This window comes from Papaver somniferum, chromosome 11, assembly GCF_003573695.1.
Source record: "Papaver somniferum cultivar HN1 chromosome 11, ASM357369v1, whole genome shotgun sequence".
Taxonomy (NCBI): Eukaryota; Viridiplantae; Streptophyta; class Magnoliopsida; order Ranunculales; family Papaveraceae; genus Papaver; species Papaver somniferum.
The window spans coordinates 132,514,044-132,586,132 of record NC_039368.1 but is presented as its reverse complement, the minus strand read 5'-3'; the positions used below and the strand labels follow the sequence as shown (position 1 = coordinate 132,586,132).

The 72,089-nt window shown below is 35.8% G+C and overlaps 3 protein-coding genes and 1 long non-coding RNA gene across 9 annotated transcripts in view; all 4 read left to right on the top strand.

The window, feature by feature from the left end:
* Window positions 1–3,716, top strand: part of LOC113325199 — a 4,790-nt gene extending 1,074 nt beyond the window's left edge. Inside the window, exons 2-10 of the mRNA XM_026573412.1 lie at window positions 1–39; window positions 214–644; window positions 740–784; window positions 882–1,671; window positions 1,752–2,099; window positions 2,173–2,269; window positions 2,358–2,851; window positions 2,953–3,043; window positions 3,420–3,716. The exon at window positions 1–39 is cut by the window's left edge and continues 27 nt beyond it. Of these exons, the coding sequence (XP_026429197.1) occupies window positions 1–39; window positions 214–644; window positions 740–784; window positions 882–1,671; window positions 1,752–2,099; window positions 2,173–2,269; window positions 2,358–2,851; window positions 2,953–3,043; window positions 3,420–3,716 (2,632 nt within the window). The remainder of the gene's footprint in view (window positions 40–213; window positions 645–739; window positions 785–881; window positions 1,672–1,751; window positions 2,100–2,172; window positions 2,270–2,357; window positions 2,852–2,952; window positions 3,044–3,419) is intronic.
* An 11,884-nt stretch (window positions 3,717–15,600) lies between these two features.
* Window positions 15,601–17,532, top strand: LOC113321815 (hydroquinone glucosyltransferase-like). The gene has a single exon (XM_026569737.1). It carries the CDS (start codon window positions 15,896–15,898, stop codon window positions 17,327–17,329), a length of 1,434 nt encoding a protein of 477 aa, XP_026425522.1. The 5' UTR covers window positions 15,601–15,895; the 3' UTR covers window positions 17,330–17,532.
* A 3,772-nt stretch (window positions 17,533–21,304) lies between these two features.
* Window positions 21,305–25,076, top strand: LOC113321392. Of its 6 annotated transcripts, none has more exons than XR_003346637.1 (5): window positions 21,305–21,810; window positions 21,923–21,969; window positions 22,153–24,082; window positions 24,405–24,508; window positions 24,827–25,076. It is a non-coding gene; the product is annotated as an uncharacterized LOC113321392 (long non-coding RNA). The 6 variants fall into 6 exon arrangements; XR_003346635.1 differs by having other exon boundaries at window positions 24,781–24,958; XR_003346633.1 differs by having other exon boundaries at window positions 22,153–22,462; window positions 22,693–24,958.
* A 24,150-nt stretch (window positions 25,077–49,226) lies between these two features.
* LOC113325198 (transcription factor SPEECHLESS-like) lies at window positions 49,227–50,951 on the top strand. The gene is made up of 3 exons (XM_026573411.1): window positions 49,227–49,676; window positions 49,782–50,339; window positions 50,578–50,951. Exons 1-3 carry the CDS (start codon window positions 49,227–49,229, stop codon window positions 50,641–50,643), a joined length of 1,074 nt encoding a protein of 357 aa, XP_026429196.1. The 3' UTR covers window positions 50,644–50,951.
* Window positions 50,952–72,089: the final 21,138 nt, after the last annotated feature.

Sequence of the window (72,089 nt, the reverse complement as noted above, 5' to 3'; positions counted from 1 at the left end):
GGTTGCAAATACTTGGAGACAGGACAAAGAAAATGACAGGTGATTTGTCTTATTATGCTAGTGAAAGATGATGTTTTCTCTATTAGTTGATAGTTAGCCCCTATTGTGTAAGGGATCATATTTTGTTGTGGTAAACCATGCCATAAACTAGGTTTTTTTTTGTAGCATATGATGAATATATTTTAGTGATAATAATCTTCTATTATGTAACAGGGATTCAACACCTCATAAAGGTCCAACGGCAACTTTATCTCCCAGGAAAAGCCCAAGGCTGATTGAAAAAGCTAAGAGGACGGTTGGTGTTAGTTTAACTAAGATGGTTCTGGATTTTGAGAACCATGTTGAGGAGCCGACACAGGCTAGCAGTCAGGGAATTGTGAATCTAGATGATGATTCACTAGGTACTGAATTCTGGAAATCAGCCGCGAATAAAGTAGATGTTGTTGAAGAAGCTGTCAATGCGACTAAGGAATCAGTGTTGCACCTTCAGAATCTTAATGCAGATGATTGTCACCCGGAAGACCAACCATGGAGCCAACCACTCATATACAGTGAGGGTGAAGATGATGCTGATTGGAAGGAGTTTTTACACAATTTTAGTATGAAAAGCAGTGCTGGTAAGGATAGTGAGGAAGACGATGAAGGTAATGTTCATATTTTGAAATTTTAGAATTCATCGATTATGTTATGTTTACAATTTGATATTAATGTGTATTTGTATATGCCTCTGAACATGTAGATGATCATTATGACCGGTTGTTGGAGACGGATGATGAAGTTGAAGGTAGTGTTGGTTTCTCTTTTAAAATTGGTTTTTACAATGATATAATGATACCCAATGTGTTAATTACTTTTTCCTTGTTGATTGTCATGACTTGAAGTTTTCAAAGAAGTTAAGGAACCACTGATTGATTTTGAGATTGAAAATGGTAAAGGGAAGGAAATTGCTAATGGATCGGAAGATCATTATGGTCCTGAAATGGTTGGTAGGCCATTACCTAATCATGAAGTTAGAGTGGTTGATAATGGGCAACATTGGTTTGATGACAGTGATTTTGAAGATTTCCTTGTTGCTGCTGATTCAGTGGATAATGAGTTATTCCCTGAACCAGAAAATGAAATACAAGTTGTAGTTGATGACAGAATTGATGAGGGGATGGAATTTCCAGACAAGACCGCTTTTAAGAGACATCTCAGAAAATACTGTGTATCTACTAGGACAGAATGCAGGTTTAGTAAGAGTGATAATATTAGAATCAAGGCTGTGTGTAAAGGCTTTGGAGAGCCCATTCTATGTCCGTGGTATATATCTGCAAGGAGGATCCCTGGTGAGGCGACTTGGAGCATAAGAGATTTTCACTTGCACCACACTTGTATTGGGGATCCTTATGGGAGGAATTCATGTGCAAATCCAGAATTTGTAGCTCAACATGTGATTAACAAGCTAAGGGAGTCACATGTAAAGAATGTACCTAAACCTTCTGAGATTGCTGCCGAGTTTTGGACAAGCCACAACACCTTGATCCCGTATCACGTTGCATGGAAGGCTAGAAACAATGTGTTGGAGAGGATAAACGGAAGCTTTGATGAGAGTTTTAGACTCATACCAAGTCTGTGTGAAATGATCAAAAGGACTAATCCCGGATCAATTGCTACTTTCACTTACGGAAGGTAATATTATTTCTTTAATTGTTCGTAAAATTGATTAGTTTGAGTTCTAGTTTTAAAACTTTCCTTGTTTCTTCGTGCAGAGACAATCGATTTGAATCTGTGACTATATCTTTTGATGCCCCAATGAGGGGTTTTATAAATGGTTGTAGAAATGTGGTTGGGCTGGATGGTTGTCACCTGAAGGGAAAGTATGGTGGTTGTCTACTATCTGCCACTGCTCTTGATGGGCAGAATGGATTGGTTCCTTTGGGTATCATGGTTTGTAGAAACGAGTGTGCGGAGAACTGGTTCTTGTTCTTGAATAATCTCAAGCATAGATTGGCTGATCATCCCGTTGAGCCAATCAACTTCATATCTGATAGACAGAAGGGTTTGAGAGACGCTGTCCAAAAGTTGTTCCCTACTTCACCACATAGGTTCTGCTTCAGGTTACAAACTAACCTCCAACCTGATCATTTTATTGTTACAAAATACATAAAGTATGTTCTATATTCATGGCAGGCACATGTATGCAAACTTCAAAATGCACTACAAGGGATCTAAAGTACACACACTATTTTGGAATGCTGCTAGAGCTTATAAGCCTAAACACTTTCAGGTTTGTTTTAGTCCGTAAATGAAATGAGTGACATTTTTTATTCTTAGAAAGTAAAATTCTTGTAACACTAAATATGTTTCAACTGTAGGCACACATGGATAGTATGATGTCAGAGAATGTTAGTGCTTGTCAGTATTTGATGGGCGAGGATCCTAAAAGCTGGTGCAGGGCCTTTTTTGACCACAAGAGCGCTTGTGAACACTTGAGTAACAACTTTTCTGAAAGTTTCAATAACATGATAACCAACATTAGGGAGAAACCTATCTGCAAGCTAGTTTTGATGTATGGACAGCTAGTGATGGGGCTGTTTTACAAGAGAAGAAATGCTTGTGTTGGATGGGATTCTGGGGATTTGGTTCCTACTGCCAAAAAATTATTGAAGAAGATGTTTAAGAAAACAGGGGAATATAAGGTAGAAGGAGCGGTTGCTGGAAAGCTTTATGAAGTCACAAGCATACATAATACAATATTCACTGTTGACCTTGAGAAACATACTTGCAGCTGCATCCAATGGCAGCTGAGGGGTTTCCCCTGTCAACACGCAGTCTGTGCTCTGCAGCAAATCAGGCCCAATTGGGTTGAGTAAGTGTGCAGAACACATGTAATTTTATCTATGATTATTTCTTTATTACCAATATCTGAAATGTTAAACCTGTTTGTTTTTCTTGTGTGCATTTTTATAGGTATTGTGCCAGATATTACTCAGTGGATAACTATAGGACCACCTATTCCCCTGATATGGTGCCATTGGAAGGGCCTGAGGACTGGGATGAGGTTTTTTCCTAACTCTCAACTATTCATGTTTACTTGTCCTTAATTGGATCTGATTTATGTTTGCACTATGAACTTAGACAACCTTTTACATTACATTATTAGGTTTACCTTAAATATCCGTGTGTATCTACTTAAAAGTACAATTGTGATACATGAATTCAAAGTACTCTGTGAAATATCTGAACTCAATTCTTCTCAGTTCTTGTATGAACCCTGTACCTAGCTAGTTAATGGATTTTAGTGTTTGGAAGCCGGATTCCAGACCCTGCAGTAACATATATAGTGTAGATATTTAGGATGTTTAATTTTTGCGGCGGGTAAGTAATCATTTTTAGTATTATGCAATATTAACTTCCTTTGTTATTCTCTTATACAGCCAAGAACAATTATTGTTCCTCCATTGCTCATTAGGAAACCGGGCCGGCCTAGGAAGAACAGAAGGAAGGCCTATAATGAGACCCTATTCGAGAAGAAAGTCAGGTGCTGCAGCAAATGCAAGCTGCCTGGTCACAACAAGACAACTTGTCCTGGTGGTGCAATTGGCTCTAATACAAAGAGAAATGGGTCTACATATGAAGAAGGAGGACTGGCATTTCAATCCCAATCATCATCACAAGCTGGAAGTGCTGGTGGTTCTATGCCTGCAACGAAGAAGCCAAGAAGATTTACTTGAAACTAGTTTTGGCTAGGATGTCTTTTGTTTTCTTTCAAGTGAGACCTATAAAACTTCATGCATTTGCTCTGTTTATTTGGTTATGTTTTAGATTAGCTTTTACTTTGTTTGGATATTAGCTATCTTCCATAGATATTGTTTTTGGATGTTTTGAGTATTGGATATTTGATTCAATGTTATCAATAAATGGTAGTGTTAGTGTCGTTAGCTTGCCTTGCTCTATTTTTACGATTTTATGGTTTTTCTATCTGGATTTTAACAGGTGAAGAAGACAAAGTTTGTCGATGAGATCCTCCTGAAGAAATGAGGAAACAAGTTTAACTGAAGGGTATATTGGGCATCTCAGGTCATCCTAAATCTGCCACATGTCAGTTAACACCAGTTAACTTGTAACTGGATGGAAATCTTTGTAACGGGATTAATTTGTAAGTTTTGAAAAAAACGGGATTATTTTGTAAACAACTTAAGAAACTGGGACATATGTGTAAATGACCCATTTTACAAAAGTAGTGAATTTCTTTATATAATTGACAAATACAACTTAAGAAGAAAAACTCCCCGATGTGGGACTAAAAGATTTATATAGTTTCTTAAAATTACTAAAAATTGGAAACTCCACGATGTGGGACTAAAAAGTTTCATTCACAAAATAGAACAATAAATTATAATTTTTTATTAAAACTTTAATTTTTTTTTTTATTAAACGTTTTCCAACACATTTACATGTTCGAATCAAGTGCTCATGGATTGCCCGTCAATACAGTACTTGATTAGTTAATTACAACACCATGTTTCTTCCATTACGTCAATGGTGACTTTTTTTTTTCTGGATGAGAACGTCAATGGTGTGACTTAATGGTTCCAAAAGCATCTGCGCAATGATTTATGATTATGTCAATACTGACATCACATATTTTAAAAGAAATAAAAAGAAAGATAACCATGCGAACGTTCAATGAATCCCATTTTTTTCTCTAAAACTCGCTATATATAAACCTCATCATGATGAAATTTAGTACATGGTGGCACTGTGGTGTTGTGATGGTGTTTTTGAATTATGAGACGAGAGAGAAGAGTAGCTGCAGCTGAGCGATGGATGAATTGATTTTATTGTTGGTGATGATGCTGAAGTAGTAAGAAGGTTAAGTGGATGATGAGTTGAGTTGGAGATTATCATACTGTTATTGAATCTTGAATGTTAAGAATTAAATGAATGCTAGGTTGATTACAGGTTATGATTGTGAAGAGAAGATGTTCAGAGATGGAACTGAACTGTTGTTGAAAAAGCGGGGGTCTAACGACCTCACCCGATATTTCGATTAGCAACTTTTATGGACTAAATCCAATATACTTTCTAGAGAATCAACTAGACAGTCAGACTCAATCTAGATAAAAGTATATCAAAGAGTTAATATCTCAATCTCTCGATTTGATCTTTACTCAAGCAAATGGAAATCTGCGAGTCTTTATCAAATACTAGAGACATAAACTTGGATGGTACCAAAGACCAATATCCAAGTGGCAATCAATTTAAATTAACAAGCAAAGGTTGAATATTCTAATTGATTTATCTTAACGCACAACCTGTGATATTTCAATTATATAAAAAAATGTAATGCAGAATAGAAATAACACAGACACCAGAAATTTTGTTAACGAGAAAACCGCAAATGCGAAAAAACCTCGGGACCTAGTCCAGATTGAAAATCACACTGTATTAAGCCGCTACATACACTAGCCTACTACAAACTAACTTCGGTCTGGACTGTAGTTGAATCCTAATCAATATCACACTGATTCAAGGTACAGTTGCGCTCCTTACGTCTCTGATACCAGCAGGATACTACGCACTTGATTTCCTTAGCTGATCTCTCCCACAACCAAGAGTTGCTACGACCCAAGGTCGAAGACTTTAATAAACAAATCTGTATCCTGAAATCAAGGTGAACATAGTATCAAAAGACGGAACAAAACTCTTAGGTCGTAGCAACTCTTGGTTTCTGTTCACTTGATAAATATGTCTCCCACAGATAAACCTAAGAGTTTTGTTCCGTCTTTTGATAAAATCAAGGTGAACAGAAACCAATTGATAACCCGAACTTATATTCCGGAAGAACATCCTAGAATTATCAATCACCTCACAATAATCTAAATCGTATGGTAGCTAAACTAGATATTGTGGAAACACAAACGATGAGACGAAGATGTTTGTGATTTCTTTTTATCTAGCCCTATCAGAGATATAATCTCAAGTCAATTATTCAAACAGACCACTTAACTACAAGAGAAGTAGTTTCGTCTGGCTTCACAATCCCAATGAAGTCTTTCAGTCATTAACCTACATGGTCTCGAGAAGAAACCTAAGGTTAAAGGAGAATCTTCTCTGGCAAAACCAACTAGTATCACACAGGAGGTGTAGGGATTAGTTTTTCCAGTTGCTAGATGTCTCTTTTATATAGTTTTCAAATCAGGGTTTGCAATCCAAGTTACCTTGGTAACAAAGAATTCAATATTCACCGTTAGATGAAAAACCTGATTTAACCAAGCTAATATCTTTCAACCGTTAGATCGAAACTTAGCTTGTCACACACAAATGAAATGTATTTCATTTAGGTTTGAGTAACCGTACCTAAACGTGTACACTTAGTTTGTTCAAAAATAGTTAACCAATGGTTAGCCATATGAGTACTTCCATATTAACCGTATTCATCTTCTTCACATAACTAGTTCAAATAACTCATAAGAACTAGTTGAAGAGTTTTTCAATTGCTTAGGTCTCTATGAATAGACACAATTGAAACAAAATCGGGTTGATTCACTTGAATCAATTCATGAACAATATAGCCACGGTTTGTAAAAATTGCATTCCTTTTTGATTTATTGTTTAAGTTCATGATCTTCCGATTTGAGAAATATAACCAGCTTGGGAACGGGTACGTGTACCATAGCTAACGGATTTGAATTTAGAAACTCAGCAGAAATTTTCGGTCGAAAACTTCCGTGGGTACGCGTACGGGTATGCGTAACTAGGGTGACTGGTTTAACAGTTTGCAAACTTACAAACTCAACAGAAATTTTCGGTTCAAAAACTTCCGCTGGTACCCAACCTGTCTCCTTCACCAATACCGTATGCACACATATGCACACACTTATTTTCTGGCACATGGATTTATACACTAATGTGCGAATACACTATATACGCTTATATCCATAGTTGGTTACGTAATCTCGACTCTACATTTCAATGATTGAAACCTTCTTCTATAATGTTATAACAGTCGTTATTCACAACTGTCGTCATCAAAGCTATTTTCAAGATTGAAACGTCATCATGACTTTCTTCACGGGTTTATATGAAAAGTGGTTAAAGCGAAAGCTTACCAACACATATTTCGAGAAGAAGATAGGCGAGTAAACTCGGCTAGAAATAAAAAATGTGTATGTATGAAAACTATCATACTTATACGACTTTGTCTCAAGAGTAGGAGATAGAGTAGATAGACTTTTTAGTGATAGATAAGTTCAAGTCTCCACATACCTTTTAGTCGGATGAAGTTCCACTGGTTCCTTGAGTAGTTCTTCGTCTTAGTAAGATGATCGCCATGGAGTCTGGAGCTCAACTACACTAAATTGTCCTAAACTGAGACTCAGCTATAAGTAGTCTAGAAATCAAGACATATAGTTTTGACAACTAAACTTGAAAAACATGCTTGAGATAGCAACGCATGCGAGTTCGACCGAGAAATGCTCTAACAATCTCCCCCTTTGTAAATTTTAGTGGAAAAACTATCAATACATATGGATTACAAAATGAATAAAACTTTGTAGCTTCTCGTCCACATGTTTAATCTCCTTGGTGCTTCAACATTACTCGAAAACTTCGTCTTTTCCAAGTACTCCCATGATTCCATAGATGTTAAATTCAACATCATAGTTGTTGAAGATACGTAGCCATAACAATGAGAAAACAAAAGCTCTCGATCATTGTTATACAGTGTCATAGTATTATTACACAGTATCAAAGTTCTTATATCACAACTTCTAAAACAATACTATGGTGATATGTATCACTCCCCCTTAGTCAATACTTTCTTCTCAACATGAAAACCACTCCCCCTTACATAATGATCCGTAAAACACGTAAACCATATGTATTTGTAGTGTGAACTACATATTAATTCTCCCCCTTTTTGTCAATAAAATTGGCAAAGGTACGAAAACGAGATCCTAATGAAATTTCCACGGAGATGCTTCAAGACCAAAGAAAAGTACATATCAACTTGTTTAGATGCAATCATAAAACCGAAGCTAAATGCATTCATCAAGGGGTTTATAAAGATACAAGATAACCCCTCAAATATTCCATAGCCGCACTCCCCACAAAGATATGGAAATTAAGCGCAAGTTCAAAAGAACTCTCCCCCATTAGATTTCATTCCCGAAAGAACAACAAGAGAGAACTCAATTTTACAAGAAAAGAAGGATTTCTTTGGACACCAAAAACCATAAGGAAATGATTTTGTATCCAAAAATTCTCAATCAAACTAATCACAAGAGAACCCATGATTAATTTAATCGGAATACACAACCAAATTAATCACAAATGAATCTATGATTTGTTTAGTTGAAAATGCTCACGTAAGAAAAATTATGGAGCCGCACAGTATATACATAAAATATGGATCAGTGAAGATCAATACTGCGGAATATATAAAGATTCATTCTATCTTCATCACTATTTGCACAATGACATACAATAGACATAATCTTTGTAAACAAAAGATTTTAACCTATCTTCCATCAAAGAATTGACATAATAGGCTTAACTTTTGTTTGTCAAAAGTTTATCGATCTTGTATCAATACATGCATATCGACATATGAAAGAGATAACTTTTGACATCGTATGGGACAATAATAGTTCACAGGCGCAAACATACATATCCCATAACATATTGAAATATATAAAACTATAAAGATTAATACTGCAAACATCATCTTCCAAATCACTTTAGAATTTAAATAAATAAATCTAAAAATATTGCAAGATGAAAACGTTGGACATAGCTATGTGTACTCACAATAATGGCTATTCCAAACCCTAGTTATCTTTCTTAAAAAGAAAACAAGAATAAAAATTGTCTTAAGAATTTTCCTAGAAAAATCTATCCCAGACGGGCAATCAACGCTCGAACACTTTCAAGTTCCTCATTGGATTCCTTTAGTTTGATCTTCACAAACTCGAGATTCTTAAAGGCAATGACAAATTGATCACGCACGACTTCAAAATCTTTAAGAAGATTTCCTACCAGTTGTGATGACATATGGACTGGTAGTCTGTTTTCATGATCAATTTCATGATATCAATTTATAAGAACAGGGTTCTCATAAAACTCAACAATGTTGTTTCCTTCGTCCTCCATCCATAGTTTGCACCATTATCTAAGGGGAACTATTGCCGTTACCGTACGAGTATATATCAATGAAGAATTTCATGATATATATATATATATATATATATATATATACACATATGTTCAAGACACATATAATGGAACCCTAGGGTTACTCGTTTAAGAAACAGTAATCGGCCAGGTACGCAAACATTTACGGTTATAAACCAGGTTCTAAATCGTCTCAGCAAAGGAGCCTTAATTCAAAAGGCTTTGTCAAAGGATTTTAAAATAAGATATGATTTACTCAAGAGTTTAGATTGATCAATTAAGCTTTATTATTAAAAGAAGGCCAGAACAAAATTCTTCATAGAAGGAATCAGTTCTAAAGAATCAGACGAGTATTACAACAACCATTTTCTTCCAAGACAAGTTGTATCTTGAACTCTATGTGCATTCTCCTAAGGTTGATATGAGAATGCACACTTAGAAAGTTGGTTAAGTTGTAATCTGAGCATGTATCTCATCATCGTTTTCCTTCTCTAGGATATAGGGAGAAATAACAGAAATATTTTCAAAGAATTATTACATGGAGGACAAGTCATACCTGAAGATGCTTTATTCCTTAATTTTTTGATTTTCCGCTTGAGATTGTTTATACTGGTCCTTAGATCAGATGCATGATTATTTATGTGCATATAATCAGAGCCTGATACTTTAAAAGCAGTGTGATCCTTGCCAATGGATGATATTCCTTCCTTGATTGAACCATCCTTCTTCCATTGGGGTCTTTTTTCTCTTTACTGGAACTTCAACCAACTTAGTTGTCCATATGACTTTCTTTCCTCTAAAATTGTACAAAGAGTTAGTATCATACATATAACTAAGAGACGACTTGTCACAGTGCTCTTTTGAATTCGAGGCACAAATGTTCTCAGTGTGGAGAGAAACAAGTTTGATTACTTCTTTCGACATACATATAAGAATGTTATGAAGTTTTTCATTCCTTATTCGAAAACGGCATTTCCGTTCAACATGACCTTTGTTTCTACAATAGTAGCAGTTAACGGTAACGTTTTTAGCGGTTCTCCTATGCCCTGTCTTTGAAGTATGACAATCTTTCTTTATAGAAGCATCAGCTGTAATAGATGAATTTTCACATAGTGAGTTATTACTAGCACATACAAAATTGATCTTTCTAGTGCTTGGAGCGTCTATTCCTTTATATCCCAGACCACGTGTATTACGATGTTCTTTACATGCACCTAACATGGAAGATAATTTTGTAGAGCTAGTATTGAATCTTTTCAGATTCTCTTCTAGTGATTTTACCTTGTTGACAGCTGTAGATAGGTCATTCTTTAATTGTTTTTCTTTGGCAAGAAAAATGCATTCTCTGTCATTATAGTAGATCTGTTGAGAGTCATACTTTGCCTCAGATTCAGCAAGTCTTTCTCTCAGCAAAAATAAACTCTTATGAAGTTTTCACATTCAAAAACCTTTGAATGGACTTCTTCAACACGATCTTTAAGGATTGATTGTAAAAGATTATAACCACTATCATATCCCTTAAAGAGTTTTTTTAGTTTTATGTTTTCACGACAAAGAGGAAACAAATATTCTGCCAGGTAGGCAGTTGATCCTTTTTTTCTATGATATCGTCAAAGAGTATAATATACTGTGAGACTTCTTCATCAATACTTGGTCCCTCGTCTGAGTCACTTTCATCTGAAAGTTCATCCCATTGTTAATCTAGGCGATTTTCCCAGTTAACATCGGTTTCTGACAGAGGGGAAGATATGATAGATTTCTTGGAGGTCTCATAACTCTTATCATCATCAAGAGGATCATGATCTGTTTTTGTGAAGACATAGATATCATTATTGTCCATAGAGTCAGATCGTTACAAACACGGACTTTTGAGGTCTTAAAAGTGTTTGCCTGCTCTGATACCAATTGAAAAAGCAGGGGTATAACAACATCACCCAATATTTCGATTAGCAATCTGTATGGACTAACTCCAATATACTTTCTAGAGAATCAACTAGACAATCAGACTCAACCTAGATAAAAGTATATCGAAGAGTTAATATCTCAATCTCTCGATTTGATCTTTACTCAAGCAAATGGAAATATGCGAGTCTTTATCAAATACTAGAGAGATAAACTTGGATGGTACCAAAGACCAATATCCAAGTGTCAATCAATTTAAATCAACAACCAAAGGTTGGATATTCTAATTGATTGATCTTAACGCACAACCTGTGATATTTCAATTATATAACAAAATATAATGCGGAATAGAAATAACACAGACACCAGAAATTTTGTTAACGATGAAACCGCAAATGCAGAAAAACCCCGGGACCTAGTCCAGATTGAACACCACACTGTATTAATCCGCTACAAACACTAGCCTACTACAAACTAACTTTGGTCTGGATTGTAGTTGAACCCTAATCAATATCACACTGATTCAAGGTACAGTTGCGCTCCTTACGTCTCTGATCCCAGTAGGATACTACACACTTGGTTCCCTTAGGTGATCTCACCCACAACCAAGAGTTGCTACGACCCAAAGTCGAAGACTTTAATAAACAAATCTGTATCATACAGAAAAGTCTACGATGATAGATAAATATGTCTCCCACAGATAAGCCTAAGAGTTTTGTTCTGTCTTTTGATAAAATAAAGAATAACAAAAAACAATTGATAACCCGGACTTATATTCCCGAAGAACATCCCAGAATTATCAATCACCTCACATAATCTAAATCGTATGGTAGCGAAACGAGATATTGCGGAATAACAAACGATGAGACGAAGATGTTGGTGATTTCTTTATATCTTGACCTATCGGAGATATAATCTCAAGTCAATTATTCAATTGAATTCGTTCGATAAAAAATGGCAAGATCAGATCGCTCAACTACAAGAGAAGTAGTTTCGTTTGGCTTCACAATCCTAATGAAGTCTTTCAGTCGTTAACCTACAGGGTCTCGAGAACAAACCTAAGGTTAAAGGAGAATCGACTCTAGCAAAACCAACTAGTATCACACCGGAGGTGTGGGGATTAATTTTTATAGTTGCTATATGTCTCCTTTATATAGTTTTCAAATCAGGTTTTGCAATCCAAGTTACCTTGGTAACAAACCATTCAATATTCACCGTTAGATGAAAAACTTGATTTAACCAAGCTAATATCTTTCAACCATTAGATCGAAACTTAGATTGTCACACACAAATGAAATGTATTTCATCTAGGTTTGAGTAACTGTACCTAAAAGTGTACACTTAGTTAGTTCACAAATATTTAACCAATGATTAGCCATATGAGTACTTCCATATTAACCGTATTCATCTTCTTCGCATAACTAGTTCAAATGACTCATAAGAACTAGTTGAAGAGTTGTTCAATTTCTTAGGTCTTTATGAATAAACACAATTGAAGCTTGATTCACTTGAATCAATTCATGTACAATATAGCCACTGTTTGCAAAGATTGCATCCTTATTGATTTATTGTTGAAGTTCATGATCTTTCGATTTGAGAAACATAACCAGCTTGGGTACGCGTACGGGTACGTGTACCATAACTATCAGATTTGAGTTTAGAAACTCAGCAGAAATTTTCGGTCGAAAACTTCCGTGGGTACGCGTACGGGTATGCGTACCTAGGGTGACTGGCTTAACAATTTGCAAACTTACTAACTCAGCAGAAATTTTCGGTTCGAAAACTTCCGCTGGTACGCGTACGGGTATGCGCACCCAACCTGTCTCCTTCACCAATACCGTATGCATACATATGCAAACACTTGGTTTCCGACACATGGATATGTACACTAATGTGCGAACACACTATATATGCTTATATCCATAGTTGGTTACGTAATCTCGACTCTACATTTCAATCATTGAAACATTCTTCTATAATGTTATAATAGTCGTTATTCACAACTATCGTCATCAAAGTTATTTTCAAGATTGAAACGTCATCATGACTTTCGTAACGGGTTAAGATGAAAAGTGGTTAAAGCGAAAGCTTACCAACACATATTTCGAGAAAAGGATAGGCGAGTAAACTCGGCTCGAAATAACAAATGTGTATGTATGAAAACTATCATACTTATACGACTTTGTCTCAAGAGTAGGAGATAGAGTAGATAGAATTTTGAGTGATAGATAAGTTCAAGTCTCCACATACCTTTTAGTCGGATGAAGTTCCACTGGTTCCTTGAGTAGTTCTTCGTCTTCGTAAGATGATCGCCATGGAGTCTGGGGCTCAACTACACTAAACTGTCCTAAACCGAGACGTAGCTATAATTAGTCTACAAATCAAGACATATAATTTTGACAACTAAACTTGACAAACATGCTTGAGATAGCAACACATGTGAGTTCGACCGAGCAATGCTCTAATAGTTGTTGCATATAAAGTTGAGTTCTTTAATGAGGATTATGTAGCTGTTGGTGATGTTAGGTGATGTGATATTGTATTACAAGTGTTAGTGCTGAAAGAATATGATTAAAACAACAGTTGAGTTACGGTCAGTGATTGAGTTGGCTTTGAGGCATGTTGTGTTATATAATTGAAGATGGAATAGGGAAGAAATGAAGCTATTGCAGAAGTTGATTGAATTAGGCTTCCATGGCGCGACATTGGTTTTTCCAGGCAAGATGGCCTAGGCCTTGGCCACTCAGATGAGTCAGCTAACTGCTGACTCTCACTAGAACTAGATAACTCATTCTTGACCTATAACCTAAATTGGACCTAACTCACAGACTTTTATCGAGTTCCCCGAATTGACTCATTTGACCAGTGACCAGTGTCAGCTTTCAGGCCACCTGAACTGTTTGCCGTTGACTCATTTGGTCGACGTTCAAATCAAAAATACAAACCGAGGGTCGCCCCGTCATGCCAAATAAAAATCCTAAACATGCATCGGGACGGGACGACGCGAAGCCGAACCAGACCAAATAAAAATCCTATGGGACGGGGCGAAGCAAAGCCGAGCCACTCCAAATTAAAAATGCATTGAGACGGGACGAGACAAAACTCTATAACACTAAAAAGCATGGCGGGACGAGATGAAACCACATCACACCAAATCAAAAATATGATTACGAGAAAAAGATATCCGATCTAATTTAATATTTCTTTCGTCCCAGTATTAAGTGACCTACTTTATAAAGTAGTGGGACGGAGGTAGTATGAAAGAAGTAAAGTGACAATTTATTCAGTTTATTAACACCATTAGACTATGTGCTTATGATTATGTTCTTTTTTTTTATTTCAAAATAACAAGGCTAAAGTGGGGTAACGCCCAAACCCGGACTCATTAGCCTCCTCAGTCCTCACTGTCACCGATGGCAGGCGTACTTTGGGCCACTTACACTAATGGGCCTTATGGTCATCCTTAAACTCCTAATGATCGGCCTGGTAAATACCCACTACTTTTCACCATTAAACTCTACTAACCTTAGTTGGCCATAAAAATCAAGATCAGCAGGATTATTATAGTTGTATTTATCGGTATCATGCGTGCAGTAATTGTGGATCTAATGCGTTAATGGATTTTGTTCATTCCAGACTCAAAATTTAAAATTCAGACGTATTAACACGAATGACTTTATCATTCTGCCCATTAGAAATGACCTAGCTAAGATGTGGTTGAACATCCTAATCTGATTTGATCAAGTGAACTAATTTTAGGGTAAAGGTTAATGGGATACCAACAAAAGCATATCCTTTAGTAGGAGAAACACAAGACTAACCAGCCATGTTAATTTAGACTTTAGTGATGTTAAGTTGCTATCACTCTTTAGTGGCACACCATGTGATATGTATGAGTGTGTGGGGGAAAACTTTCAACTTTCATTTTTAGGTGCGATGTCTTTCACACGCAAACTACTTAATTTAGACCACCGTTTGTCTACATTTATTATATATGGTTCAGGGTCCTAATCTACCTATTGATTCATCTAGGCAAGACAAAGACCAGCAAAGTCCAAAAAAGTCTTGTACGCAAATTGCTTCATTTGTCATGGTTATTTGAACCATGCAGGTGATTACAATTATGAAAGTGGTTAGGGGGTGCTCCAGTCATTCTCAAAATTTTACGTTTCTTTTTAGCTTCCCCTGTAAACAATTCTTGAAAGTAATTTGATGACCATGCACCATGGAAAGTTAAAATGTAGTCCATCTCCAGTGTCTCTGATCTCATAGACTTTAAATCCTTAACTTCCACAAGTCCAATCCTTGAAGAACCAAAACCATGTATTTTTTTGATTGTGTCATTGCTGACATGATATGATAACATTCTTCAAGTACCATTTCCTAGAAGTGTACAATATGGATTTATAGTCGTTGTTGCTGCCAAAGAAACCTAAAATTATACAAACAAAATTTTGCCTACTTTACTTGAAATTCTATACTACAAGAAATCTTACAGTTCTGACAAATAGCAAAAAAAAAAAAAAAAAAAAAAAAAGTATATTCATTTGGTGATGATTGCATTACCAATGCTTACGGCATACCACCACCCATCATCTCATTTCTAGAACCTGTCCATACACTTGTTCTTCTTCTTCTAAAAATCTAATCCAGCCAGCATTGAAAAAAGATAACAATAAATACTAAACACACAACAAACTCCACAGCCATTAACATCCTCCAATTACAGTCCACTTTCTGTACCTCTCTATATATATTTCATCAGTCCCATACCCTGTTCTTCATCCTACACCAAACCAAACCATCATATTCCCTGGTATATTTCAGTTCAGCCATGGAAGTAGTAGCTTCAAAAAATCTTCAACCCCATGTAATTATACTACCAACACCAGGTATGGGTCATCTTATCCCACTTATTGAGCTAGCTAAACGACTCGTTTCTCTTCATGGTTTTACGGTTACATTCACTATTCCAACTGAGACGGAGTCTCCTTCTAAAGCTCAGAAACTAGTTCTTGATTCTCTTCCTAGTTCTATTGATTATATGTTTTTATCTCCCGTTGATTTGAGCGATTTACCTAGTGATGCTAAGATTGAAACTCGGATTTCCTACACGGTAACTCGTTCTCTTTCTTCGCTTTCCGACTCGTTTAAACTCATTACTTCGACTCACCGAGTTGTTTCCTTTGTTGTTGATCTTTTTGGTGCTGATGCTTTTGATGTTGCCAAAGAATTCAATGTCAAACCATACATTTTCTATCCATCGACAGCTATGGCTTTAGCTTTGTTTTTCCAATTGCCTAAATTGGATCAAGATTACACTTGCGAGTACAGAGATGTGCCAGAACCGATTCATATTCCGGGGTGTGTGCCTATCTACGGGATCGACCTTTTCGACCCGGCTCAAGATAGGAAAAACGAGGCCTATAAATGGGCGTTACACCATGCCGACAGCTATAGACTTGCTGAGGGTATTATGGTAAATAGTTTCAACGAACTCGAAGCTGGTCCAATAAAGGCGTTGAAGGCAGCTGAATGGGGTAATCCGCCGGTGTACCCTGTCGGACCGCTTATCCGGACAGGTGACAGCGACACTGTATCTGATCCATCTGGTTGTTTGAAGTGGTTGGATGATCAACCACTTGGCACGGTTCTATTCGTATCATTTGGAAGTGGTGGAACACTTTCCAGTGAGCAACTCACTGAATTGGCTCTAGGGCTAGAAATGAGTGAACAAAGATTTTTATGGGTTGCAAGAAGTCCTAGTGACCAGGTTGCAAATGCTGCATACTTTAATCCCCAAAGCATCAAGGACCCTTTTGACTTCTTGCCAAAAGGGTTCATAGAGAGAACCAAAAAGCTAGGCTTGGTTGTTCCTTCATGGGCACCTCAAGTTCAAGTCCTTAGCCATGTCTCAACTGGTGGATTCTTAACGCATTGCGGGTGGAATTCAACACTTGAAAGCGTCGTGCATGGCGTCCCCTTAATTGCATGGCCACTCTTTGCTGAACAAAAAATGAACGCAGTGATGCTCACGGAGGATTTGAAGGTTGCATTAAGGCCGAAGAAGAACAAACAAGGGATTATAGGCCGCGATGAGATCTCTAGGGTTGTTAAGGGACTTATGGAAGGAGAAGAAGGTAAGAAACTTCGGTTTAAGATGAGAGACCTCAAGGATGCATCTGCCAGTGTGTTATCAGAAAATGGGTCTTCGTCTAAGGCGCTTGCTGAGGTGGCGGACACGTGGAAAAATAGTATGCGTACATGAAATTTCTTTACCAATTTGCATGTTTTTTCTTGTTTTGAATGTTGTGCCTATGTGCTTGTGTACAATGATTTTGGATCGTTTTGTATATAATCTAAATCTAAGTGATGGAGTTCCTGTCTAGATATTTTCTTTCTGTGAGCTATGTGAAAAGAAGAATAAGAATAATGGAATCAAAATGAGAACTAAATGATGAATTTGAAGAAGTTGAGGTTAAATCTAACTGATAAAAGATGAAAATCTTAGGGAAGACTATTGGCACTCAGAATGAAATGATTGGAGCTATGGATTTGTGGGTGGTGTAGGGTAACTATGTCACTTGTGTCAATAATGGTCACCAATAAAATCTACCACATAATTTTCCGTAAAGTGCTCAAACACTACTTTTTTGACAAAAGATAAAAAGGAAAATCACTTCTTTCAAAAGTTGGTTCTCCAAAAGGAAGATGTTTTAGAGCCCGCATCAAAATCAACTCAAGTTGACCTTAAGTACTCATGGTGGTTGTTAACCTTAGGTATTCATGGTGGTTGACTATGTACAAATATTTAAATATCAAGATTCAAACACCGTCAAAGCCAATTTTTTCAAGAATCGGTAAAATATTTGCTGTTGTTTTCAAGAATTCATAAAATATTTGGTTTTGACGAGTATCGAATTAAAATCACTGATATCATGATACAACGACTTCATACTGCAGTGACATTGGCATTTCAAAGTTAATTTCTCGCCAGTATTCTTCGAAAAATCTTAATTATAAATACTTTTGGTGTACTAGTTTTGAAATACATTGCATTAAAGTAATTAGTCCATGGATGGACTTTCTAGCTAGTTACACTATCTCTATCATGATTGTTTGAGCGTGCAACTCCATTTTAAATATACAAAGTAAAAGAAGGGAAAGCAGTATCTCACCAAAACGTCCACCCATTTACACTGTTATATACTCCCTCTGTTTTTTTAAATAGGCTGGTTATAAATAAATGTTTTTAATTGAAAAAGTCAAATGTTACTTTCATTTTTTGGGACCACTTTTCTCTTAACTTTTTTTGATGACAAGTGTCATGTGAACCATTTCACTTTACTTCTTTTGCTGATAAGAGCTTCTCCAATGGAATGTGTGTGAAGAAAAAAGTCTTCAACCACATAGGATACACAACCATTTTTAAAAAAATCATCTACAACCCATTGATGTGAGGATGATGTGGCAAAAAATAAGTTAGACATCCTCTAGGTGAACCTCTAGTTTTAGACATTCACTTAGAGGATTTGTTCCCATCCTAGTCACATTTTTATTAATAAAAATCATTAAAAGCAAAAAATGGGAATAATTTTAACCAATTATATACCTACAAATAAGTAAAAGAAGGATACAACAATTTATGGGTTGGAGATAACATTTATTTTCTCCTAATACTTAGGATTTTTTACCTAGAGAATGTCTTAAAAGTGATGCCACAGAGGAAATATCCACATTCACCATTGGAGAATTTCTAAGTGTCATGGGGACCATTTCACTTCACTTCTTTTATTGACAAGTGTCATGAGGACCACTTTTAATGATTAGTTCTCTTAATTTCCTTAAATTTCTCTAAAAACAAAACCAGCCTATTAAAAAGGAGCGGAGGGAGTATTCAACACACATATTATCTTCGTAACTAAAAGAAGTTAATCATTGTGTTTACAATTATGATTTTCAGATCATAAGGCCTAATTTGATACCCTCTCTTAGAGGTGTAAATTGGGCCAGGCCAGTACGTTTATGATACAACACAACACGTTAAAATTCGAGCACAACACAACAACACACGTGACCTGACACAACATGGGCGCAACATATTAGCTTAGTATGCTATGTTATGCCAGACAAATAGGCACATCAGCACGGCATAGCATGTGGTGGGGTACGTGTAAGCATGCAGCACATCACAACACGACACGCGAAGAAATCACGCCAAATCATGTATAAAATACCATGCAATAAATAATATTTTATGCATAATTCACAGGAAAGTCTTTATTTTAGCCAATTTTTGACATTTTATTTCCGTTATGCTGATTAATGGGCTAGCACAGCATATCACATCAAGATTATTTTCCTGACACAGCACAACACGCTATTTGGTACGTCTGAATTTCTAGCATAGCCTAGCATAGCACGTAGCACGCTAAGCACGTGACTTTATAGGGCTGGGCCGGCACTTTTTACACTTCTACCCTCTCTATCCGGTACTCCTTATTATCAATGTCAATTATGTTGGGTACAAATAACTCGGAGTCTAGAACCACGATCGTCTTCGAGTGTTATGTAAACGAGATTGATATGCTACAAGCCAGCTACCACCATATTTTGGAAGCTCTATGAGTACAAACATTTCATCCAAAAATCAACCACACAATTTTGATGGAGGAATTGTGGGCGCGAAATTCATCTTCAACACACAATTTAGATTGGACAGTAATCGTCCACCAATGTTGCAGCAACAAATGTGGATGTGGATGAAACACACTACTGGTTCTTCTTGTAGTTATATTCTGCTGGACCCGCTTGCCCCAAAGTCAGAGCATCTCAATCTTTCCAGCTCTAACTAAAATCGACAATAATAACATGTTTCACATTTTGTTGTTACATAACTAGTTTTCTCTAACCTTCCCATAGCCATGGGCCAAGTAAAAATGTTTAAAGAAGTTTGTCCCTACTAGCCACCAAAGGCATGCATTTCACCACAAGAGGATTTAGTGATCAATTTTCTCAGTTTGGATATTGTTGTCTCATCCAATGCTACTAATATGTTTTCACATACACATTGATTCTTTACATTAGTGGGTATTTCATTCTTCTCCTTTTCACCTATTAATACATTATATCTAAATGGGACTACATTCTCAAACTCACACCACACAAGTTTAAAATCAATATTGGTCTATTCTGTGCCACTAAATCTTATCCTCGACTTTCTTTTTTTCCTCATTAACAAAAACTACTCTTTTTCCCCCTCCATTCATGTGTTCCACTTTATGTTGTTTGAAATGAGATATGAATCCAATTATAAGTTCACACAATAAATAAGAACGCCTAATTGGGGTTACTTTTTTTAATCGGGGATATGAATTACTAACCCGATCCAATAATGTCCGCTAAGAGATGTTTTCTGTGGATGAAAATACTAAAATACCCTTTCATCTAAATTAAAATTTAAAACTAAAAATCAAAATCAAAATGATAGGTTAAATTGAATTGTTGTTTTGCAAGAAGAAGAAGAAATTGCTTCATTGAGAAGGTACATGATACCCAATCATATTTAAAGCATTGTTGTTGTTTTAAAGCTTCGTTTGGGTTAGAATCATAAACTGAAACTTTTCAGTTTCAGTTTCAATCTACTCCCGGCTTGTGTTCATGATGAATACCCTATTGTTTTTTTCATGCCGGCATGGTTTTTAAGATGCATATATACCATGCCGATACCAGGGCCGGTATGGTTTTTAGGATGAATACCATGCCGATACTTGCTATTTCACACAAATTTTCTATATGATTTTGTTCTCATACCGGCAAGGTACACTTCACTAGTACAAATTTGTTCTTTGGTGACAGTTCAAAATCAAAAACCATGACAGTTCACGAATGGACTGTCACAAAAACATAAGTTATGAGATATATGCGACAGTTTCTTACAAAAACTCACGCCAATAGTGGCGTACAATCGTGACAGTTTTTTAACTGTTATTGAATACTTATAAGATGGCAGTTTTTATAGAGACATGTTATTATACGTTCATGTATAATAACAGTTTAAAACTGTTACAATTTCTGAGATAATGTAACAGTTTCATATTGAAACTGTTATCGAAGCATAAAATTTTTGATAACAGTTCAGCACTAACACTGTGACTTCTAATCCAAGACTGCTTCTATTCAAACAGCCTGTACATACCATAACGCACGATGATGATAGTTTTAAGGCCTTCACTAACTATCAATGAATACGTAGTGGGTCTGTTTTGTTAGCGGGTCTCCAGAGTAGTCTGGATTCTCGACTCCTCCTCTCCTCTCCTCACATTTTGTTGAAAACCCCAACAGAAGTAGCGAAGTAGGTGAAAGAAATTTCCCAAACACCATCGGTCCATCTCCCATCTGTTCTCCATTTCCATAATTTTTTATCTTTGTATCAGCAGATTTTATCTCTCGCTTCTCATGGGTTTTCTCTCTTAGCAAATCATCTTTTTACTTCAATCTAGGGTTTCACCTCTTTGGTTCAATCGTTATCTAAGATCTCTCGCTTTCTATCTCGGTTGCTCTAGGAAGTTTCCATTTTGTTCTTGCGTATAGAAATATATCTCCATAAGAAAACCATAAGAAAACTACACTAATCTCTCAATTTCTTCTCTTTGGAAACATTATGGTCGCGAAGATTCTTAAATATGTGATTCGGTACAAGTTCTAAATTTTCGGTGTTTCTGGTGAAATCCCTAGAACATGATTTGGGTATATCTTACTTTTTATATTATAGTTTGTTTTTCAGGTATTTTTCTTTTTTTACGAAGCCCTAGTTTTGGATAGAAAGATTATTGTCGAGTCTTTTTGTTTGATATTGTAGGATTTCACCAGCCGTGGATCTTTCTATTTGACGCCTCAACGTAGTTCGTAAGTTTTTCTTTGCAGATTCAGTTTTTAGAGCGTTGGTGTGATGTAGTTAGGGCTTAGTGAGATTGGAACTAGAGATTGGTAAACAATTTTTTTTTCATGCTTTTGGACTAGGGATTTAGTTATAAACTTATAGTTGGTGAGTAGTTTGACTTATTTTTATAGTCTGCTCTGGTATGACAGTTCTATTCAAGGAGCTTGATGAAGAAGAAGAGATCAGTCATAGGTCAGCATAACCACGGAAGAGGAACAGACTTTGGTTTGATTTCCATGTCATTCTCTTTTGGCAAGTGGTTTCCTCTCTATCAATTGTTTTCTTTTCTTTTTATTCTGATTCCCCTAATTGTTAATTTCTTGTTCATAGTTGTAATATTTATTTTGATTCTTCATACAGGTTATTTATGCCGAAAAGATCTGTAGTTCTCTCAGTTTTGTGAACCTATGATAGTCTTTGCATATTACAATGAGTTTGGTTCTTTATGATAAATTTCAGGTATAAATCTCGGAAACTATTCAGCTTAAAATTATCAACCAAGTATCACGAAGACTTTGTCATCGACTTGTTTATTTTTATACATATAGATTACTTAGAAAAGTGTGGCTGAGCTTTGCTTCCTGCCATAGGGATGAGAAATAACATTTTATTACATTATGTGGAAGTCTTTAGCAGATTCATTTCCTTTATTCAGTACTAAAACCTTTCTATTCTTGTTAAAAAATCAGTGTAGTAACTGTGGGTACGCGAAGTATGACTGGTAGCGCAAAGGTTTTAGATACAGTTTTTCTGTAAAAGCCTCGATGACACACCACCACATGTCATATAAATTGGATGTATCCAAATAGCAGAACTGAACTTTCAATAAATAGGACAATGACTTTAATTGCCGGTACATTATCATTGTCTTCGTGGTTTCTTGATCAAGTCTAGGTAAGTAAGAGATACCCGTGTTAGTATTATTGTGCTACTATTATGTACTCTTGGGTGCCATCGATTAATTCTACTAAGCTTAATGACAGATCATCTAGATTTTTCTTCATAGGTTCTCTAAGAAAATTTTAAATCTTAATGGTCTTATTCTATATAAATATATGCATACTTCATTTTTAATGTAAGCTAATCTTTTTTTCGGTTGAATCATATGTGTTATGTATATAGCATGTCTAAAACGCTCCATTTGGTGGGCGAGCTGTAGACTCAGGCTTGAGATTTATGGATTATTCAATTTGTGTAAAGAAAAGAGGTCATGTTTTTAATGCATCATCAATCTTCTTACACAAATAATCGTAGTCATAATTTGCACGAACAACTTTATTTTGAAAGATTACAAACCTGTAATTCTTTTACAATTAGCATGGGTTATGATACAGAATGTCAATTGTTACAAAAATGTAACATCCTCCTTTTACAACTGATCTTCCCTTGTTGACTTGGACATTTTTTATTTGATTTTTAAATTTACAGGTGTTTGAGTTCCTTGAGAACATCTCATCAGCTAAGCCACTTACATACTTAGAGATTGCTTTTTCTAGTTGGGCCCTTTCTTATCATGTTAATTTAAAGTTCAATTATATGATCCTCCCTTGCAAATTAAATTTTTTGTCTTTCATTTATAACAAACATATATTTTGTCAATTTCTAGGCCTAAAATTTTAGAGGATGGGAGATATTGAGATTCTGCATAATTATGTTCAGTTGTAAGTTGCGTTAGACTTGAGTGTTGTTGAGATCCAATGTAATCTTTTACCTTAAACTGATCACTTGAGTTTCCAGTTCATTTGCTCATTTTTTAGTTGGGAAAACGATAAATTGGTCTGTTGTTAATAGTACCTAGGGAATGAAAATATAGTTGAATCCAGGGATGCTTTATTTATTATCTAATGTTCTTCCTTCAATTCTAAGAAAGCAGAAAATTACCTGGTACTGTATGCAGGATGCTTGTCTTTTTTTTCCTTGTTTATCCATTGTGTCATCTTCATGTATGCTGCAGTTAAAGGTTTTCACCATATCTTATTATATGGTGCTTCGCTTCAGGAGTTTGCTCTCACGGATGCAACTACATATAGTTCTTCGAAGAGGCCTTGTTCACCCCTTGCTTTCATTATCTGGTTTCAAGTAAGTCTTGGTTCCTTTTTGATACTGTAAGACAATGCAGTTACTAAACAAATACATATATATGTCGTCATAGTCCTCACTGTCTTTTATATTGTTTGAAGTCTTGTACCTTGTTTAAGTAGTTATTTAAGCATATATAGCAACTGTAAGTAATTTTTGAGGTAGGCACTTTTCCGCTTCTATTTGTGAAGATATCCTGCATTGGTCTTATGTATGTGGCATAAACTTCATTATTTAATTGCTGGCGCAAACATTCCGTTGAGATTTGAAAGATTGAGTTTTCCATTTAAAGGCTACCGAATTGATAATCCTTTAATTCCAGTATACAAAAATTTATTTCAACTTGGATTGGTTGTTGAAAGCATCAAAAGCTAATTTGTGCGTGAAGAGAAGGGGGCCTGTGAACAACAAGCTTATTGTGCTCAGGTGTGTATCTTAGTATCTGCAAGGATTGACAACTATTAATTTAAATATTTTTTGTAAGTGGTAATTGCCGCTGCTTCGATCATGTAATAACTGAAAATGCCTTATTTCTTGCCATTATGATCTATATTAACTTGGGATCTTTGTAGAAAGATTAAGCAGTTAGATAATTCAAGTAAATAAGGTCAATACCGATATTTAGAAGTGATATATTGAAATATATGTTCAAATATTCTCAACACTCTGCTTTGTCATGTGTGTTGATTACTATGTAGTCTTCTTCTTGTGTGCTGACCCGGCTTACTCCCGCCTGTCTGCAAGTTCATGGTTGCTGTTTTGTTCAAGAAATGTTGCTATGGGATCGACTTTTCTGTGTGGGTGTCTCCTTGTGAAGGATCTGTTCACCCTGTAGGGTCTTGTCTTGAGCTTACAATGTTTGATATTGTTTTTTTTTGTTTTGTTTTTTTTGATACAAATGTTTGACAGTTAATGGTAATTACTTATATACTGTATGCCATTTGTACAAGTGATCAGTCTGTAGAAACATTTTTGTTTAAAAATCAATATATATATATATATTCCTTTAGTAAATTTTTCATGTATTCCTACTATTGTTGACCATCTACCTAATAGGAAAAGAAGCAATTGTATATAAGATATGTCACTTGAAGAAACTGTCATATATTAAGCTTTACGATGACAGTCTCTTGAAGAAACTGCTACCTTAGCGCCTCTCATGTGACAGTTCACCAAACTCATACTAAAACGTGTTTATAATGGCAGTTTTTAAAAAAAACTGTGACTCTAAGTCATTTGCTATGAAAAAACTGGGATTACGATGACAGTTCTACAGAGAAAATGTTACGGTAAGTTGTCAACTATGCCAGGTTTATGGAAAAACCGTCATCTTAGAATACGAAATTGACTTTCTCATAACAGTTTCTTTTAGAAAATGTTACCATAAGCTGTTTACAATGACAGGTTTACGAAGAAATGTTATCTTATAGTTGTGATTCCGTAACAGTTTCTTAAAGACCTTTCGTAACAGAGGCTTTGGTGACAGTGCAAAAAAATTCAAATTTGTCACATAAATATTTCGGTGACAGTTTTAAACTGTCACGTAAGCCCATATTTGTACTAGTGCTTGGGAATCGACAGTGAACTTTTTGTGTCGGCAATGTACTTACAATTTCAAAATTGGGGGATATTATGTATCGACATGGTGAAAGTATGAATACCATGCCGATTTGGTAACTGCCGGCCTGGTACTCATACTTTTACCATGTCGGCACTGAGTTTTTCAGGCGCAACGATGGCGAATTCAATGAAAAAAAAATCAAATTTCAATTCATTAATACCTATATATATGAGTAATTGGAGCACTTATATATTCAGCTTGTTTACTTTCTTGGTTTGGTTCTTCACCTAAACCTTCATGATCATAAATATCTTGATTTGATGTTGTTGCATCAACAAATTCAATGATAATGATTTATTCCAACGATTATCAAACTAATCTATTAACCTAACTAATTATATTTAACCACTAAACATGATTAGTAAGGAGTAGATTAGAAATCATATAAATTATCCGGATATGGAGTGACCTTGATTTACTATTTAAATCCTGTTTTTGTATTTTTCTTGTATCCCCCAATTAATAAAAATATCCTCAATTGCACGTTTATAAATAACACCTTAATGATGCAGAAAAAACACAAATCAACGTTCTTTTTTGTTTCTCTAGTTATCAAGTTTGGTCCTGAAATGTTCGGTTCCTTTGTGCCCAGAATCCCACTTTGTGCACACTCTAGTTAACTTGATATGAATGTTTAAATCAAATTAAAATATGAGATTGAAATGACATGTAGAAGTTCACACAATATCCGACTTTTATATATTTTTTATCACATCATTAACAAGACTCGGAGCCCAAATTTGTGCACCCCGTAAAACCGGGGTACACGTTGCGGGCATTCCCATTGTTTGAAACATTAATAGACGGTTTTTCGTATATTTGGTTTTCACTTCATTTTGTATTCTGAAATTTATCAAAAACATATGAATTTTGTGCACAAATTTTCTCTCATCTTTTCATTAAAAAAGTTGTTACTTTTTTCTTTTATTTTTTTGTTCTGTCTTCTCTTCCATTTGCCTTGCAGGCTACAACAAACGGATAAAATTCATCATTTGTGATGAGGCTGGTTTCATAGATTACTATCACTGTTTTATAACAAACTGATGCCCTTCATCGTCATCCTATTTCTATCCTTAACACTACAAGAAAGTCTAGCTATTGCTACACCATATATTGCCACACCTTCAATATAGGTGTTGCAAAAGCAAATTTCTAGTCACAGTACTTTTCAGCTGCAGCTAAAAGCTATAATTTACTGCTGCAAAATGAAACTTTTGCCACACAACTGTAGCAACAATATGAAAAGAGTGTGGCAAAAAAGTATAATCTCTTGCCGCAGCAATAAAGATTGGGTGCAGCAATAGACTTCTTGCTACATAGGTTATCGCGACACTAGTAGGGGTTTATGCCATAACCATTGGATGCTGCAATATATTAAGTTTCTTGCAGTGTAACTTACCAATAAAATTGTTTTTTCTATTTTCTCATGATTTATATGGATTAGAAAATTAAAATTTATACATTTATCTATTAAATTACATCAATTGTCAAATTTGATATATACTTGTAGATGGTGAAATTTGGATAAGGGGAAAAAGTGTCATTTTAAGACAATAGAGAAAACTCAACTCTCACGGGAGAGATTAAGCCCTTGGTCCACGATTTCTAGTATACTTCCTCGCGAGACACTGTTGGTCGTAATGTCGTGACTCCTAGCGCACATCCTCGACGAGATACTATTGTCAAGTAGGTTTTGTTGAGCGTAAAACGTCCCTGGCAGACTTATGAACCAGAACAACCCCAATTCCAGCATGTCTTCTCGAGACGCAAATGATTGTGATTCCATGATTCCTAGTATACATCCTCGACGAGATAATGTTGGTCATTTAGGCTCTGTAGATGCGCAAAAACGTCCCCGACGGACTTATGATCCAGAGCGGGGACATACATGTCTCATGTAAGCACGACTTACCGTATTTGAGATCAAGGACTGATTCCTAGTACATCATCGCGAGATACACTGATCATGTCTACTCTAGGATCTTACTCAACTTACTAAGACTCCAGAAATTCCTAGGAAATCCCCGCGAGATACGCTGGTTATTCTTCCTCCGGGCCGTTTTGATAGACTCCTAAAACATGGTCATGTCGACCCCATAAATACGGACACAATTGATTCGTAGAACATCTCTGCAAGAACCGCTGGTCAAATACAAGTGAGTCGAAGTCTCGAACAGACATTAACAGGCGTGCAAGCTTTCTTTCTCTCCCAAACATGTCCCAGATGACTTCGGGAAGATTCCATCGCGTTGGACAAGTTTCAAATAGACTCTATCGCGTCAGCCAACTGTCAGACGGCTCCAGATACGTCGGCTAAATCTCAGACGACCCCAGACGAGTCGGCCAAATTTCAGACAACAGATGCGTCTGACAAATCTCAGAAATCCCCAGATGCGTCGGCCAAGTCTCAGATGAACTCATCCGAGCTGAACCATCTCGTATGAAAAGTCTTATGCAAGTATAATACTTAGGCACAAGCCACATACCGGATCCAAGCCTCTTTCTCAGCATCTCAAACACAATCATGGCTAGTAAATTGGGCCTGAACCGTACACGTTTATCCAAAATATATGGATAACTTCTCGTGAGCTCCGCATGCTCAACAAAGGGACCCTCCAGCAATAATACGGTCTCCACGCGACATATGTGACCGGGCATGGAGAGAGGGATCTCAACCTCATATGCTCTCACACTCTACACACGATTTCTGAGGCATTTCATGTCTTTTCACGTGACTCATCCTAGTCTTTCTGACAATCAGAGAATATCTCTCTGGCCAACTCGACAAAAGAGAATATTTCTATTTATCAACATACCATCACAAAGGATGACTCAGCTTCATACAAATGGGGGGATATCAATTTTGGGTTTTGGTCTGGCGGTCTACAACACGGGTAAGAAATACCTGGCCTATTTCTCAATGCAGAAGAGAGTAAAGTGTTAGAGCATTGTTAGGTCGCACTCACAAGTATTGCTATATCAAGCTTGTTATCAAATTTAGTTGTCAAAACTATATCTTGATTTCTAGTCTACGATTAGTTAAGTCTCGGTCTAGGATAGAGGTAGTTGAGAAACGAACCAGTCATCATTTGCATTATACCGTTTGAAGTCGGATATCAATCGAAGCTTTTGGAGACCTTCATCAACAAAAGGTAAGTGAAGACTGAACCCCCTATTTCTCAAATTATATTCACCTTTCTATCCTTGAGACAATTGTCGCATAACTAAGTGGACTATCTTGCATAAACAAGAATTTCGAGTCGAGAACTAATTACTTAGTTTACGAATTTATCGAAGTATAATGACTAATGAACATTTGTTCATACTTGATCAATTTCGGTGGAGAACAATTTATTGTTCGGAACCAAATCATGATTCAAGTTTATCATTCGAAAATAGCCTGGAACAGTGATATGTGTCATTGATGTTATTCGGGAATGTTTCGAATTGATTTAGAGAAATATAGAACTATTATATTCGGAATATGTCTGGAGCCGCATTACATGTATTTGTACACGTCGCGGTCGAGCTATATATCGACTTGCATATTTGTTTGATATGCGTATTCGTATGCATATCATGCAAAAACCTGCTTGTTTCGTGATCCAGATATATGTACACTCGTATACAAACTGTTTTGGAACTGTGGTAAGGGAACCGGGTTTAAGTATCCAAGCCGGTATGCGAACCAATACAGTTCTATGTTCTAGAACCAGTTTAATACCCAAACCGGTATGCAAACTGAAAAGGTTCTGTGAACTCCGAAACCGGTAAAGTCTTAAGGTTTCCAAACCGATTCGCAAACTGAAAAGTTTTGTAAACTCTGGAACTCAATTTTGCACCTAAGTTTGCAAACTGATACGTGAACTGAAAAGTTTTGTCAACTCCGGAACTCGGTTTTTCTAATAAGTATATATGAAAACCGGTTTGCGTACCATGACTCAGTCGATTCATGAACGACTCATGTATTTGTGCCTTGTGCATTTATAAATTATGTTGATTGTGTTCAAATGCGACTAAATTATTTCTACGCGATGATTTGCATTTAATCAATTCTCTAATTAACACTAGACTTATTTGATCACATAATTGTGACTCAAGATTAATGTCTTTGTGTTCATGGAAATGAGTGTTAAGATTTTAAGTTAAAACCGTCTAGTTTCGACTAATTAACCATGTTGAACACAATCTTTACAGACGGTTTGGTTACGGTTTACCTAACCAGAGTGTATATCTTATTATGTGAATAAGATTCAAAGTTTTCATCTAACCGGTGAATATTGTTTGCTTGGTTCCAAAGCTATCATAGTTTAAAACTAAAACAACCTATGCTTTGAAGTCTATATAAGGGGAACTCTTGTCAACTGGGATCTTGTAATCCTGACACTACTTTTTGGTGTGTCCTAGTTGTATCTAGAGTTGTCCTCTCCAGAAACCCTTTTAGATCTTAGCTATTATCAAAGACTTCATTGGGATTCGTGAAGCCATGTCAGTTATCTTTTATCTTGATAACTTGTATATCCTGATCTTGTTCGATTGTTGATTTATCACTTGAACAAGATAGATAGTAATCACAAATTTCTCTTCGTCTCAACTTTGTGATTCCACAAGTTTTATACTTGTGAGGTGAGTAATAATCTAGGGTGCACTTCGGGTTGCATAAGTACGGATTTTGAGGATAGCCAGACTTCTGTCATGTTGCTATCGATTTCCATCACCTGGATCTTACGTTTGATCTGATCATCCATTTCGATCGTAAATCAGGAAATCAATTATATAGGCTTAATCTGTGGGAGGCAGATTTAGTTTAAAGTCTTCAATTGAGTTGAAGCAACTCTTAGTTGGTATGACGTCATCTAAGGGAATCAATTGCGTGGAGTCCTGCTGGGATTCAAGAGGCGTAAGGAGCGCGACTGTAGCTGAATCAGTAGGAGGCTGAGTTCGGGCTCAACTACATTACAGACCGAAGTTAATTGGTAGTAGGATAGTGTCTGTAGCGGCTTAATACATATTGGTGTTCAATCTGGACTAGTCCCGGGGTTTTTCTTCATTTGTGGTTTCCTCGTTAACAAAATTTCGAGTGTCTGTGTTATTTCTTTTTCCGCATTGTATTGTTTATCTTTATAATTGAAATATCACAGCTTGTGCGTTGATCAATCAGAGTATATACGTCCGACCTAGTTTGTTGGACACGACTTGATTGATCCTTGGACATTGGTATTTGGTACCGTCCAAGAACTCTCTTTGTAATTAGGTTCACATATTCAATTGTGCAAACGTTCTAATAACAAGAGAGATAGAGATATAACTCTAGACACTTTCCTTGATTGAGTTTTAACTCTCGGAGTTGTATTGAGTTTGTCCATACAGATAGCCTACGAAAAAGTTGGTGGTGTATTTTGGTACCCCTAGTGTTTTCATAAAGGCGATGGAATAATGAGATAAACTTAACCTAGTTTATCTCTATCTATTCCTAAAGAGAAAGGAGATGTGCTCCGCATGGCACGACAAGCAATACATATCTTCACTGACATGATATTAGAGGATTCAACTATAAATAAGTTATCTATTTCTCTAAGCTAACACAACTTTGTCATAAACTCTCAGAACAATTCTTCTTCAAACCCTAGAATTCTCTGGTCTCTGTTTTCATATGCTTCCCTCCCTAAGACCAGCCCTAAACCTCTTTCCTGTGACTGAAGCAGCATTTGAACGGTCACTGTGCGTGGTCCCGTAACTCACTTTCAAAACCCTATAACCCCACTTTTAGCCTCTCATCGATTTTAGGTAACCACAATATTGACCAAAGGTTTTGGTTTCGATTCAATGTACTGTATTATTAATCAACTCTATGAAATTAACCCCTTTCTGAAAAACATGAGAATCATTGAACCTCAAAAACAAGAAAAAAAAAGTTCAATAAAAACCAACGGTTTCTTAAAAAGCGTCAGATAAATCCCAAGAGGTCTTTTTATCAACAAGATCAATACATGGAACCTTAAACAAGGGCGTCAATGATGTTATGCCATTATCTTGTACACATAGTAATATTAGTAGTTCATATCAGCGTCGAGATGCGATTCATGACTTCATTGATTTCTCTGTTAGTTTTGTTTTGTGGTGATGGACGCAACGAATTTCATTCTTACTAAATATGTTTCCTTGATTACCAACATATTGCCAACACAGATCATCATTTATCAAAATGATGTTAAAGTTATTGATCCTGTCAATATTTTATTTGACAATTAATTAAGTTCGTTATAATATATGATTCCCTTATCGGGTTACTGAGAATTCGCCTAAAAAAGAGACTATTACAGTTGAAAAATCATAATGGTGCTAGACATAAATCATCGTCATAAATTAAAAGAAGACATAGATGTATGAAAGACACATATATGATTTTAATTGGGTGGAGAGTGGAGATTTTAATTGATTTTTGGGGGAGACACAGAGATATGTTTTGTAATTCTTAAAGAAAAGGATAAAAAAGAAAATAAAAAGAAAGAATTAAAGCGGAAAGCTAGGTGGTTCTTGTGAGTTTTACCAACTAACGAGGATGTCCGGAATGTGCACCCGAGTATTTGAGGGATGCATAAATTTGGACTCCAAGATTCGAATCCGCAACTTATTCTTTTTATATCTTTTAGCCTTTTGTTTTCGGTGGATAATATTCTTATTAGATTATGAGAATTCCAAATGAAGATATCTGGATAGAAGGTTGCATACAGAAGTAGGAACGTTATTCGAACTTTCCAAATTAGATTTGGCTTCTCTAATAATTTTCAAATGAAATAAGACATACCATCAGTTCCTTGGTTATCATCTCTTCTTTCATATGTAAATTGACAAAGTATAAATATACTCAACAATGTTCTTATTTCATTGATAATGTTTCTATTTTCCCATTAACCTAAACAAACTTCTCTAATGATGGATTTGATAATTAACATAGCATCTGCTTTTCTGTATACCTTTTTTTCTTTTAAGTTTCAACCATATGCCCACGGTTTTTACATACTTTAGTCCACCATTAACCTCATGGTTACCCTTATATAGATATCCTAATCACTCCTTTAATCCACCATTAACCTCATGGTTATCCTTATATAATACCCTAATCACTCCTAAGCAAAACAAGAAACTACATTGGATTAAACACAATTAATAAGGAAAATGAAAGGTGAAAAACATGCCACTACTGTATTCAAGATGGGCCTATGGTAATGGGCCGGTCAAGTATCATGTAGAGTAGTAAACCTTGTTCACTTACCTCATATCTAGACTACTTTCCTCATCCAAGCTTAGGCCTAATGTTTTAAGTAGAAATTAACATATAGTCCCAAATATGTTGGGCTTTGGACGCTCTAGTCCACCCTTCTCAGGCCTAGTATTATAAGATCCAAATATCCAAATTTTAAAACGAGTTAATCCTTTTTTAACGATTTAGTCCCAAACTTTATTTTTCTAATAGCGAAAATGCCCTTTATGTAAATGTCGTTCTATTTTCATTCTTGCGTTTCTCTGCTAACAAATCTAAAGATCATGATATTTAGGGTTAAGCAGTTTTACCTTCTTTTAGCACAATTATTCGAAATGTTTCTGCATACTTCAGTTGAAAACAACAACATATCGAGTTCATCGCAGTTTAAATCAACCTTATGGCTTTGATCCGGTCTTTGGCAGGAATTAGGGATTCATTTTTCGTTTTTTCTTCATCACATCATTCTTCTTTTGGTGATGAAAATTGGTGTTTCTTCGATGAGTTTTACGGTATTCCCAATTGTGTTCGCGGTATTCATCTAAGATTTGGATTTTTTTGTTATGGCTCAGATTCAGATTTGATTAGAAACGATAAATGGTTTTTTATCAGATCACAACAAGTTTGTTCTTCTCCGATCTGATTCTACAACATTGGTAATATCTTTTCTTTTTCATTTTCATTTTCATTTTTCGAATCTTTCAAATCTGTCTTCTATAATCGATCCATGGAAACGTTGTCAGAAACCTTTTATTCATTGGGTAAATTAATTTACTTACTCCATCAATCAACTTCAATCTCAGTTCATCTTCCTTTTTATTAATTCCAGATCATTTTCACCTGAAAAATTCAAATTCATCTCCATATTTTGGGTTATCAATTTTACTTAGTTATGCATTTGCTAATTGGTATTAGTTAGATGCTTTTTCAATTTGAATACCGATGATGAATATTGATTGACACTACACTAATTACGTGTTTGCTTCTATCTATTGGTATTACACAATTGTCAAGTTTTATATTGATTACATATTGATGCAGGTCAAGAAAGCTTAAAAAGGAACCCAAATCACACAGCAAACTCACCTTCTCAAGCACACATTAGTGCATAACAATTGGTTGCGAAAATATTCCAAAGAATGCAAAAGAGATTTGTTGATGCTTGAATGGGTATGTCATATTTGACATCTAAGCAACTTGCAGTAAGTACTACCTTGTCCTAACATAGTTTCAGTTTGTATATAGAATTGATGACTCAATCTGTGTCGTGTTGATCCGTTGTGCATTGCTATTTAAAATCATAAATTATTTTTTAAAGTATTTTCCATGCATGATTACGGAAATAAGACTCAGGCGAACCAAGAATAATTAAAAATAAAAGAAAGAAATGGGAAAATAAGCTTTTTTTTGTGCATTCATGCATTAAATAAAGTGTAAGTCTATAAAATGTGACTACAGTTGATCATCCAACAAAAAATAATCAAAAAAAAATGAAAGAAAAGCAAATTTTTGGTGGGATAAAGAAATAGTCACATACTGTATACCGCATTGTGCGACTGAATGCACGTAGACGGTTTTGATGAAAGTCCTAATCAACTAATGGTTTCTGAGTGACTGTAGAAATGTGGTACATAAATCGAACTAGTTATAGCTAAGTTTTTTTTTTCTCCTTGATCCCACTAATTAATAAGAAGATGAAACAAAATGATCATCTATATTTTCATTTTCTTTGTAAAGTTATTGTCATGTAAATGCTATTAAAGCAAAATACCAGTATGGCAGGGAGGTAGAGGAAGATGGGATCAGTTCCTTGAAATCAAAAAAGGAAGAACATTTGGAATTTGTCTATGAACTTCTCTTGTTTGATTAATTAATTTAGAAATTCCTTAATTTAGTTCCCTTAATTATTTAAGCCACGGTTAGTGGACAAAAGATATTTTAGGATTGTATTTGTACATGACATATACATCATATCTTATGAAAGAAAAAAAATACAAAACAATAGGAGTTAATTTCTTTATTTTGTTTTCAATGCGGATAAACATTCGTTTTTCATTTTCTGTAAGTCTTGGTATGCTAACGTTTTCCTTAGATTTTGATGTGTATATATTAAGATTTACTATTGATGCTCGCTCAAAAATCAAGATAATGTTTTCATTTTAGAAGTGTCGTAATATTCCCGTGGAAAATGTGATGTTTATTGTATTGCTAGCTAGCCTAAACTATTAGTTCTGTACTTTTATCTTATTGAATTTATTTATAACAGCAAAATTGGTTGCTTCTACATTGTTTGTGTTTGTTTATTATAATTAAGTGTCAGGGGAGGCATTTTTATATTTTCCAGTTTAGTTGATATCTTGCTGATAAACTGCTGAACTGGTTGCTTCTACACTTTTAATGTGTACATAGTTGTACACCTGTTGATCATTGATGTGTACATAGTTGTACACCTGTTAATCGTTAATGTGCACATAATATATCCATACAAAAAAAAAGTAATTTCTATTCTTAGGATATTTTAGCCTATTTTAGAGCTAATATAAAGAAATTGGTTAAGTAGTCGGTGTATTAATTATGTTGGTTAATTTGTTAGATTAGATGCATGTAGCTATATCTTGTTCAATGGTAAAATATCCATTTTTCATGGTATTACTATATTGTGTTTCCAATCAAATCAAGTCATGAAAGTGTTTTGGAAATTCACTTGCAGGGCACTTTGGAGGAGAAAATCAAGCATTTGTAGAATGACAGAGAATCATTGGCCTTACAGGAGGTAATCAGTTTCCATTGTTAGATGCTTTGTCTGTCCCATTCAAGCTCTTAAGGTCCAACTCGAATTGATGGCCACAAAGAAGTTTAATATTAACATAGATGCTTCCTTGTCTTGATAGAACTTAGTGCAAGAAACGTTAACTAGACTGGATATGTATACATGTTTTTGGTACACATGTGTACGTAGTTGTACACTTATTGTTTGTTAATGTGCATATAGTTTTGCACATTTTGATTCTTCTTGAAGGTAAACATAGTTAATGGTGGTGTACATAGTTGTACACCATTACCCCGTCTCATGAATATATTGTCTGTTATGTGAGTATGAATGTCGGAGTTACTAGGCTTTTGTGGATAAGTACGTAGTTGTACACCAGTGTAATTCTCATAAAAAAATGACAACATAAGGTTATGAAAACTTTGCGTGTGTACTTTTTTGCTTTACTAGTTTGTACACATTTTGTTTTTGAATTATTAATGTGTACATATTTGTACACTTGTTAAGTATTTAGGTGTACATACTTGTACACATGTTATTCATTTTGAAGCCTAAGAAATTAAGGAAGGCACTAATGTGTACATAGTTGTACACATATTATGTTATTTAGGCGTACATCGTTATACACTTGCATAACTATATTTTGATGTACGTGATCTTTGTAGTTAGTGTGTTGTAATACTATTCAAATGCATTATTTTCGGCTGTAACTAAGATTCACATTATCTTTACTTGGCAGCTTTGTGTTATCACTGGCTAATATTGATGAGAACCTTTTAATTGAAAGTTGTTTGGACAAGTAAGGATGTTGTAATTGTTCTTCAGCATCTAACTGAAAAGATATTAAATTGTTTTTTATTTCTTTCAATTCTCTTCCTTAGTTTTTCTTTAGTATATATATATTTTTTTGGTATTAGTAAACATCGAGCAAACAACTCGAATAAAGATAAAATAAAAATAACACAAGGAAAGGTTAATAATGTTTTATGAAGTAGACCTCCGCCAAATGTTGGTGTTAATGCTGCGCCAGATTATACTCCCACACCTTCCAATTGAATCATTTACATACAAAAAGAAAATATGCGAGTTCTCCGCACTGACAATGAGAGGTATGTTTTATAATTCCAATACGCTTGTCTCCTTGGTCTGATTTTAGTCAGTCTTACAAAATGCTCAGTAGAATGATATTCTGTAAACATAGTGATCTTCTTAAATGCAATAACGGATGTTTTTCTAGTAGTGCATCGTTTGCAGAGTTGTTGATTTAGCTTGACACGGTCTCTTGGCATTCAGGTTACTATCCTTCTATAAGTGTACATATTGGTGCACCTGTAATACAAGTGTACATATTGGTGCACCTGTAACAAGATGAGTGCAGGTGGATTTCACTGCCATTTTCATCCTAGAAACACGCCTATTTAGGAATTGATATGGTGAATTTCACTGCCATTCTCATTCTAGAAACAAGACTATTTTATTTTTCTTTAACCAAACCCAAAATAAACATACATGTCATTTTTACTAAACTCTAAATAGCAAATATGCATGTCTTTGTGAAACAGATGAGTGCCTAGTTCTATAAGAGCTTGCAACTAGTATCACGTGCCTTTGTATTGTGAAATTGTTAAAATAGGTTTGGGTTTCATTTGAATTTGTTTGTTCTGGGAACTAATCTGATTACCTTTATTTGTTATGATGAGGGAAGAAATATTTTAACTAGCTCAATGGGCTAAGATGTAAGAACTCATTTGGAACAAATCGAATTTTCCCATGATTAGACTGAGTAATTCACGTGAAGGTGGCAGCACAGTTAGAGCTGCAGTTGTTTCTGGGGATGAACATGCTAAATTATCAGGTGCATTTGAGACGCTGGCAGTAGATATGCTTCCTATGGCTGATGATTTGTGTATGCACAAGGATGAGCCTGATTAGGATACACAAACGGGTGGATTTGCTTTCGTGGATGAGGCAATTGAAGATATTCGTCCAGGCAAGGTTTGTTCTTTCTTAGCTCTGATCACTTACTCTTACCCAAAAATATTAGTGAAATTGTGAAAGTGATGATACCCACAACTCTTTTTATTTTCTTTTTTGAGCAGACAGTTGCACCATAGCTCATAACTCGGTTTGATCTGGCATGATCAAGATGTCCATGATTTAATTCAATCTTTCTGGATTTTTGTAGATGTGTACATGTTTGTACACCCGTGTAAACTAAGATTTTTAAAAAATGAAAATTATATAGTCATATGGGTACTCTTTTCGTAGCTCTCGGAAAGAGCTTTCCGAATATATAAAATTTGCGGATTTTGGACGAACGGTTCCACAGATAAATTGATTTTAATTTTTTTTTTATATTATTTAAAACTGATGACACCATCATGAGTCACTTTGAACTAAACTGTAAATATTTGGACTATATTGTAAACTAGAAGGTTATTTGTGTACTTTCCAAAAAAAATAACTAATTTGTACCTAATTGAATGGGTTAGGACTAAATAGTATATGTGGATGGGATTTTGGACTAAACCGTATTTTTCTCATGTTTTAAACAGTGACTAGCCGATGTACGTTAGACCAGGTAGCTAGGGTGTGTACAGCTTGCCACCGTGCATGAATGTTTTATACCGTGGAAACTTGGATGCACTCTATTTTGACATAACCAAATATGCAATCTGTAATGATATCAAGATATATGGTAACGACGTAACGACGTACATAGATGGTAACAGTTCACCATTTCTATTCCCTTGGGATTTGGGTAAACCGTTGGAACGGGTTGAGTGGGTCGTATTCGTTCCACTAAATGTTGAGTGGGTGGCATTCGTTCCACTAAATGTTGACCAAGTAGTGCGTATTTTTGTTTGTGTGCAGTGGCAAAACTGGAACCAGAGAACTAGAACGTCAGATGGGCATGACTATTTCTATACAGCGCTTAAAAGCCCAAAAATGAAAACGGAGCCCAGCTAGAATAAGTAACGAAAATTGTACCTAAAACGATACAAAAAGCTAAAGTGCAGGAATTCAATGTACTCACTACTTTCGCAAGATAATGAATAGCAAATTCAATTGTTAAGCTGGTGATTAGTGTTTAATCAGAAGATCAAGACTATATCCTCTTTCACTATCCATATCCAAGAGCCGTGAGGTTCTACTTCATCAAACCTTTCAAGATCTTGTGGGAAATGAACAACACACATATTCAGAAATTTAGCTTGTGTACTGTCATCCCTTCAAGGATGAAAAATAAAAGTATCTGGGAAATTTTACCTTATGTTATTCTCCGGCTAGTGTGTAAACAGCGCAACTCAAGAGTATTTGGAGGGAGACATAAAACTAGTGATGACAAGTAAAATCTGTTGTATATTGTGGTCCTATTAGCAACATCCTTTTTAATTAAATTCAAAATTTTCGCAAAAAATAAAATAAAATAAACTAATGAAAAAGAAAAGTTTTTTCAAATCTTTTGGGTGGGATAAAGTTCGGATAAGTCAGGCCCTGGTTTCGCCAGTGTTTGTGTGTAGGTTTTACACTTTCCATTTTCCTTTGTGTTCAACTTATGGATCCATATCTTCATATAATGACATCAAATTTTACATCGGAAAACTTAAGATTTATTTGTTACTCGTACTCTAAGATGGTTGGTGAACCACATGTTGTATGTTTTTGGAACTGGGGAACATGTTGAGATGAATGGCATATCGGAAGGTTGGGTGTAAACACACTTAAATTGATGCAAGGTTATGAGGAGACTAATCTCAATACACAGTACAATATTCTGAAAAGCTATGTCTCTCTTTGAAAGATAGCTCTTCTTTAATAGGAAAAGTCTGATATGAAGGTACCGTACACGTGTACCCTAATACCTTTTTCAGTACGACTTTTATCATTAGTCGTACACGTGTACTAATACAAGGATAGATTTCTCTGTGTACCCGACACGTGTAACCTAATACCTTTTCCGTCGCATTTCCGGAACCATCAAAAAGTTGGAATTTGGGTTGTTTGTATTTTATTGGCATAGATTTCTCTAATGATCCCTAGGTGAACGGAGATTGCATAACATAATTCGTTGTGGGTGGAGTTAGGACATAATGTTCTTAAAGATATTTAGCAATATGTTCCTCGGCTAAGACGATATGGTCTTGCTCTTTACTGTGTTGTCCATCTGGATTACGAAAACCCTCCTTTTGCACTCGGAAGATGCATGGTGTCTCACTACGTTGGGGTTCTTCCTGGAGGATGAGATCCGCCTGCCGAATGAGTCTCGTTGGGCTCTGCTCTGCAATAACAGGGGTTGTTGTGGTAATCCAAACGGGTCAAGATCCTCATCACCTCCTTCGGGTTGAAGTTCAGCTAATCTATCCATTAGGACCAACCTCCTCTTTTTGTCGAAATCCGTCAATTCCCAGCGCATCTGTTGTATATTAAGTTGTTTCGAAGTAGGTAAAGGCTGCTTATGCATCCCTGCATATGAATTTTTTCATTCCATCCCAGTCCGTGTTTGCGGAATTTCCTCAACTTGTCTTCGTACATCCCCAGATGCGTTCGGCTGGCCTACTCTTATTTGTAGATTTGAATATTGTGTTTCAGAACCTTCAGCTGTCGGCATTCCGAACTCGGGATTCACTTGTCGACTTTGCAATCCTTCCGTTCCCGAAGCTATCATTATTCCTCCAACGGTTTTAACAGGAACAGGGCCTGAAGCCATAATGCTAGAGTTTTCGGTGGTATTGAGGATTAGTCCCCTGTGAAGTCGCCAAATGTAAACACCCTTAAATTGATGCAAGGTTATGAGGAGACTAATCCCAATATAAAATACAATTCTATGAAAAGCTCTGTCTCTCTCTGGAGGATAGCTCTCCTTTTATAGACAAAGCCTGATATGAAGGTACCGTACAGTGTACCCTAATACCTTTTCTAGTAAGACTTCTGTCATTAGCCGTACACGTGTACTATTACAATGGGGTTTATTTAATCAACCATTAATCATCTTCTGAGGGCACCATGCTTGTGCCACGTCATTGTCAATGGTGGCTTCGGCTTGGTATCACCTGAAGCCCCCACTCTAGTGTCTTCGGCTCTAGACGAATCCTGGTGCTTACATTGCCCACCGTCAACTCGTCACTGTCCCTAACTGCAAGTATGACTAGTGCGTGCCCAAAATTTTTGGTAGGTGGTGGATAAGTTGTACCATTTTTCTTGAAACCTATTTTGAGGCATATTGAATTTTTTTGAGGCATACCAAATAATGCCAAAATAGAGTCACTAAATAAAAAACAACATCACCCCTTATCCACCCTTTTTGATAATGGCATAAATACCCTTACATAATTGGTGTTAATGATTATGATTAGATTTGATTAGTTAGGAATTTTAAGGATTGATTAAAAATTAAATTATTAGTGGTGAATTAGCAGATAAATCAAATTTATGTGAGAGAGTTGGGATTTTGAGAGGAAGAAGAAGAAGTGAAAAAAAAACTTGGGTTTTGAATTTTGAGATTTTAGTGATTAGAAGTGACCAAAATGTGTGATTCAAATCATAGGTAGACTTCTATACGAGGTTTCATTTCTTTTTATAAGTTGAATCTTTCAAAAAATTAAAATTTTAAAACCCAGATCTACCGACCAGATGAACAGTTCGGCTGATAACTTTTCAGCCGAACTTCACTCTGTAACTGACGAATTTTGGTTCGGCTGATTCGAACAAAATCTAGCAAAGTCGCATTAGCCGAACATAGTGTTTCTCTAAATCATACACTAGGTTCGGCTCAAAATTGATACTCCAAGATCAGCCGAATTGATCTTCTGAAAACCTAATTTCTTCTTTGAAATCATATTCTATCGATCAAACAAAATAAAATCAATCGAAAACAAGATGGGTTTGTTACACTTACATTCTAAAATACATCTAAGAGCAATTGAGATTTGGATTTCGCACTCCTACATTGCTCACTTCGATTCGTGTTTGCTTTGCTTGATCAATTTTTTGATTGAATTGGAGTCCAAGATGTTTGAATTTAAAGTTTATTTTGATTTTTGATTTTAGGTTTTGAGAATAAGGACACTCTAGTTATTTAAATTGTTTAAGGATATATAGTTAATTGCACTACCTTTAGACATCCCTTATAAACCCACCCTAGATGGTATAATGAATGAGTATGCCTCAAAAAAAATGAGTATGCCTCAAAACAGGTTTCTTTTTCTTTCCTGCATTCTTCTGGACCTCCGGTACTGGTACCCATGGGCTTTCCTTTAATACATTTCACGGGCCTATCCTCACATCTGTGCCCCTAGTGTACATCTACCTGCCAGTAGGCAGCGATAGAGACTAAAGAGACATAATAGACCAGGTGCTGCAGTGGACCCCACAATTTTGATACCTTGACAACCATTCGATGATATACATAGTAATATGTACCTGATTTCAGATTGTGATGATGATTTTCTGAGTTTTACTTTTTACAGACAAGTACTTTGATCATATATATCACACATGCACACCTGATTGTCAATTTGGAAGAAGAAGAAATTACATTTACAGTACGTACGTAGCAGTAGCAGAACAGTAGTTGAAACAAGAAAACTATTCTGAAAACTAAGTGTGTGAGTGTGCTAGTACAAAAAGGGAATCAGAAATGGGTTAGGTTAGGTTAGGTCCGTCCATTATGCAGCATGCATTTCCCTAAAGAAAAATGAATATGAGAGAGGTTTAATGGTTTAGGTCAGAGACACAGGATGCTGCTGCTGCTGTATGCTGATGATAATGCAGAGACAGTGGGGGGGCGGGTTAGATTGAGACGTGAGTGAACAGAAATCTAGATATGTAAAATTTCTCTGTATATGTATTCAAATCTGTGGAACCCACGTCACCTGATTTCTGATCATCTGGTTAATTTCTGATGAATGGAAGATAAAAGAAGAAGAAGAAGAGAAACATCAACTACAACAACAAGAGAAACACAATTCCCAATGCTAACCTCTCATCAGCATTAGAATTGACTGCTTTGTTATATAGTTGAAGTGGAAAAACACACTTCTTCTAGCCCAAGGTTATAATCCACATTGACGTGCCAACAAATCATTGGTTAACACCCTTTCACGCGGATCCTGCCATTCCCTAATAAGGGTTACCAACTTAGGCGACTAATGGGTTTGAGTTGATATTGATTGAGTTATATGTTCATATAATTTTGTACAAATATGTCTGTTTTACTGTTTATTCATACACGGGTGTATTTTTCTTTTACGTTCAATCCAGGCACTAAACTCGGAAGACTACACTTCACTTCCGGTCGTGACTGTTATCACCCAATTACAAAGGCATTTACGATATGAATGACTTTTCATTATCTCCGTCTGTTTGGGGAACTCTACAGTGTTGATTACCAGTATGTCTAAGTACCAAATGCTTGCTCAAACAAAGAATGTAGAATTGCCTCAGTTATTGTTGTTTGTAAAAAAGAAAAAAGAAGAAGATTTTTCTCTTTAGTTGAACCAAAGAAATGAAAAGGTGGGAATTCAACATCCAACAAAAAGTTCAAAAAATATAATTTTTTATTGGTTAGGTAAAAGAATGTAGAATGCGTTGATGTAAAAGGAGTGAATCAATAATAATAAAGTAAAAAAAAGGATCATAAGAAGAAGGGACAAAAGGACTATAAAGAGGAGATATTGAAGATGAGGAGAGGGTAAAGTAATAAAGAGAGGTCTGCAGAAGGGAGAAGTTTCTAAAATCAAAATGAGAACTTGATTCATCATACTCCTTTCGTGTTGCCATTCAATGCTCTCTTATTTCTTTTCTGATTAGGGTGTTGCAGAGCAGATTGAATGCATGAGTTTCAACAGTGTGTGTGTACTACCGAAGTGTAGTAAATTAGGTTGTAAGGCTTGATAGTGATAGGAGTGAGCAGGAGGAGAAGAATTGGGACCTATACAGCTTTAAAATCATATTAACGGTCTTATGTTTTCAAATTTTGTCCCATATCTCTCTACATTATTATTATGAGCAACCCCGGCCCGTTTCTGGTTGAGACTGCATTTAAGTCGTTTCTTCCTTCATCATGCATAGCTAAGCTAGAGCATTAGCCACTCCCACTCACTGTGTTGATTAGCTTACTAGTAGTAGTTTACTCTATTTGTGGGCTATTTTCTCATTGAGAATTTATGTTTCTCTACTAATTTCAACTTCTTTGTAGGATAGACACTGACTTGGTTGTAAACTAGGTAGGATATATTGATAAAAGGTCCGCAACAGGCCAAAGGGTCAGAGCTATATAGCCATGCATCATGCTATATATGTTACACTTGGGTGTGTGTGTGGTCCAGTTCTGTGTAAACTGATCCGTCTTGGAAAAGTGTTCATGATTTTTTATTGTGAAAGCCGATGTCTCATGGGGTTATGAACCAACCTAGATGTTGCATGCCTAACCACAAATCTCAGAAGAGTAAATATGGTTTTCCGTATTTGATAACAACAAAGATCCGTCCGTATCCTTGTTTTGCTGAGACTTTTTTTGCTTTCTTTTTCTTAAACAGAGTTCCAACAAAATTTAATGATGATGAATATCAATATATCATCATGCATTTAGTGAAAATGCTTAAAAACAGGGCGGTTGTCCCCATTTCACAAAAATCTTTCAAAAATATGCCTTTCTTATTCATTGTTTTTCCACGCCATTTAAGTTTTCTTTTGTCCGGTCATTTTACGTATTATCCTAATCCTAGATCTAGCTCCGTCACTGTTTAAATGGATCCATGAATTCTGGCAACACTGTAACAAAACTAGCTAGTGTCCATGTACAATAATGGCATTTCTAATGCCCACATTAACTCTTGACTAGTGTTTGAGATTCTTGGTTGAGAAGGCTTCTGGGAAGTAATTGCTTGGGGTTTGCAGAGGGGCATGATTGCTCTAGTCCTCACTAATAAATTTGCTTTGCATTCATTTAAGTTACCATTTAATTTTCCTATATAATTAATTGTACTCACCTGGCAAGGACATGCATGCGTGAGTGAAATTTTGACTAAATATAGGGAGACAAAACAGTGTATGCAAATTTAGACCTCAGCATCAATTTACATGAATAATCAGCTGCTAGTATTAACACTTATCATGCATATATTTTGCACAAACATAAATACACCGTTCATATAGGATTTCTCTAGTTCTAACTTTGCTTGGGGTTTGCAGAGGGGCATGATTGCTCTAGTGATCTAGCCTTCAAAAGAATAAGAGATTGCTCCAGTTCTCACTAAATTTTGTTTCCATTCATTAAGCTGAGCCTTTAGTTTGCCTAGCTAAGCTAGTTAAAACCAACAGGCTACAACATGCATGAGTAAATCTTGTCATTCTGTCTAAACATATCTAGGGAGACAAAACAGTGTTTATTCATTGATAGAAAAAGTAAATTCAGAATATGAATAATCAACCAGCTGTATTAATACTTATCATACTTTTATTTTGTACACACATATATACACTGTTCAATCTGCTGCATGTATAGGGTGAAAACACTACTTCCCAATGCCATTAAGCACTGCTTCACTCTTCTACCACTTGGTTTTAAAAGAAATGGAATATGAAAACACTCTTCTATCTTGTAGCCTATGCTGCAAAGCACTAGATTAAAATTAGAATTCGTGTTTTAGTAATTACGGAAAATTGCTTTCCTCTTAGGGTTAGGATTTCTTGGCTGAAAGAGAAGTCTAGCTCCGAAGTAATTGCTTGGGGGTTTGCAGAAGGGTATGACTGCTCTGGTCCTCGCTAAATTTACTGTTGGACTCACTAAAACTTAGCTTTTACTTTGCCTTTCTGATTAAACACGGCAGGCAACGACATACAAAAAGAAAAAGCAAAGAATTTTGTCCAAGTAAAGTGAGACAAACAGTGTTTTCATGATAGAAAAAGCTAGCATTTCAGAATATATAATCAAGATTCAAAAGGCTTTATCGTCATCAATATATATTTATGTAAATACTCATCAGCTTTATTATTAATACTTATCATGTATACATTTTGTACAAACATAACTGCACTGTTCATATACATTTTTTTTGATCCAATACACTGTTCCATACAGTTACAGTGGTTATAGTGAAGTCGCAATCCATGAACATAAAATATTTAAGTGGATTTTCTCTTTTCCCCGAAAGAATACAAAGTTGTACTACCATTTATGTACAGATAATTGAAGATACATAGATAATGTGTATTATATGAATGAAGTAGAAGAAGAAGGAAGAATATGATTCACTTGGACTGGACTAGGGAGAGGAGACACATAAGTTGTTGGGATTAGTAAATACTCAAACACTTGTAGAAAATACTACCACATTGATTCAACTAGCAAGAGAAAATCCAGAATAATTTATCGGAATTTTTCAACAATTTGGGTTTAATTTATTTTAAACGGTGAATATCATGAATTACCAGATTTATTAATTTAGTGGATCAGTTTTTCACACAGATTTATGCGGTTGATGAAGAATTATTGAAATTTAAAATATTGTGTTGCTTGAAAGATAATGCAAAAGAGCACTAGTACATAAAAACTGTTGGCCGGATATAAGATCATGTCAATGACGCATTCTCTTTTGCAGTATAATCTCAAATAGGATAACTGATCATTATCCTGTTCATTTACTAAGAGATCACTTCTGCACTATTGTTTTGTTTGGTTTTAGGTTACATAGACATTACGCAGATATTTGAATTTTGAATTGAATCGCACCACCAAAGATAATGATGCATCTTGATCATTCATCTACACGGAGATGCCGTGTCCTTTGCATATATTCATGACAAGTTGTCTGATCAGTTGCTACGTAGAGATATGAATGTATCAGCAATATATCAAAAAAATTGTGTGGGGAGTATTGATGAGGTGATCACAAAACATTAAATAATATGTGCAGAGTTTTGCTGATCATCAGTTATTACTGCTTTCCATTCACACCTTTCTCTCTGCATGTCCACCATTAACACCACCTTCCATCCTTGCTTCCTCATTAATGGTACTATCTCTCTCTCTAGAATTCTCTCCAACGCTCATTATCTTCAATTGGCTATTCTGTGTTTAATTCTAAATGAACGAAAATCCATGCAATAGTACGGCTCTACTGCGCATGATATAATTGACAATTCTATTTTCTCATTCAACAGCCGAGCTAGAATGAGTTAGGCCGACGTAGGCACTAGACACTGGGAGTTTATCACCTAGTTTTAGTTCCAGAACAACTCAAACCGGTCATTATTACCTGATCATCAGTATTTCTAATTTCTATCTACTAACTGAAAGAGAACTAGAGAAGAAATATGAAGAGTAATCTACTTCTATGATATTCGTCGGATTTCAGTTGCCAAATTTGCATTAAAATAGTATGTCTTTAAACTAATTTCTTTTCTAAATTTTACTTCTGGGTGAAATAACGCACACATATACTTGGTTCAGTAGCTATATTACTTGTGGTAAAAAATCATCGGTTACACTATTTTTTTTGTTTCTTTATCGACTGACTAGTTAAAGAAAGAACAACCATAATGCTAATATTTTAACACTACTGATACAGAAAATCCCAACACAATCTTCGTTAGAAAGTTATCTAAATCCCGATAAAACCCTACTTTTTTTTACCAATTTTACCCTTCTACTGGTAAATAAAATTGTCTCCTTACATGCAAAACAATGATCTCCCCACAACAACAAAAAAAAAAACATACACATTAATTTCCACCAAACTCTATCAAGGTATCAAGAGACCAAGAGAGGATAAAATTTGGCATTTCTCTAGATCGATTTTAATTTTACCATGAGACGCCATTAAAGAATGACAAGTTGGCAAAATGCCGTTTCTTTTGCCTTCTAGGACATAGATTTAAACAAACAAAATAAATAGAGGAAATCCAGATGTGGGACTGAGTCATGATTGTGTTTTTTGTTTCTTTGGGAGTCCTCTCCTTTTCTATGGCCCCTCCACCTCTTGCTCTCAGTCTCTCCAATTCAGTACCTGACGAAGTACAATCCTTTTCATTATAGAATTGCACTCTCATCTATTTAGCTCCCCTCTGTTAACCAAACCAACCTTATTGGGTAACAGTAACAGTAAAACAAGTTGCATATGTTCCTAATCCTTTGACCATGGAATACGGCCAATGTCTCAAACCAGACATATACCTAACATAAACTGTTAAGCCTGATCCTTCTTAATCTTTTCTTCTTAAAAAACATAAAAAATCAAGCATTTATGAGTTAGAAATAATTTATTTTTGTTTATTTTCCGGACAGAAGCAAAAGTCATAGGACAGAACGGAAATGATTAAGCTAGGGAGGTTTTGTCCCAACAAAATACATCCACTAAGATAAAAAGCTGGTCCAACTTGAACCCTTTCTAATTCCAATGCAGAGAAGCGCTGCCGGAACCGCACGATCCCCTCTCGGTACACACCGCGGGAGAAAAGCTCGTTGTGTCTATCATCATCCAGGACAAAAATAGAAGTCATAAGTCAGAAATTAAAATTTTGCTTCAATAAAATAAGAACTTGGCTTTTCGATTTTACTAAATAAAAAAACTACTTGTTAAATGGTATCCAAACAACCTCTTAAGCTATTAGTTGTTAACAAATTATAGGTCTAAGTTAGTTACTAATATTGGCTGTTCATTCCTTCTAGTTGTTGAGATTTCAGTCTTTATTATTATATTCTTATTCAATGTGTACTCTCCCTTGTAATTTATTATTAGTGGTTCAATAATTTAGAAATGCATCATATCTTGGAGAAAAATCCCGACATTTATAGGATACAGAAAGTGAAAACCTATTTTCCCAACACCTGTTCCAATGTATAAAGAAGTTGCAGCAGCTACCATTGGATCTCCTCTTGAGATAACTTTTGAGCTTTTGTTTTTTGTTATTGTTTGCATAAAATTATTGTCAAAAATTACTGGATTTGGTCGGAAAAAAGTTACAATTTTTCCCAACTCCCATCTCTTGCTATAAATTGCCACATGTCATTCTAAGGGGAATGCATTATCATACTTTGCTCCTCTACCAGGAGAACAATCCCTATTAGTATGCTGATACAGCATTATTCATAGTATTTTAAAAAGAAATCAAACTTATCTACTTTTTGTGGAATGTTTTGTTGTCTTAAATCTGAACTTTCTATATATTACTATTTCACAAAACCTTTTTCTCATTTTCTTCTTCCATATTCTCATTGTCTCTCCCTCTCTTTCCACCCCCACACTTGTTAAATTTGTTAGGGTTTCTCCTTGAAGTTTCAGGCCTCCTTGAAGAAACCATTCCATATTTCAACATTATCCAAGATTATCTTGTGACAATCACAACCCCGTCAAAAATACATATATGATTTTGATAGTTTAGTCATTTTCATATCACTTCATCTATATATAGCTACCATATATCATCACCACCACATTTTTCCTCTTTATATTTTCCCAAAATTCTTCTCAGAAGTATGCAACAAATGGATGATAACATCATAATACCAGAGTTTTTTGATGAATATGAGTTTGATGATCTCTTTGGTATCTTAGAAACCTTAGATAATACTACCCAAGATCATATTCCACAAGTAACACTACCATTAGACGAAGCTGTTGTTATCCACAGTCCTACTACTAACAACACATCACCACCATCAGCTGCTCTTGTTTCTCAAAAGTCCATTTCATCTTCATCTTCAAGTTTCCAACTAGGCTTTGAGCCTGAATTCGTCGACGTTCCCTTAGCTAGGACGAAGAAACGAAAATTCTCTCCAGGGAGGAAATCTGCTTCTCCTACGGCCGGTGAAGACATCCTCCAAGATGGACAGCCGAAAATATCACACATAACAGTGGAACGTAACCGGCGGAAGCAAATGAACGAGCATTTATCGGTTTTACGTTCATTGATGCCATGCTTCTATGTGAAAAGGGTAAAGATTTACACCCTTAATCTTTCTCTTTTACCATTTATGCTGCATAAGATGACAATTGAGATAATTTTTAGTTTTGTTCTTATTGTGTTTGATTTTTTATAGGGTGATCAAGCATCGATAATAGGAGGAGTAGTGGATTATATCAAGGAAATGCAACAAGTTCTTCAGTCTCTCGAGGCAAAGAGACAAAGGAAAGTTTACAGTGAAGTTTTAAGTCCAAGAGTTGTTGTATCAAGTCCAAGACCTAATTCATTACCACTGAGTCCAAGAAAACCACCAATTAGCCCTAGAGTAAGCTTGCCTGCAAGTCCAAGAACCCCAACACAAACCAGCCCTTACAAGCCGAGGATGCAAAAAAAATTAACTCATCTATCATCATCCCCTACTTCCCATGAACCAACTTCTTCAATATCATCTTCAACTTTGGACAACAATATTCTTTATGTCAAAGAGCAGCTCATTCCAAACCTAAAATGCTCACCTGCTAAAGTAGAGGTGAAATTTGCAGGTCCTAATGTCCTTTTGAAAACAATATCGGCTCGGATTCCCGGTCAAGCTACAAAAATAATATCAACACTTGAAGGTCTTTCGCTAGAAATTCTTCATGTCAACATTAACTTGGTTGATTCTTCTACCATGCTTAATTCATTCACCATTAAGGTAACTAAGTAACTACTTAATCAAACATACTGACTACAATTAGTTTTTTTTTTGGGTTAAGAACTTTAATTACAATTAGCAAAAGTCAAGTACAGCTGATGATATATACACTACACAGGACCACTTCTGCCCCATGGTGAAAAATTAAGATGATTCATGCTTTTGGCCAAGAAAATGTAAATTTATATCTTCACATAAATATAAAGCTAATTAATGACTGTTGTTGTTTTTGTGACAGATTGGAATTGAATGTAAGCTTAGTGTTGAAGAACTTGCGCATGAAGTTCAGCAAACATTTTGTTAGCAGCAGCAGCAATTCTAGCTTAAGCAACAACAGGGTTACAAAGATATAGATCATCCAGCTTCTCTTGATCTCTATCTAACAATAAAAAGAGGCTAATGTTTGTATTCAAATAACCCTTTTTGATTAATTAGTGTGATAAATAGATGATAATGTAATTAGTTTAATTATTAGTGGGTGGGATAATTTTGTAATAATTAACCCATGACAGGCTTACTATTTTTATTTAATTCCTAAGTGTAAGGTAATTAGTTTAATGTAATTCAGTTATCACTTTAATTTTAATAGTATAAATTACTAGTTCCGCTTTTTGATTTGGTTGTTGATAATTCTATTAGTCAACATTTAAATCTCCGGACCTAACACTTAAAAATTGTACTTGGCTTCTCGGTCCTTTAAAAAAAATCAGCAAAATTGAGCGCTAATTATAGATTTTTCTAAAAGAATTTCTTTGTGTAAAAGAGGAAGAGTAAAATTTTATGTGGGTGGCATTTACTTCTCTCTATTTAGTTAGTGGTTTTATCTCTGCGCTCACGACTACCAACAGGATTGTGATTCTAAAAAAGACCAAGAAGAACTTGACCATTTATGTAGGATTTTGCTTTGGATAATCATGGCTAACTGCTATTTACATACTAGATTTTCATTTTTCCTTTTAATTGCTTTGATGCCTCCTCAAATGAAACTATTTATAGGGTGTTTGTTCACTTTTGAGGTACAACGTTAAACCATACTTTGATGTGGTTTCTTATATGGTATTCATGATTTTAGCAACTTTTAGGTTCACCAAATAAAAGTTGGCTAAAAGGGAGACATTGTTGCAAACATCTATGTCGACAGGTGATTATAGGGTGTGGACCAAATTGGTTTGATGTGTATGTAACTTATGAATGTTTTATAGTGTGGACCAGCAACCACATATAAGCTACAATTTTCAAATTTAAACCATAGAAATTTCTATGATGATATCCCAATGCAAAACTTGTCAGCAAAGAAAGATGATCTATAGGACCAAGCATAATGGTCAAGGATTTCCCTTGGCTATAGCTTACTTGAATCTAAACGAAAAGGGTTTGAGGCCAACCTCAGTATGGGTGATGGGCATTCCTTAGCATAATCAAATAGTGCCAATCGGAAACTTTGTTTTTATTTTTCTTTTTTCCCAATTTTTTTCCACCGATCTAGACAAATCTTATTTATGGGTTAAAAAAAATTTAAGAGAAAAAAATGGATATATAATAGGAAGAAAAATCAGTTTTAGTAAAATAAAAGAATTAAAATTGAAAAATAAAGAGTAAAATTGAAAATTCTCAAATGAAAAATAAGTATCCGTTGAAAATCACATGAAAAGAGTCCAACGGAAACTTAGTTTCCATGTGATTTCACTTAGCTGCAACCCGCATCAGATCTGATCAACTTTAAAGTGTAGCTAAGAAATATCGCTAAATTTAAGTGACACGGAAGACCATAGTAGTTGGATTTCGCTACAATTAAGCTTTTACGAAGAGAAATTAATTACCATTGTGTTTGGCCTAAGTAGTAAAGCTTAGTTTGTCCCTCGATCTCAATTGATTTTTGCCACTAAAATAGTTATGGACCATCCCCGAACGACAATCCAACCTCTTGAATTGGCTTAGACACTTGACAAGTAAGGGATCCTTTTTCTTTCCAATTGGTTGGTGCACGTACCGGAAAAATTATGGATTATAAACAGATATAGACCTGATTTTCAACTCGATAGACAATCATAGGCCTATTTTTTTGAAAATTGCAAATCTAGGCCTCCATCCATGTTTCCATCCAAATCAGTTATTTTTGTCAATTACCGGTCAACACGGTCAATTTCTCCTCAAATGAGATGATATAATGATGTACAATTTACTTTTATACCCTTTAGTTTATGGCATTGACACTTATCTTTCTTGGTCCATCTCTAAGAACTTGGACGCTTGAGATTCAATTTCACAAATTTTTCTATAACGGACATGTGTGATATTTTTAGTCGTTCATTTTAGGGGAATGGAAATTAAAAGACGAACCCAGATCTCATCGTCTATTTTTCTTTTCTTCTTCAATTGTTCTTCCTCTGTGCGAGAAAATGAATAAGCAATCGTGTGAAGTTTTTTTTGCGAAAGCAGAGATTTGGTAGTGAGTTGGTTAAGAACAAGATGGTGCTGCAGTGAGTAAGGTGATGAAAAATGCTTCAAAAAAAACTAAGGTGATGAACCAGCTGCAGATGATGTTATTGGAAGACACTAGGAGGTTTTTGAAGGGTTTGTGACGAATTAGAAGATGGGTTCTTATTGAATTCGTATTTGGTTCTAGTTGCAGGTATCACAGAGAAGTTAGGGTTTTAAATTGTGGTTGAATTAGAAAACGTTGGAGTTGGTTTGCTGATGCTGAGAAGAAATTGACCTGCTACTGGTAATCGTTGGTGATGATGATTTTAATCTGTCAAATGAAAACGAAATTGATGATGGTATTGACAGATTTCTAAATATATGAAATTAGTGATGCTCGAGGAATTGTTAAACGAAATGCAGTGGTAGTTGGAGATGGAATTGGTTAAAATTAGAAGTGCAGCTTGTGAGTTAGTTCTGAGTATCGATTAACACTCGATTCAGCGAGATTCAACATGCATATAACCCTAAAATCAGCATCAACGACATCTGTTCTTCAAGAATATTCGATGAGAATCAATATCACCAAATCGATTCGACAAATTCATCAACAAAATCGATCCAGAAGATAAGTTTAAACTCCTACTGTACTTTCGATTTAATCGATTCTAATCTACGAATATGATCGAAAGTTTTTCTATGATCTTGTTCTTGGAGAATTGGATTGTGTTTGTGTTGGGTCAGGAGAGTGAGAACTGCAATGCTTGCAAGTCGTTTGAGAGAATGTCGCAGTAGACTGAATTTGGGCAGTGTTGAAGGTTGTTGTTGCTGCAAAGAAGAATTAAAAGTTGGAAACAACATAGCTTTTTGCCATGACAGGGTTGTGTAGCGGAAATTGGTAAAACGGTTTGAGGTGGTTGCTGGTGGTGACTGCAGTGGTGAGATTGAGCTGAAAAGAGTAATGGTGGAATTCTTGTTAAGGTTTTGAACAACCAATTGATATTGTTGAACTATGAGAAGAATGGAGATGCGGCCACAAAGTTAGTGATGTTGTATTATGGAATGGTTGTGATCGAATGAAATGATTGCAGGTAGAGATTCAAGGTGATGTTAGATTTCTGAACGATTTAGGAGCCATGGGTTTTTGTTAAAGTCGTGATCATAACCAACTTCAGGCGTGTAAGAGTAATGTGTAAAAAATCTTGGAGGTGCCACGTCACATGTACAAATGGTGGTGACGCGTACATACAGTCCACGTGTACAGAAACCTTACACATAAGACCCAGAAGAACCGGTCGAGTGAAAATGAAACTCGGTAGAATAAGGGACTCACTGAGTTACCAATGAAACTCAATGATTTGAGGATTTAAAAGTCTTTTTATACTCCCTAGCGGTGCTAAAATGGTAGATAACTGCCGTTAGCCGTTTTTTCAATAAAACGATCAAAATTTTCAAAAAGACGAGTCTATGGTTGTAATCCTGAAAAAGAACAGACCTATATCTGTTTATAATCCAAAAATTATTTAAGGATTTAAAAAAATAATTTTGTAAATATATAAACTTTGATCGACTAAAATGACTAAATACTTAATTTTAGGTGTGTAATTAAATATTAAATACATTATAATATTATGATTTTTACTTGATTTATAGGATTTTAGGAGGCCAGAGTCAGGGTTAGTCAACCCTTGACTCTGGCCCTGAAATTGGTGCAGCCGCAAGTGTAAAGTGTGTCTATTCAACACAACTTAATCTATGAAGCCACGTGTTTAGAGTGCTTCCTGTCTTGTTATGTTGCGTTATGTGATGTGTTGGTGTGCCTATTAACTTCGCCCAACAACACACAAGCTAACATGTTGTCACATGTCATGCCAGATCATGCGCCTACATGCTCGTGCTCAAATTATAACATGTACACCTCCAGGTGCAACTCTTCATTTTTATTCAAGATAAATACAAGTTAGTGACAACATCATAGGTTGCTTTATGGAGAAGAATAACCTACCTAAACTTCACAAACCCGGCAACTCTTCATCCGTGTTAGTGATTAGATCCTTTAGATTCCTTAGTCTTCATTCCATCAAACCTCTTAGATCCTTAAACTTCCCAAACCAGGTCATCTGAACACCGTTATATGACAAGTGATCGTAAGTCCTCTCGATTTTCATGAAGAAAACATCCGTCCATCACATACTCATCCCCGAGTTTCATTTGTATGGAAAACTGAATGGATTTTTTACCCGCAACATGGCTACGGACGTTCAAACGTCGTAACATGATGCTAAAAAAAATGGTGACCTATGAAGAAAAGATTAGAAGCATGTTGATAATCAAAACCGGTTCTGCGTTACCGAGCTTTGTAATGAAAACGACCATCATTTGCATATCTTGTTATCTAGACCTAGCCCGAAAGCGAACCATGTTTCTTTCAACGTCCCCTCTGGTTCATGTTTTGAGGGGTGGTTTTTTATTGCTTTTGCGCTGGAGTAAATTCTTTATTTTTCAGTATCGCTCTAAACACCCAAACCCTAGCTAGCCAACCATGCAAACCTCAGGGAGCTTTCATCAAACCAGAAACCTCTTATGCTTAGTCCTTATTATTCTCACAAAAACAAAAAAAAAAAACACATGTTTACAACCTCAATTTAAACAGACTCAATCTTCATTCCTGTGTGACAAATATGTTCTGCCATTTTCTGCCAGAAAAAAGAACTCTAAATACGGGCAATTTATTCATATTGATCCTGCAAAGAACAATGTAAGTGTGCGGGGCAATGCATTTGTCATTTCTTCACCAAACATGGTTGATCGTGGTCCCATATTGGTAACATTTTTTGCACTGAATACAAATTTTGACAAACTTTGAGTTGTTTCCTATAAATTCAACGCAAACAATGCTAAGGATCGAGCAAGAGAGAGGAGAGCATAAACGCGCGGAAGCAATAGACTACATTGAGAATAACTTGGTGTGTCTTTCTTATTAATTCTTCAAGATATTTATACAATCACAAGACTTGATTCTCAAAACAATTCCTAATATAACTCTCACAACTTAAATGCATATCTCCTAAATATAGACTCTCATATATTATTTCCTAATACCCTCCCTCAAGATGGAGCATGTAGATCACGAATGCCCATCTTGGACAAAAGAAATTTAAACTGATCTTTCCTTAGCACTTTTCGATCCTCACCGTAGTTGAAGGACATTTCGGTTCTCTTCGTAGTTTTAGGACGATTTCGGTCCCCTTCATAGTTTTAGGACCGTACTTCGTAGTTTTAGGATATTTTCTGTCCCATTCGTAGTTTAAGGACATTGCAGTCCCATTAGTAGTTTTAGAACATACAAGTACCATCATAGTTTAAGGACATTACGGTCCCATCTTCGTAGTTTCTTCGTAGTTTAAGGACGTTTCGGTCCCATCTTCGTAGTTCTTTTCACCTACTTCAATTGTAGTATTTCATCACCGAGCATTGTAGATCATCTTCTATTTTATCTTCTCTTCACATGTTACTTCATCAAGAAGCACATGTTGCTTTATCTTCACAATCACAACTTTCCGTTGTTGTGACGTCCTCCACGACTCATAGGATTTTAACCTATTTTTGTTGTCTTCTCTCTGTTATCACCTCTTGGTGATTGCTTATTTTTCCTCACAACCTTGTTGTTTATTCTTCTATTCTTCTCTGTTTCAGTCACGCTTCTTCCACAAGCTAACTATTTTTCTTTGTTATATTTCTGTTACAAATTTATCACGCTATTCAGATGCCACACTTCTGAATTTGTGATAGATTTGCCATGCAGTGACACAATTGTCACACTTATGTTTGCAAACCATTCAGGCATTGAAACAAACGCCTTGTCTGCATCTTCCTTATTTTCTTTGAGGCTTTCAGCCCGTATAACATCACCTGCACCATGACTCCATAAACAGCAGCACCTAACTCGAGCGCCATGTATTGTTTGTTTTTTTTCACATCTCGATCCCACCTTCTTCCAGGTCATCATCATCACAGAAATCATTACCATGAACTTCCGTTAATGGCGATACCATTGGCAGCAACTCTTTGTCCATGTTCTACTGCCAACCATCTCTGTCTCCGACCATGAGCTTCTTCTTCCATCTTCATCTTTCAACAATAGCAGCAGATCATCATCGTCACTGCCAAGCTCGAGTACCTTCCATCAGCAGCATGACTTCTTAGCGCCTCTTTTCCAATTAATCACTGTCAACAGCTTCACTACAGTAGCGTCACCATCTCTTCTTCCACCGGTTACTGATTTCAACCGGAAGCATCTCCATCTCTTAATTGTACGGCAACAAGGTCTTCTTCTTGTTTTTCTTTCACAAAACAGATTCAAACCTGACTAAACACCTTCGAGATTAATGGCTTCAGCTCACTTCCTTGGGTATACTATCTTTGAAACATCACCCAAATTTTTTTATACAAATCAACAGCAGCAAACTCCAATTACGGCAGTAACCCCTTCCTTCTTGACTAGTTTCTCGGTGGGTGATGTCTAAATCTTCTCCAACTACCCGGGCTCATCTATCTTCTTGGATTCACATGATAACCCTAACCTAGGTACATATCACCTTTTTTTTTTAACTTTAAAATCTAACTATCCAATTATTGTATTCAAACGGAAAAAACCCTTCCAATCAAGCCATATTTTTTCTTCTCAGCAGCAGTATTTCGTCTGCCATGTTTTCTCCGCATCAAACTTCTCACAAAATCCATCAAACTACTCGGCTTCAAACTTGTTTTCTTCTCCTTCTTATCGCAACCCCAAACTCTTTACAGAAACATCCAACTTCTGTTCCTCTCCTCTCTCCCTCTCACCTTGCTCTGATACCATGTTAAGGATCGAGCAAGAGAGAGGAGAGCATAAACGCGCGGAAGAAATAGACTACATTGAGAATAACTTGGTGTGTCTTTTTCATTAATTCTTCAAGATATTTATACAATCACAAGACTTGATTCTCAAGACAATTCCTAATATAACTCTCGCAACTTAAATGCATATCTCCTAAATATAGACTCTCATATATTATTTCCTAATAAACAATCTTTCATATATGGATGAAGATTTCTCTCGTGCAAATTCAGAATTCAGATTTGGGATTCGCCGACTACTCACCATTATGACGTTCACTTAGAAATTTTCGGCATCCCATTCAATTTTTGGTCACTTGAAGTAGTTCATGCTATTGGTAACTTCTATGATAAGTTAATTCTTGTTGATAACGCGACTCTCTACAAGTGCAATGCGTATGAAGATCATAAACAAGAATGACATCAAATTTATCCCAAGAGTGATCAAGATTTTCTCAGGAAGGTATATATTCACAGCTCAAATCAGAATTGCAGAATAGCCTTCTCTTGTTTATTGTAATTGTATCATTATATCACCTACAAAGTCGGATCTCAGGAATTTCAAATTTCAAAAGAATATTTGTTCCCCTGATTTGTTGGAGACTAGTAGAGATAAAAAAGAAAGTTTCTCCAAAGAAACAACAATTTAGTTGTGCCATGCAAGACCACATCAACACTAGCATATTTTTTAGTACATTTTACGATGAATTTTGTTTCTTTTAATTCATGTGTAAACAATAACAACACAACCGAGCATCAAAGTTCAAAGAAGAAGATGATTAAGAGAAAAGAAAATCCAGGTCTAAATCCAAACCTACTAAGAGTTTGGGAACAGGTCCTTAAACCAAATACACTAACTTGAATTTATGTTAATTACTATATTCCTCTACCTGCATCTTCAGATGACGTGATATCACAGGCTTTCAGACTCTTGATCATAGGGGAAACTTGTGTTTCTCTTCACCTTACTCCAGTTTCGCAAATTTCTACACCCCAATTCCTGGATCATCATCAATTGAGAGTTTATTACCCTTACCCATTAATCCCTTCGTTGAAAACCCCATCGCAACACCTTACCTTTCAACACTTCGGGTATTGCCATCACATGTTGTAGGAATGAAATGTCGCACATATCAATAAGTATGTGAAGTAAGGATTATCTGATGTAAGCGAGGACTATGACACATGGTAAAGTTGAAGTGACGTATGGATGATGTCAGCAAAGTCACGAGTAAACTGTGATGATCTATGTGAAGTATAAGCTGTGCGAGAATGAGTGAGTATACATGAGAGAATGTAACGCACGGTGATTCCGAAAATAATAGGTCTCTTAGCTGTCATCCACTATGAGGAATCCTATATAAAGGAAAGAAGTCATCACATAGAGGGGGGATCTTTTAGTGTGAGTGAGACAAGAAACTAAGAGAGAGAAAGTTTATTTGGAGAGCAAGTAAAGTCATTGTAATCCTTTTTATCCAATTATAAACCTTGATAATTAATAAAAAAAATTCATTATGATTACTTAAGTTATTGTTTAGATACATTGGGGTGTGTTTGTAGGTTTTCCTGCAACTACATTTTTGGCGCTAGAAACAGGGAGAGCAAGTAAAGTCATTGTAATCCTTTGTATCCAATTATAAACCTTGATAATTAATAAGTAAGCAAAGTAAGGATTATCTGATGTAAGCGAGGACTATCGCACATGGTAAATTTGAAGTGATGTATTGGATGATGTCAGCAAAGTCATGAGTAAAGTGTGATGATCTATGTGAAGTATAAGTTGAGCGAGAATGAGTGAGTATACATGAGCGAATGTAACACACAGTGATTCCGAAGATAGTGGGTCTTTTAGCTGTCATCCACTATGAGGAATCTTATATAAAGGAAAGAAGTCATCACATAGAGGGGGGATCTTTTAGTGTGAGTGAGACAAGAAACTAGGAGAGAGAAAGTTTATTTGGAGAGCAAGTAAAGTTATTGTAATCCTTTGTATCCAATTATAAACTTTGATAATTAATAAAAGAATTCATTATGATTACTTAGGTTATTATTTAGATACATTGGGGTGTGGTTGTAGGTTTTCCTGCAACTACATTTTTGGCGCCAGAAACAGCTTTGGGTGATAAATCCTGGTAGTAAATTCATAGAATATTGGAAAAAGTAAGATCTGGAAATTGAAGATGGCGAGACTTGGATCTACTGTTGAACAAGGAACAGCAGCCAGAAGGAGCAATAGAATTGCTGAAAGAAGAAGAATTACAAATCTTGACCAACAAGAAGAAAAAGTAAGAGAAAATCAAGGAAACGGAAATCCAATTGGACCTCAGTGCGAACAAGAGTGGAACAATGATATTGATTATGATAGAGTGAGCGTTCATACTCCACAAACAAGTTCAACTGAAGAGGAAACACAAAGAACTGGGAATGTAGGAAGGATTGAGGGGAGTGATGAGAATATGACAATTGCAGAACTTAGACAAAGATTAGTTGCAGAACGACAAACAGAAGATGAAGAGCGTTCGAATTTGATACGTCAGAATGATGACTTAAGATAAGAGAATCTTAGATTGCAAGAACAGAGATCAAGAAGTGCTACACGATCAAGGTCGAGATCAAGAAGGAGTTCATCAAGACAAAGTCGATCTAATCAAGAAGATACCAGGCGAAGACAACGCATGGAAACCATTGAACAAAACCTGCAAGTAGATGATAATCAGCATTACCAACAAAGGGGAAGGGATATAGCTCAATATTTGGGAACTAATCGATATGAGAATCCGCGTGAACTTCTACGTCGCACACATAATAATTTTGAAAGAGAAAAAGAGGATCCGAGGCAAGGACAGATAATATTTCATGGAAGAGAAATGTTGAGAGAAGAGAATGAGCGCGAAAGGGAAGTTACACGTGCGAGAAACGAAAGAGACAGACAAAGAAGAAGGGAAGAAATTGAAGAGAGAGAATTGCAAGAAGCATTACGTCAAAATAATCATGATAATCGAGTAAGGAAGCGCGAACGTCATCGCATAGATGATATAGAACAGGGACGGTTTGCACCGCAAGAAAGAGAAATGTCAAGACATCGACATAATCGCACAGATGAAGAGGAATGACATGATAGAGTACAGATCGAAACGAACATTGAAAGGCGTACGAGAAGAAGAGAAAAAGATGAAGAATATGAGATACAAGAAGCAGTACATCAGAATAATCATGAGAATATACTGAGGCAAGCAAGATTAAAAAGACCAATGCGCTAAGATATAGATCAAATCTTCAGTGAAGAAATTCTTAAAGAAATGGCGGAATTAAGAGAAATGATGACTGCGAAAAGAAATGGTGGAAGGAGACAACTAGAAAAAGCAGTGGAGGAAGCTGGGAAAACTCCATTTACAAGGAAGATTCAAAGGGCAGTGATACCGTCCAAGTGCAATTTACCAGTGTTCACTAGCATATTTGATGGAAGCGCCTGTGCAATACAACACGTGAAAGCTTACACCCGGTCTTTATTGCAATGGGAAAAAAATGATCAGTAATGTGTAAATATTTTGCTACGAGCCTGGCAGGGGAAGCTCTGAAATGGTTTGAAGGACTACCAATAGAATCCATTGGATCATTTCAACATTTACAGAACGTCTTTTTAGGACAATATATCGGCAATAATATGTCAAGACCAGGGATTGAGACGACATTCGGACTTCGCAGAAGAAAAAATGAGAGTTTGCGTCACCTAACAACATGCTGGAGAACCATGTGTAGCGAAATGGGAAGACGAATGGATGAGCGACACCTTATTCTTGCATTTATCAATGCTCTTTTCGCTACAGATTTATTATATACATAATTTTTTAGGATAAAGGATACAATAACAATGTCAGAGTTGCGCGAATTTCAAGAGGAGTACATAGCACTTGAGGAGAAGCAAAGAGATATGGAGTCGTACCCAGTCACAATACCTGATGCGAAAGGTGGAAATGCAAGTTTACACGCAAGACTGACAAATGTTGTTGCGGGTACGTCGCAGGGAAATCAAGGAAGGAACATTGCAGAAATGGAACAAAAGTCAATAGCCATGGGTAGTGCAGATCAAGCAGAATTTGACAAAGAGTATAGAGACAGACAATTTCAAAATCATGGAGGTAGTAATAAGATTCGAAGAATGGATAATCCACCAGAAAGTTAAGGAGTTCAACAACCATATTATAATAAAAGACAAGGAACTGGAAGGATAGTAAGGGAACAGATAAACCTGCCGAAACTGAACACTATAGTAGATAAAGTATGGGAAGCTATCATTCTAATGGAAGAAATCCCAGAACCACATAATGTAGGAGATGAACCACCACCAGGAAGGAGGAGCAGAGAATTTTGTGTATATCATTGCTTTCATGGTCACACGACAAGTAATTGCAGAAATGTGAGGAAAATCATATTGTGAATGTTTGGACAAGGAAAATTAGATCATTTCTTAGCACAACAACCGAAGAATTTACCACCACCACCGGAAGGAAATGTATATGCAAGGAGAAAGGAAATAATACATTTGTAATTGAAGTAGGTGCGAAAGCGAAGAACCTATATTGTACTTCAACTGTACATTCATTCAGAAACATACAAGACTTCCATGACAATGTCTTAAGTAGAGTGTATGCGAGAGATGCTGATGGAAGAGAAATTCTCAATCTTGCGAAAGTATCACCATTGAAGGATTGGCAAAAACAGACCATCTCATTTAGTGCGGAAGAAACACCAGGACGAGGGGAATCACATGAATGTCCATTAGTAGTAAAATTAGGAATTAATCCGAAAGCAAAGGTAGAAGATGACGAGGAAGATTGATAAGAACGAAAGTGCTACATTTTATACCCATATTTATATTAGCTAGGACTCGATATTTTGGCTAATGACTCTATTTTAGTGCTTTTGTAGGAAATACAAATGAATTCGATCGTTGAAGATTAAGCGGCTAAAATGGCAGTTAATTGATAAAAATGACAATTTGAGGTTGTCCTGGTATTCTTTATATATCAGCAGCTAGAGCTGGCAAACAAGTTGAAACCCGCGGGTTGACCCGTGACCGGACCGTAAAAACCCGAACCCGGACCGGCTGGTTACAAAACAAGCCGGGTTCGGGTTGGAGAAATGGTGACCCGTCAATAAACGGGTTAACCCGGACCGGACCGTACAATCACGGGTTAACCCGTTAACCCGCAGTTCATTTTTGTCGGGTGTCACTAACTCACATACGTGTCTCCTATCCTGGCTATCTGTCATGCAGCCATGGTATAAAAAGAAAAAAACCCTAGTTGCTTCGTCTTCTTCGTCCGCAAGCGGCAGCCTCACTTCACAGACGAAGTTCTTTCTTCTTCTGCGTCTTCTACTACTTCGATCTTGAAGGATTTGAGAGTCGTTTGACTGTTGAGTATTCTCTAGTTCTCTGTGTAAGCAAGCGGGGCTCGTGGGAGAAAGACTGAAAGTGAAAGAGGGGAACTGGAAAATCTATAAACCCCTTTTCTCATACCCTATTTCTCTTCGTATCTTCAAAAATCAAAATCCCCTTTCTTCAAATTTGATTTCAATTCTCATCAGGTAATGTTATGGTTTTCGAAAGTTGATTTATTTTTGTTTTGTTTTCAATTTTTTGGATGTTAGGGTTTGAATTTAATTATTTTTTTTTTGAATGTAGAAGTCCTTCAGATGCAGATTAATCTTCAGGTCATTTGAATTTCTCCATCACTTTGATTCTATTTGAATTGTTAGAGCCTTAGAGGTTAATTTCTTGATAGATTGTCCAGTAACTCCTTTCTTCAATTTCTATGCTAAGGTTTCAATTGAAGTTCCTTTCTTTTTGATATTGTGTGGATTCTGTGGAAGACCTCCAGCCTCCAGGTGCAGTAATTTCTCAAAGATCTTCAGGTTACAGGTATAAGCAACTTCACAAATCTTTCTCTGGTAATCATCATCACTCTTATTATGTGTAGACTGTAGACTGTAAAAGAGAGACTTATAGATCATGTTTATGGAGTCTGCTGACCATAAATTACTGATCCAGATTAGCATTGTTTAGACATTTATGGACAGTTGGACACACAGGAGACAGTTCTCATAGATCAGATTGATCTTTGCTTTATCTTTGTCAGGATCTAAGTTTGATGTTAAATTGGCTAAACAGATCATATATGCCTGTAGCCAATGGATGCAAATGAAGTCTCCTGTAGTAGTTGTAATTTAGGAGGTATTTCTGTACTCTAAATTGGGTATTTTGTATGTAACGTGGCCTGTTTTTTTTTTAATTTTTAATTTTTTGGTTAAATAGTTTTACTTTTCTTGTACTGTACAAGTTGAGTGACGATATGTAATGTTCTGGAGCATCTTTAATGCTGCCAAGCCAATTTAGTTCAATCCTGTAATTTGAGTTAGAGTTCCATTGCTTACTTTTTGTTTAAATATCATTCAGGGTCTGGCTCTGTGGATTTTCTACAGTTGCTCAACCGTGACTTATCATTGAAAGTTTTATATTATTTGTAATTTTGTATGAACCAGCTGATGTTGTTCGGGCTTGTTCTGTTTCACACTCTTGGCGCAAATTTGGTGAGTATAGTTGCCGCAGGTATTTAATTTTTCTGTATGCATTCACCTAATTTACTCTCTTTTTAGTAGTTATGCTATGACATGGTTAAACTGTAGGTAATGTGGAGCAATACATATGAACTAGTTTATGGTTGGTTTAAGAAATCCAAGCCTTAAGGTTTGATAAAATATTTTTAGCCCAATTAGAAGAAGTAATACACATCCAAGGACGCAACTTATGAACAAAATACGTAGGTATTGGATGTTTCACTTAGTATTGGGATAGTTCTGTTTCCACTAATACTTATTCATGAACAATCCTTTCTTCAACTTGTTCTTATGTTTTCGTCTACGTTTTTTTGGTTAGCTTATTTTTTTCTTTGTTGATCGGTCCATGACTCCATTCGTATATACAAGGCCCCGTCTGTTTATGTACAATCCTTTTAGATCAGACTGTGAAATGATCTTTATTTCATCCGCCTTTCATGTGTATTGATATTGGTCGATTAGAATTCTGAATGATCTTGAATGTCTTTGTTTGACTTTTTTTTGGTTTTGAAATCATAGTGATTATGATTATTTTGATTGCAAGCGCTATATTTTGCATACATTGCAAGTTTGCAACCTTTGATTTGCTAGGGAGCTTCTGTTTGCAGGATTACATTAAGCTTGCATTGACTGGTCGATTGGAGTCTGTTGTTGTTTCATTTTCATTCCCTAGTTTATGTTTATGTATCTTGAGACATCCTTAATGTGAATATGTGATTGTGCATATTTCATTTTCATTCCCTAGTTTATGTTTATGTAGATTGGAGTAAGTAATGACTAATTTATGAGTATTTGACCTATTCTTTGTGGCTTCATCCAGGTTCTAGGATGTCAAGTGTACAAGAACATTACAACGATGTTGTGATTAGTGACGGTGCGGCGGATGATGATGTTGAGAATCTTGAGATGCTAGAATCTTTGAATGACTCTGCAACTGTTGGTTGTGCAAGTGCACCCGTTTCAGCTGAAAAAGAACATAAACTTAGATCTGATGTGTGGGAGTATTTTGATCTCGTTAAATGTCAAGATGGAACAAAGAAGGGAGTGTGCAAGGCTTGTAGAATTGGATATAAATATGATAGCCAGAGAGGTGGAACTTCATCTATGAAAAGGCATAAGTGCCTTAAGCGTGACTCTCAGGACATAGGGCAGATGATGTTAACTGCAAAGAATGGCCAGCTGTCTTCTCGTGTACGTACAATTGATCAGATGAAACTGCGCTGTCTCTTTACCGCATTACTCATTGCAAGGAATGTCCCATTTTCTTTGGTGGAGTGGAAAGAATTTAGGGACATATGTGCTTATTTGAATGAGGATGCTAAACCAATATCAAGGAATACTGGGAAAGCCGATATTCTCAAGAAACATAAAGAACAAAAAGAAGTTATTCGAAACAGATTGAAACTTTCTCCAGGTATGTTTTGTTTTATACTTTTATGTATTACGAGTAATTGATTAGTATGATGTGCTGATGTGTATGACTTAACCTTACAGGTAGGATGTGTCTAACATCAGACATGTGGACATCTGTTACTACTACAGGGTACATAAGCTTAACTGTGCACTTTCTTGATCAAAATTGGGAGTTGAAGAAGTATCTTTTGAACTTTTGTGAACTTCCACCACCTCATACAGGTGATCACTTACTTGAGTCTTGAGATCTTTTATTTTATTTGCATGTGATATTATATTTAAGTATGTATTCTGCTCAAATAACTTATACAGTACTACTCAGTTGCTAGTGATCTGTTTTTTTCTTTTATAAAAACTCTTGGAGATAACTTACTGATGGGCTTGTTGCTGTTGTAGGTGAACACCTTTCTGACAAGCTATTTTCAATGATAGATGATTGGGGAATTGAAGACAAAGTATCCAACATCACCTTGGATAATGCCGCAAATAATGGAGTTTGTGCTAGAATTATGCAGAGTAGACTTGTTGCAAAGAAGATCCTTTTTAACAAGGGAAAATACTTTCAACTTGTTTGCCAGCTCTAGCCGAGGTACACGGTTGAGTCAAGGGTGCCCGAGGCGTCTGGAGCGTACCTTGCCAATCTTGACAAGTCTTGACTATGATGCACTCGGTCCCAAGATACCCCCACTTAGGGTGCGGTTTCACAACCATAAACCTCATCGGTAGTGGGATGTGAGACTGCGAAATCAACTGGTTGTTGGATTACCGGATGGGAAGAGCCATAACCCTAACCCGGTATAGGTTAGTTTCCTTGAGGAGGCAACCAGGGGGGAAGATAAGGGTGACACCCTCCATTAGGGAGCTGAATTGTGTCAAAAGACGTAAATGTCATGTGGCTTTTTACTCAAGGGAGTATTAAGACTTGTCATATTTATGCGATAAAAACCTAAAGAGGTAATAATACAAGAAAAAAGATAAGACGAGATCAATGGGTCAATACACTATAGTGTAAAGACCTCCTAAGATCTCGTCGCACAGAATTAAGGAAACATAAGACCTTTACATAGGAAGGCAAATAAGACCTTGTGAGAAACATAAAATTTTAAATTAATTTTTTTTTGCAGGAATTCACAGATGAAAAAGAGTACTGCGAAATCATTCGCACCAAATGCATGAAGAACTATAAAATAACATTAATCATACTAAATCTATCAAGATGTGTCAATTAACAGAGGCAAGAATGGGAATGCAAAGGGAATGTTATTTTCCCCATTTGATAGACTCATATGCGTGCGAGAGAATGATATTTTGGACGTGAATGCAAACAAAGGGAATTTATATTAAAGGAGTGAAAATTAATGCTCAAAAGGTGCATGTTTTTAAGATTACATGAAAATATTCAGAAGGCAAAAAAGAATTTACAACAAGTGAAAATGATTAATCTTCATTTTCTTCGTCTCACTTAGCCTCAGAACTGCTTATTTCTTCTTCAGATTCTTCATCTTCTTCCTCACTGTCCCAAATTTTAGACATATGTTCATTGTCAGGGATTTCTAGAAATTTATACTTTGTAAGAGGAATGTTATTCTCAACGCAGACTTTCTTAACAGCAACTTCGCGAGCACGATTAGCATCATTACTATTTTTTGAAACCATGATGGTGAAATTCTTCTTCAATTGCCGATACTTGGAGTTGCGAGCAGATTAATCTTTTTCTTCAGAAGCTAAGCGAGTTTCTAATTCTCCAACCTTTTGAAGATAATTCTTCTCCTTGTCTGCGAAATATGAATAAGAGGGTTAGAACATATATATATATATATATATATATATATATAACAAAAAAAAAAGATGTTATTCTCAAAGAAAAAGAGCAACATTTGACCTTCATAATTGGAAACAATGTCTTTAACCAGTGCGGAATGTTCAGCTTGAAGACTCACGTTTATAACTAAATCCTTTCTAGCATCATTCAGAACCCTAACAGCCCAACTAAATTCAGCTTCGCTTTCTATGAGAAGTTGATAACGAATTAAATTTCTTTCTTCGACAAGTATGTTCTTTTCGCTCAAAGCTAAATCACGTTCTTTTTGAACCTCAATAATGGATTCTTGGAATTTTCTGGTGCTTTCGCACCCTTCTGAGAAATCTCATCTTTCTCATTAATAAGTTTATTCTTCTTCGTTTCCAAAAATTGAATTTTTTCTTGGCTCTCAAGAAGATGATGTTTAAAGTTATTAAATGAAGTCAATAAAGATCTATGGCTTTTTCTAAGAGCAGCATATTTCAGTCTTAATTCTTCCGAACTCAGATTTTCAAATCCTTGGTTGGGATAATTATTTAAAGAAGAGTTAAGATGTTCTAAAAGGGTTTCATCATCAGGGAGATTGGCAGCCTCATCCGAAAGATTATACAGTTCTGCGAATATAACAAAATAAGAAATGTGAATTATCGCATAAAAATAGAAGAACAAGGAAAGTAAAGGTTACATACCAATGAGTTCATCATTTCTTTCTCGGGTTCTGCGAATCAACTCAGAATTGGGATGTGAGACTGCGAAATCAACTGGTTGTTGGATTACCGGATGGGAAGAGCCATAACCCTAACCCGGTAGAGGTAAACTTCCTTGAGGAGGCAACCAGGGGGAAGATAAAGGCGACACCCTCCATTAGGGAGCTGAATTGTGTCAAAAGACGTAAATGTCATGAGGCTTTTTACTCAAGGGAGTATTAAGACTTGTCATATTTATGCGATAAAACCCTAAAGAGGTAATAATACAAGAAAAAAGATGATACGAGATCAATGGGTCGATACACTACAGTGTAAAGACCTCCTACGATCTCGTCGCACAGAATTAAGGCAACATAAGACCTTTACATAGGAAGGCAAATATGACCTTGTGAGAAACATAAAATTTTAAATTAATTTTGTTTTTCAGAATTCACAGATGAAAAAGAGTACTGCGAAGGCATTCGCACCAAATGCATGAAGAACTATAAAATAACATTAATCATACTAAGTCTATCAAGATGTGTCAATTAACAGAGGCAAGAATGGGAATGCAAATGGAATGTTATTTGCCCCATTTGATAGACTCATATGCGTGCGAGAGAATGATATTTTGGACGCGAATGCAAACAAAGGGAATTTATATTAAAGGAGTGAAAATTAATGCTCAAAAGGTGCATGTTTTTAAGATTACATGAAAATATTCAGAAGGCAAAAAAGAATTTACAACAAGTGAAAATGATTAATCTTCATTTTCTTCGTCTCACTCAGCCTCAGAACCGCTTATTTCTTCTTCAGATTCTTCATCTTCTTCCTTACTGTCCCAAATTTCAGACATATGTTCATTGTCAGGGATTTCTGGAAATTTATACTTTGTAAGAGGAATGTTATTCTCAACGCAGACTTTCTTCACAACAACTTCGCGAGCACGATTAGCATCATTACTATTGTTTGAAACCATGATGGTGAAATTCTTCTTCAATTGCCGATACTTAGAATTGCGAGCAGATTAATCTTTTTCTTCAGAAGCTAAGCGAGTTTCTAATTCTCCAATCTTTTGAAGATAATTCTTCTCCTTGTCTGCAAAATATGAATAAGAGGGTTAGAACATATATATATATATAAAACAAAAAAAAATAAGAAGATGTTATTCTCAAAGAAAAAGAGCAACATTTGACCTTCATAATTGGAAACAATGTCTTTAAACAGTGCGGAATGTTCAGCTTGAAGACTCACGTTTATATCTAAATCCTTTCTAGCATAATTCAGAACCCTAGCAGCCCAACTAAATTCAGCTTCGCTTTCTATGAGAAGTTGAGAACGAATTAAATTTCTTTCTTCGACAAGTATGTTCTTTTCGCTCAAAGCTAAATCACGTTCTTTTTGAACCTCAATAATGGTTTCTTGGAATTTTCTGGTGCTTTCGCACCCTTAAGAGCAATCTCATCTTTCTCATTAATAAGCTTATTCTTCTTCGTTTCCAAAAATTGAATTTTTTCTTGGCTCTCAAGATGATGATGTTTAAAGTTATTAAATGAAGTCAATAAAGATCTATGGCTTTTTTTAAGAGCAGCATATTTCAGTCTTAATTCTTCCGAACTCAGATTTTCAAATCCTTGGTTGGGATAGTTATTTAAAGAAGAGTTAAGATGTTCTAAAAGGGTTTCATCATCAGGGAGATTGGCAGCCTCATCCGAAAGATTATACAGTTCTGCGAATATAACAAAATAATAAATGCAAATTATCGCATAAAAATAGAAGAACAAGGAAAGTAAAGGCCACATACCAATGACTTCATCATTTCTTTCTCGGGTTCTGCGAATCAACTCAGAATTGAAATGTGAGACTGCGAAATCAACTGGTTGTTGGATTACCGGATGGGAAGATCCATAACCCTAACCCGGTATAGGTTAGCTTCCTTGAGGAGGCAACTAGGGTGAAAATAAGGGAGACACCCTCCATTAGGGAGCTGAATTGTGTCAAAAGACGTAAATGTCATGAGGCTTTTTATTCAAGGGAGTATTAAGATTTGTCATATTTATGCGATAAAAACCTAAAGAGGTAATAATACAAGAAAAAATATAAGACGAGATCAATGGGTCGATACACTACAGTGTAAAGACCTCTTGCGATCTCGTCGCACAGAATTAAGGCAACATAAGACCTTTACATAGGAAGGCAAATAAGACCTTGTGAGAAACATAAAATTTTAAATTAATTTTGTTTTGCAGGAATTCACAGAGAAAAAAGAGTACTGCGAATGCATTCGTACCAAATGCATGAAGAACTATAAAATAACATTAATCATACTAAGTCTATCAAGATGTGTTAATTAACAGAGGCAAGAATGGGAATGCAAAGCGAATGTTATTTGCCCCATTTGATAGACTCATATGCTTGCGAGAGAATGATATTTTGGACGCGAATGCAAACAAAGGGAATTTATATTAAATGAGTGAAAATTAATGCTCAAAAGGTGCATGTTTTTAATATTACATGAAAATATTCAGAAGGCAAAAAAGAATTTACAACAAGTGAAAATGATTAATCTTCATTTTCTTCGTCTCACTCAGCCTCAGAACCGCTTATTTCTTTTTCAGATTCTTCATCTTCTTCCTCACTGTCCCAAATTTCAGACATATGTTCATTGTCAGGGATTTCTGGAAATTTATACTTTGGAAGAGGAATGTTATTCTCAACGCAGACTTTCTTAACAGCAACTTCGCGAGCACGATTAGCATCATTACTATTGTTTGAAACCATGATGGTGAAATTCTTTTTCAATTGCCGATACTTGGAGTTGCGAGCAGATTAATCTTTTTCTTCAGAAGCTAAGCGAGTTTCTAATTCTCCAATCTTTTGAAGATAATTCTTCTCCTTGTATGCAAAATATGAATAAGCAGGTTAGGACATATATATATATATATATATAAAAAAGATGTTATTCTCGAAGAAAAAGAGAAACATTTGACCTTCGTAATTGGAAACAATGTCTTTAACCGGTGCGAAATGTTCAGCTTGAAGACTCACGTTTATAGCTAAATCCTTTCTACCATCATTCAGAACCCTAGCAGCCCAACTAAATTCATCTTCACTTTATATGAGAAGTTGAGAGCGAATTAAATTTCTTTCTTCGACAAGTATGTTCTTTTTGCTCAAAGCTAAATCACATTCTTTTTGAACCTCAATAATGGATTCTTGGAATTTTTCTAGTGCTTTCGCACCCTTAAGAGCAATCTCATTAATAAGCTTATTCTTTTTCGTTTCCAAAAATTGAATTTTTTCTTGGCTCTCATGAAGACGATGTTTAAAGTTATTAAATGAAGTCAATAAAGATCTATGGGTTTTTCTAAGAGCAGCATATTTCAGTCTTAATTCTTCCGAACTCAGATGTTCAAATCCTTGGTTGGGATAGTTATTTAAAGAAGAGTTAAGATGTTCTCAAAGGGTTTCATCATCAGGGAGATTGGCAGCCTCATCCGAAAGATTATACAGGTATGCGAATATAACAAAATAAGAAATGTGAATTATCGCATAAAAATAGAAGAACAAGGAAAGTAAAGGCTACATACCAATGAGTTCATTATTTCTTTCTCGGGTTCTGCGAATCAACTCAGAATTGGTCGAATTCTCAGTTTTAAGCTTAGCATTTTCTTTCTCAAGCTTAATAAGTCTCCTTTGGTAGTCTTAGGAGATTACATAAGATAAACGGGCTCCCTGCGAGAACGAAAGGAAGTATTACAGTTAGGAATAAAGCAAGACTAAATAAAGAAAAAAAAGGTAAAGTTGCAAATATTACCAAAGAGTCGATTGTGAAATGGAGGTTCGGATTTATCGCAGAGGCAGCTCCACGAAGAGATGGATCATCTAAAGTAGGAGCATCACATATTTTAGAGACCATTCCAAAGGAACGAT

Bases quoted from the DNA above. Each gene is read 5' to 3' on its own strand.
- LOC113325198 (XM_026573411.1), top strand. From the start codon at position 49,227: ATGGATGATAACATCATAATACCAGAGTTTTTTGATGAATATGAGTTT. The intron at 49,677-49,781 runs GTAAAGATTTAC...GATTTTTTATAG, and splicing joins CATGCTTCTATGTGAAAAGG to GGTGATCAAGCATCGATAAT. The intron at 50,340-50,577 runs GTAACTAAGTAA...TTTTTGTGACAG, and splicing joins TTAATTCATTCACCATTAAG to ATTGGAATTGAATGTAAGCT.
- LOC113321815 (XM_026569737.1), top strand. From the start codon at position 15,896: ATGGAAGTAGTAGCTTCAAAAAATCTTCAACCCCATGTAATTATACTA.